General features: G+C 41.7%; 1 protein-coding gene across 1 annotated transcript; it reads left to right on the forward strand.

The window, feature by feature from the left end:
- The first annotated feature begins 27,100 nt into the window (after positions 1–27,100).
- On the forward strand, positions 27,101–34,278 carry LOC149284113 (protein phosphatase 1K, mitochondrial-like). Its single transcript, XM_089497143.1, has 6 exons — positions 27,101–27,546; positions 28,255–28,355; positions 32,122–32,287; positions 32,790–32,934; positions 33,736–33,870; positions 34,147–34,278. Exons 1-6 carry the CDS (start codon positions 27,101–27,103, stop codon positions 34,276–34,278), a joined length of 1,125 nt encoding a protein of 374 aa, XP_089353269.1.
- The last annotated feature ends 37,811 nt before the right edge of the window (positions 34,279–72,089 follow it).

Raw genomic sequence — 72,089 nt, forward strand, 5'->3', positions numbered from 1 at the left:
CCAAGTTGTTACAGGGGATCGGGCTGCAGAAAGCCAGCAACGCTGGCTTCTGCTGCCAGGGGGGGGTCCAGGCTGTCAAACGACAGCCTGTTCTCCCGTGCAGCGGCAGGGATGTGTTCCTGACGCTGCACGAAAGGCTAGACGTCCCGGTACGTCTATAGGGGATTGAAGGGGTTAAGTGAAATGCAAAGATGGTACATGAAGGGTGGGCTTTAACAATAAATAAATAAATAAAAATGGGCTGCTCAGTCTTAAATGCCCGAGCCTATTTTTTTGTCCCAGTCCGGGCCTGGGTATAACCTGTACAGAGAGAGAAAAAAGTGAAACAATATACATGGACATTTTATGCAGAAAAATGTAGCATTGTACAAAATGCTTCAACTAATGTCGGGAAGTTTTACCGTACTTTACTGAGAGGGTGAGAGGATTAGTAGAATAGTGTCCCAGCAGAAAGAGTAGCTGTTAATATAGTGAGAAAACATGTGCATTTAGTTTAGTAAAATACCCGAGGAATGCGAAGCGTTCTGGGTAGCGAGAGCTCGTAAGCCACTGGATTGATCCGACGTAAACCATGGGGCCAACTTCATGGAAGGGACCCGGAGTCTCAGGAACTGCGTAGACAGCCAAACCCTATCGCCAGGCCGATACGAGGGGTTGGGAGAACGTTTCTTGTTGGCCTGAAGTTGCTGGAGCTGAGCAGTGCGTTCCAGTGCAGAGTGAACCGAAGCCTAGGTGGCACAGATGGAAGCAAGCCTCTCCTCCAGATCCGGAACAGGAGAAACTGGTAATGTCTCTGGGAGAGACTACGGATGGAGACCATACAGGCAAAAAAACGGAGAGATCCTGGTAGACTCCTGGAGCGTTATTCCGTGCGAATTCTGCAAACGGCAGTAGATCGACCCAATTATCCTGATGGTCATTGATGAAGAGACGCAGGTACTGCTCCAGATGTTGATTCGCTCTCTCCACTAGACCGTTCGTCTGAGGGTGATATGCCGAGGAGAAGGCCAAGGTGATGCCTAAGGACTTAGTAAATTCGTGCCAGAATTTTGCTACGAATTGGGTGCCTCTGTCCGACACGATTTCAGACGGCACTCCGTGGAGCCGAACAATCTCTCGGATGAAAATGGGTAACTTCCGTAGCGGAATAAAGTGTGCCATCTTCGAGAAACGGTCCACCACCACGAGAATCACAGTATGTCCCCTGGACGGAGGCAACTCAACAATAAAGTCCATGGCCACATGAGTCCAGGGAACCGAGGGACAGGGAAGAGGTCGAAGAAGGCCAGCAGGACGAGTGCGAGAGGACTTGTTAGCTGCGCACCTATTACAGGACTGGACGAAAGCTGTAACGTCCCTGCCCCAGTGAGGCCACCAAAAAGTCAGTGAAAGTAAGTCCTTAGTGCGCGCCACTCCCGCATGTCCCGAGGTCCTGGCACCATGAAGCGTGCGTAGGATAGGTAGCCGCAAACTGGGAGAAACATACAATCTCCCTGGAGGCAAGGAGTCCGGAGCCTGACCTTGAGAGCGAGTGATGTGATCCAGCAGGGGAGCATAACCTCGAAACCGAATGACGGCAATGACCTGGGTAGAGGGGACAATGGGTTCAGGTGCTCTACTCTTCTCGTCTGGTCATGTATACATGCGGGATAGCACGTCCGCTTTAGCGTTCTTTGAACCGGGACGGTAAGTCAGCACAAAGGTAAAGCGGGAGAGGAAGAGAGCCCACCTGGCCTGACGAGGATTGAGACACTTGGCCGACTCCATGTATTGGAGGTTCTTATGATCGGTCAGGATCAACGTAGGTATAGAAGCCCCCTCCAGCAGGTGACGGCACTCCTCCAAGGCCAGGATAACCGCCAACAGTTCCTTGTTACCGATATCGTAATTCCGTTCAACTGCAGAAAAGTGAGAAGTAGCCACAAGAATGCAGTGGTCCGCTGTAGGAAGCCCGTTGGGAGAGTATAGCTCCAACTCCCGACTCAGAAGCATACACCTCCAGGACAAACGGCAGAAGAGGGTTGGGATGCCGTAACACCGGGGCCGTCGTGAACTTCTCTTTGAGAAGAGCAAACGCAGAGATCGCCTCGGAGGACCACTCCGAGACATTGGCCCCTTTCCTGGTTAAGTCTGTGAGAGGTGCAACAATCCTTGAGTAATTACGGATGAAGCGTCTGTAGTAGTTAGCGAAACCAAGGAAACGCTGAAGTGCCTTGAGACCTATAGGCCGTGGCCAGTCCTTAATCGCCAGTACCTTTGATGGGTCCATATGAAACCCCTCAGGAGTGATAACGTATCCCAGGAAGTCACCTTGCGGGTCTCAAAGACGCACTTGTCCAATTTGGCAAACAGGCCGTGATGTCGAAGACGACTCAATACTTGACGAACCTGTTCGCGATGGGTGGCTAAGTCCGCAGAGTAAATGAGGATGTTGTCCAGATAAACAACGACAAATTGCTGGAGAAAGTCCCGAAGACAGTCGTTAATAAACTCCTGAAACACCGCCGGAGCATTGCACAGACCGAACGGCATGACCAGGTACTCGTAGTGTCCGGAACGTGTATTGAATGCTGTTCTCCATTCATGGCCGGCACGGATACGGACCAAGTTATAGGACCCACGAAGATCCAACTTGGTAAAGATCTGGGCCCCACGTAACCTATCGAAGAGTTCGGAGATGAGGGGAATGGGATACAAATCATCCGAGTGTTGCTAGACACAGATGACAGACCCAGCACCCCCAAAGCAGGCCCTCTGCCTCTCCTGCGCGGCAACTCAGCGGACGACGGTGGAAGCGGCAGTGCGTTGGAGGGGGGTCTCCCTCTCCTGCGTGGTGGCTGCTGCGGAGGTGGCCGTGGGTTGGAGGGGGGGTCTCCCTCTCCTGGGTGGCGGCTGCTGCGGAGGTGGCCGTGCGTTGGAGGGGGGTTTCCCTCTCCTGCGTGGTGGCTGCTGCGGAGGTGGCCGTGCGTTGGAGGGGGGTCTCCCTCTAATGCGTGCCGGCTGCTGGGGAGGTGCCCGTGCGTTGGAGGGGGTCTCCCTCTCCTGCGTGACAGCTGCTGCGGCAACGTGGGAGCCGAGGACAGGTGAGTAACACTAGGCCAACATTGTCAAATCCAAGCTTGGGCACACTATATTATATGATATCTTTTGTGTCTATTTTGGGAAGTCTGATACCACTCTCTTGTTTTTATTAAATATTTAAGTTTTTTATATTGAGTAATGTGCACCATTTTATTCTATTCTGTACGTTAATTTATTATTTTTATATATGTAGCAAAGCATATTTTGTAGATAGTATGTTGCTTTCAATAAAGCATCTTTGGTGATTAATTATTTAACAGCCCATACACCAGAGCTATTTTAGTAGGTCTAATTTTGGAAACAACTGCCACATGACTTTATTTTTTGTTTGTGTTTAACCAGTAGTATGAACATTACTCTATTCTTGTTTGTTCAGGCATTAGAGCTGTTGAACAATGTCAGTAAGTCAACCTGGGCAGTTGCATCTAGAAGAAAACTAAAGATCTAGATTCTCATTGAAACAGTGACATGTCCAAAGGACCTTCCAGTTTAAGTTTAGAATATGGATATCATTGATCCGGATTTTAAATCCGTTATGATTTATGTAGTCATAGCTTCTTCCTCTAGTTCTTTTAATGTTTGGTGGTTGTTATAGATGAGTTTTGTATGTATTTGTCATAAAACAATAAAACTATATTAGAATGTACTAACCATGGGTTAGTGTAACTCAAGTATTTAATCCTGAGTTATGTATGTCATTCTTTTATTGTAATAATAATAATACAATAATAATATGTTTTATTTTCTTTTTCATTGCCCCTATTTGGAACCCAGTCCCTCTGTAGCCCCCTACCCGATGTCCCCACTACTGGAATATTTGCTGGGTGTCATTGTAACATAGTGTTCTATAGCCCTAAAAGCCACACTAATATGTGTACATACAGCAAATTGCACAAACAGACATATCTTATTTTTCATAAAATGTTTTCACAGTGAAATACACTACAATTACGCTATAATTAGAAAGCCGTAGAAAATATCTACAAAAAGCCATGCCCCTTAGCCAGACCCCATAAAAACAATAATTATTTGTTGATATGTGATATGATATGTGTGCACATAAGAGAATGTACCCATAACACTGGTGCTATAATGTTCCAGGTGATCTAATGTAAAAATCTGGGCTAATTATGAAGGAGTGGGCTTGATAAGAGAACTTATTCCAATGTCCTCTGTGGAATATATTAATTGCTAAAGTTTTCTATGCTAAACATAACTCCTTGACTACAGGAAACATTAGACAATATAATACTGTATATTCAACTAACTGAAATAATAATTTACTCAATTTTGTCAAATGCAAGTATTGGAACCCTAAAAAACGTTCATAATGTCAAATGAACGTGAAACGTAAAGGAGTAGCTCGGGGTTTGAGAACCTTAAATACCTTAAAATAGAGAAAAGCCACCTGAGACGTGGAGCCAGGCTTTGTGACAAAAACCCATCTTTCACACTAATTTTAAACTGCATAAAGGTTAAATGATGAAATTCTGTCTACCTGGGGGATCTAACTTCTGGGTTCATTGGTTCATTTGAACTGCAGCCTAGAAATGTCAGCAATATGGAGTGTATTCAGTTTACAGAGTTATACGATCTCTCCCTTAGACTCCAGCTGTTAAAAGTTTTCACATACACATGTAGTCACTAGCATATCAGCCTCAACATCTTGTAAGTCTGCATTCCATTGCATAATAGCTGCTGCCATATCTCATAATGTTGCATCAGCTTCAAAACAGCAAGGACTCCCATTAACAAATATGATAACGCTAACTTGAGGATTAACCAGGAAAAAAATGACGTTAAAATATTTTGTTTAGAAATTCTAATATACCCTAATACCATATAGTATATATATATATATATATATATATATATATATATATACACACACAAAGAGTGTGTGTGTGGAATTATGGATAAAAATTGTGTTGCATAAGTGGGCCAACCAGCAGGAAAAATCTATTTTTTGCTAGTGCTCAGAATTGTTCTTTATGCTCCTATAGAACATTAGACTTGCATCTGAGAGAGCTTTGTACTTAAAGTAAACTCAGAGAGGAGTCTGCAAAGATTTTGGGGTGCAGTTGAAACAACCGATATCTACATTCAGAAAAGAATCAGCGCACACGCAGCAAATTCTATTTAAATATACCTATCTCAAATAGAAATATTCAGCATTTATATGCTAGTTGGGTACTTGCTTCCCATTTTGTAAATACTTTGAAATCCTGACCAAGACACAGTTTTTACTCCATAAATGATGTCCAGAGAGGACAATTAATTTCAGGAATGTCCCAGTTGGTTAAAAAGTAATGTAGTACCACTGATCCAGGTGCATGTTAAGCAATACATGGAGTAGATAGGGCTCAGAAAATTTAGGGTACTAAGCAGTATAAAGTCATATAGTGTGATGAAATCCCCAATATTTGTACTTAAGATAGGAGTTTCTAAATAGCATTTTCAGCATGTATCTGATGGGTGTGCACTAATGAACATTGAGGGCTGCCCCACCATAGTGGCAACTGAGGCACCTGCAAGCTCAGAGATTGTGAGAATTTTCCTAAATGGTGTCCTTCAGTTTGTGATACCATGAGAACAGTAAAGTTGTGATCACAGGATGTATCTCAGCCTAGAGCTGTGTGGTTGAGTTAATTGTAAATACAAAACTAATATGTATGCTAATGGCTGCTTTGGGCTTTTTCATACAAACAGCACTTGCTCACTGCTCCCTACTTCTGTAGTCCTTGATCTTCAGGGTTTGAATCTCCCAACCTGAAAGCTACCTACTCCCTACTAGCTTTCAGGATGGAGGATATCACCAGTTCTCCCCAGTCCTGAGGACTGTTGAAATAAAGACGTCAAAAACTTGTAGATATAAATAATTTATTAATAAGCAAGAAAGGGAGTCCCCTACCTAATGTGTCACCTACTATCAGCTCAAAACTAGATGCACTGTACCATACCCGCACACAGTGCTCATGGCTGCTGGCCTGTACGCATGGCCTTGTGCCCCTGGCTGAGTGTACCTGGAGCTAAAATAGTAATAGCCATTTCCTGCTCTCCAGTGGCAGGCCCAACGGGTGCCCACCTTTATATTTACGAACCAACCAGATAGCTACATCTGCTTTCAGGCCTGACCCACACAATCAGTGCCCTAGTTGTGCCCAGCACCCACCTAAAGGTTGTTGCTGCTACCACCAGAGGTAGTAAGTCCCACATTACTTGTAGATGTTATTCCTTCTCTACCACCCCACATCCTCAGAAATGCTAGCATAGAACCAGAAGGCAAAAATCCCCTTTAAGCGACCCAGTCTGCCCCAAAGTGTGAAAAAAGATTGTTTTTTACTCCATCAACTTGCAGTCGGACAAGTCCCTGGCTCCTGGATGACTTGGTGCTTATGGTCGCCCACGGATGAACTTCCCTCGGGATGGAAAGTGAAAGAAATGAAATGTTAGTACTGAGGCTGCTTCCCCCACAACTTCCTCTTAAATAACCCTGCCTATTCTAACACCTTCCATGGTTTCCTCCTATAACCCCCTTAAAGAAGACCCCAGTCTTGTACCCTTATCTCCCTAGTCCATCATGGAATGGAGCCTAGAGACGACCGTTCCATTGTCCCTGGGCTTTATTCTGATACGGCCTGTAGCCATCTTGTAAATCTGCAGAGACATCTTGATGGTGCTTGCTCCTAGTCAGTCTCTTGCTATGTCTTTCATTAATGTAAACAATTCTCGTATTTCAAACTGGATAATAATTAAAATAAAGATAAAATCTTAGTTGTCTCAGAAATATATCAGTGTTGGAGAGTTACAGTATAAACATACTTGTTAGACAACTAGTTACGACTCCTTCCATTATTTTACAAAGGCAAAATATATATTTTAGAATGTTTGTAGATTTGTTTGTCTGTGGAACTACATCTTGTGTTTGAAAATGGATGGATAATGGACATATGGATGGACATATGTAAAAATATGTAAAAATCAACTAAAACAGATATAGATGTATCAGCCTGTTCTAACTTTTGCATGTTGATGCCAAATAATATTACAGGTTGTTCTGCATTCATATCATATTTTGTTAAAGTCCCATCATTACTGAATTGTACAACTAGACTCTGCCAGTATCCCAATCAGTTTTCAAGACTAAATGTATGTTATTCTCAGAAAGCTTCACATAGTCTAGTATTCTATAGTGCTCCATTTCTATTTAACCAGCAGAAACTCCTAGTTCTCCCAAGTGTTCTATTTTCCCTAGGGGTTCATAAGGTTTAGTGAATATGAGTATATCAGCACTAGAAGTCACAATGTGTCTGCCCGTGGCAGAAAACGTTTCTAAAACATATAACTCGGTAATTCAAATATATTAGTTTTCTTATTAGTACCTTACTCTGTTACATAATCAACAGTAAATAAGTCACAGAGCCACATAATAAATCATTCTTTTGGCAATTAAAAATGTTAGCAGGTATAATTTCCCAATTTTTTCATATATACAGTAAGCGAGATGGTGTTTCCCTCACTGAGATGTTACTTACAGTGGAATGTATGGTGCGACACTATGGAATTCAATATACATGTTTGTAAAGACATATACCTTGATGTAAAATTGTCAGTCTGTGTTTGCAGATAGTATTATATACATAATAATAATTATTGAACAATGTAGTATGGATCTGAGCCAGATCAAGTTTACAAACAGGGCTGACAAGCTCAGGAAACTTGCATTAAGGGATTTATTGTGATTTAGGAAGTAGTGATCTGAATCAGCGTGTGGTGCTTGCAACATTCAGCCTGAGGGCATGTGCACCCAACTGGTCTAGTAATAAAGTAAGAAAGCTAAAAAAAAAGCGGGGGGTTTGGCTTTACCTTATACATTATGTGGGTGACAAGGGTAATTAGACATGTCAGAAAAGTACTTAATTTACTGCCCAGCTGCTACTGTCATAATACCAGTCCCTTAAATAGCCCCAAGTAGGGTTGCTTCCTCTTGCCAATGCTCATTGTTCTGTGTGTAAAAACCCTAGCTAGACATATCAGCTTGGATAATAATATAAAAAAAACCCTCAGATATGGGGCTGGAGCTAAAAAATCAGTCTCTTTGCCCATGATATTTCCTTGATGCTCACTAGACTATTAACGTCACTATCAAACCTCATGGGCACAGAATTTATCTAGTTATATACAAAGTTGTCTCGGTTCCTGCAGTTTCTTCAACCTTTATTGTCACCCATATGTGTTTAAGCTGTCAAGAAAAAAAAATGACATCATAATCCTAACAAAAGAATCTTACATCCCATTATGTATCACGCCTCTGCCTATTACTTATGCAGAAATAATAATATAAAAATATATGGTCTTTCCTGTTATGATGGAACTGAACAGTACATCATTTTGAGAAGAACATTTTTCAAGTGATCAATACAAGATAATGACTAATATGTTCGGACCTGTTTTAAAAAAATGAGTAAGCCTAATGCTTTCAGTATCAACAGAGGATATTTAGTATTTTGTTGCTGGCAATGTAGGCGTAGCTATAACCAAAAAAAAAACCCAAAGCAACTTGATCTCCTTCTTGTCAGCTCTGTTATTGTCCAATTCTTGTTTGTGTGCAAATGAATGATCAGGAATTATGTATAATAACATCGCAATAAGAATAAAGCACCATATTTTTTAAAATCTGTTCTGTGTTCCTCTTCACATACACAAGCTCATATAATAAAAAGATGAATTAGGGTCTATGGTGATTTGGATTGATAAGAAAATAGCAAGCTACCCTTTGATTAAATTGGTTTAATTAATTGTTTTAAAGATAGTTGTAGAAATTGAGTTGATATTTCAAAAACTATGCAACTATGCAAATTTTAAACAATTTACAATATTTGTAGCTAAAAATGTGACCCACAATCTAGTCCAGGGGCGTCCAACATGCGGCCCGCGGGCCAAATGCGGCCCGTGGAACCTCGAGGTGCGGCCCGCGTGAGATCGGCAGCCAGGATCACAAGAGCCCTGCTGCTTACTTGTGGGAGGGGCTATTCTCTGCTCCAGTCCTGCTTCCTCTGTGGGGAGAACGAGGGAGGCCGCGCCCCCTGCTGAAGTCTGTGAGCGGCTTCGAGAGCTGTAGAGCAGGTAAGGGGGTGGGGAAGGTTGTGTGAATGAGTATGTCTGATTGAGGGAATGAATCTGTGAATGAATGAATTTGTGTGTGTGTGATAGCATGGATGTGTAAGTGCTGGAACCTAGGCATGATGGGACTGTGATTGCTGTTAGCAATCACTCTCCTATCATGCCAAGTCAGCCAGTACATGCTGAAACCTGGCTAGCTGCCCCCCTTGTGTATTGATGCTGCCAGTAGTATGGGGTCTGCACTTACAGCCACCCTGTACCAGCACGTATTGGCTGACATGGGATGATAGGAGTGTGATTGCTAACAGCTAACAGCAATCTGCTAACAGCAATCACAGTCCCATCATGCCTAGGTTCCAGCATTCACTGGTTGCCTGGGTATAAAAAGAGTGTGTTTGCTGTTAGCAATCACACTCCTATCATGCCAAGTCATATTGTTGTGTTACTTTTAATAAAAGTGTGGTTACACACTAAAATTGGACAAAAAATACAATGCCCAGCCAACCAGTGCATGCTGGAATCTGGGTATGCCTGAGATTGCTGTTAACAATTTTGGTGTGTAACTTACTTTTATTAAAAGTGTGTGGGGGGGTCACTTTCAGTTTCGGCTAAGTGAACCATGAATTTTCGGTTTTGGTCCAGAATTTTCATTTCAGTGCATCCCTAAAATAAATAGAACTATTTTATTTTTACTTATCCAGAATCGTGAATTTGGAGGCCCAGAAATCCCAGAAATCAGTGAGAGGAAAAGTAAAGGTTTTGTGTCTTTTACTTTATTTTAATCTGCATATTTTATTAAAGGCCATATTTTCTCTCAGTGAAAAATGAGTGCGGCCCTCGCACGTATACAATTCTGATGAAGTAGCCCACTGCAGAAACAACATGGACACCCCTGATCTAGTCCATTTTATTTCTAAGTTATAGATCAGTAGGCCATCTTTGACATTTTTGAGTCAACATGCCTGAAGGTTTTCGTTCTAGTCCTTCAGTTGGGTGAAGACCTAATGTTTAAGCGATATACATCCATAGCTTCATTTCCTAGTGTTTCACAAAAAATATTATATTGCTGAAGCCTATGTAAAAAAACATGGCTATATTAGCCCATGGGCAAATGGAGTCTTTTGTTGAAGTTGATACCTTTTGTTGGGCTAGCTTAGGGAAAAAAGTTATAAATGCTTTCAGGGCATTTGTGACACGTATTACACTTTGGTAAATCTAGGGCTGCAACAACGAATCGATAAAATCGATAATAATCGATTATGAAAATCGTTGTCAACGATTTTCATAATCGATTAGTTGAATCGATTTTTATCGATTTATAAAATTATGTTTTTCAGAGCAAACGCTCTGAAAAACTCCCGTCCTTCTATAATCCGATCTCAAACAGAGATCGGATTATAACTGTAGAATCCAGACCCCCCGCAGAGCTGCAGGAGACCTGGATCCTCTCTGCCACCCGGTGAGGGTCTGTGCAAAACGCGCAGACATCCTCCGCTTCTCCCCTTCCGCTTCTCCCCTCCACTTCCGCCGGGGCTTCTATTACTGAACCCGGCGTCATGTGACCTTCCGGTGCGGCTTCCATCATGGAAGCCCCAACGGAAGCGGAGGGGAGAAGCGGCTGTCTGCGCGCATTGCACAGACCCCTACCGGCTGCCGGAGAGGATCCAGGTCCCGCTGCAGCGCCTGCAGGGGATTTGGATTTAAGTGGGCGATGTGCGCAACCTCCGGTACTTCATCTCGCTGCCACTTCCACCTGCCCCACCAGGGGTTAATATATCAACAGAAGAAAAACAGGACAAGTAAGCAGCACTGGGTAAGTATTATCTTTATTTTTATGCTCATTTGCCCTGTGTTTCTTCTGTTGATATATTAACCCCTGGTGGGGCAGGTAGAATTTTTGCGGGATCTATTAATTATGTGCATTTTTTTTTTTTTTTTTATGTCTATAATATTTGATTTATTGTCCATATATTTACCGTATTTGCTCGATTATAAGACGACCCTGATTATAAGACGACCCCCCAAAATCTGAATATTAACTTAGGAAAAAAAGAAAAAGCCTGAATATAAGACGACCCTAAAGGAAAAAAGTTTTACCAGTAAATGTTAATTCATGTAAACTATTTTTTTAAATAAAAGCTATGATTGAGAAAAATATTTTTTTTGTTTTTATTTCCTTGTATTTTCCAACCTGTCCCCCAGTTACGCACATCTGCCCCCAGGCTTGCCACACCAATATGGCACTGTGGCCCATGATATGCCTTTTAACCCTCTATATGCCACTGTGCCCCATGGTATGCCTTTTGACCCCCTATGTGCCACTCTGCCTCCAGAAATGCCTTATACCCCTATATCCCATTCTGGCATTTAGGGGGTTAAAATGCATATTATGGGGCAGAGTGGCATATAGGGAGGTATAAGGCATTCCAGGAGGCAGTGGCATTAAGGGAGTTAAAAGGCATTGTATAGAGCACTCTATAAGGCATTTCAGGAGGCAGAGTGCTCTATTAAATGCCCCCTTAACGCCACTCTGCTTCCTGAAATGCCTTATAACTCCCTATATGCCACTCTGCCCCATAATATGCCTTTTAACCCCCTAAGTGCCAGAGTGGCATATAGGGGTATAAGGCATTCCAGAAATGCCCTATGTCCCCCATTTAACACACACACGCACACACACTTACCGGTGCTTCCAAATTCCTGCTGTATTGCCGGGGCAGCGGGTTGACGTCTCCTTCCGCTGCAGCCGGAAGGAGGTGGAGTTGGCAGCGGGGGTTTGTCTGCGTCCGTCGCGGATACCTTTCCCGGCTGTCAGAGATCAGAGTTCCGGCACCTGTGCGGGGAACTCTGATTTCTGACAGTCGGGGAAGGTATCCGCGACGGACGCAGACAACCCCCGCTGCTAGCCACACCTCCTTCCGGCTGCAGCGGACGTTGTCCCGGCAATACAGCAGGAAGCACCGGTAAGTAAGTGTGGGGGGGGGAGACAGGAGGATCCAGGTCCCCTGCAGCGGTGCGGGGGATCTGGATCTTAGTCTCATAATCAGACCTCTATTTGAGGTCTGATTAGAAGACGACCCCGATTAGAAGACGAGGGGTATTTTTCAGAGCATTTGCTCTGAAAAAAACCTCGTCTTATAATCGAGCAAATACGGTATATATATTTATATTGTATTGTGTATTTTTTTTGTCTATATTTAATAAATATAAATATAAAAAACAATTTTAGTGATGTCAGTTTTTCTTATATTGGGGGGGCATAAGACATATCAGGGGGCACAGTGGCATAAAGGGGCTATAAGGCATATCAGGGGGGACAGTGGCATAAAGGGGCTATAAGGTGTATCAGGGGGGACAGTGGCATAAAGGGGCTATAAGGCATATCAGGGGGGACAGTGGCATAAAGGGGCTATAAGGCATATCAGGGGGGACAGTGGCATAAAGGGGCTATAAGGCATATCAGGGGGGACAGTGGCATAAAGGGGCTATAAGGTGTATCAGGGGGGACAGTGGCATGAAGGCGCTATAAGGTGTATCAGGGGGGACAGTGGCATGAAGGCACTATAAGGCATATCAGGGGGCACAGTGGCATCTCAGTGGCATATAGGGGTAAAAGGCATATCGGGGCATGATGGCATATCAAGGGTAAAGGTATATAGGGGGCTATAAGGCATATCAGGAGGGCACAGTGGCATATCGGGGCACTGTGGCATATATGGGGCTATAAGGCATATCAGGGGGCACAGTGGCATATTAGGGGACAAAGTGGCATATCAGTGGCATATAGGGGGCTATAAGGCATATCAGGAGGGGTATAATGAATATCAGGGGACAGAGTGGCATATAGGAGGTATCCCCTTATACCTACTATATGCCACTCTGTCCCCTGATATGCCTTATACCCCTCCTGATATGCATTTCTGGGACAGAGAGGCAAGCTGGGGGTGAGATGTGCATAACTGGGCAAAAATAGTTTACATGAATATTTACTAGTAAAGCTTTTTTTGGTATTTTTTGAGTTCTTGTTAAAATATAGCTTTAATTATTATGTCAGTAAAATAAGAAGGCGAATCGTGAAATGCCATTGTAAATTATACGTTTTTATTTAAAATAAACGAAAAATTTGCATATTTTTTTTTACCCGATTAATCGATTAATCGAAAAAATAATCGGCCAACTAATCGATTATGAAAATAATCGTTAGTTGCAGCCCTAGGTAAATCACATACACATTTTCATATCACAGTTCAACAAATATTAAAAAAAAACAATGCAAGCCAGACTATTTTCGCCAATATGTATTTTTACTACCAAATATCTATGCTTCTTACATAGGCATCTATTGTATCTACCTTTCCAAAAATAACTTTTTCATCTCACCTAATGGACTGCATTTTTAAAACAACCTGGGGGTTGAATTCCTTGCATACAGATATAGACTTATGACTTTGAACTTTAAGGCCTTCACCTGGAGGCGTACATGCCCTCTATGGTATGAAATAGGTATGCTACCTTAAGAACACATATATTACATCAAAGAAGTATCAAAACAAGAACACATGATTGTAGCCAAGTTAGCTATCTTAGGAAAAATATAAAGCAAAGCACACCAGAACCTTCAAGGTCTCAAAGATTTCTTGTACTGTAATCAGGTTATAGAAAGAAAATGTCCCTGGAGTCAGTTTTTTGTGTCCTTCAGGGTGTACTGGGAGGGTACACGGTTACTTGTCATTCTTATGAGTTTATTTTATTCTATGGACTTGCTTGATTGGACATACAGTAGTCTGTAAACAATCCATGTTGTTTATACCTCTTGTTACTTTAGTATTCCCATCCCAATTGTAGCTGTAATGTGTCACAGTCATCTGTAATAAGCTTCAGCCACATTCTACATTGTGAAATATTCATGCTTTGTTGGTGAGAAAATAAACATTGTTATGCCCTAGAACAGCTAAGATGGAAAGTTAATTTATTGTAACCAATCATAGAAGAGTTAAACGTTCCAGTAGTTTGGACGAAAGGAGCAGAAGGGAGACAGGATGGGTGTTAGATAGGAATGGGATATCTAGAGAATGTCTCTTTAAAATGAGAGTAAAAAGAGCATATTTGAAGCACAGCGGAAATATGCCAGTAGAGAGAGGTTACATGGGTGGGTTTAGTGTAAGTAATGGTTGAACTGGATGGACTTGTGTCTTTTTTCAACCTAAATTACTGTTATTATGTAAAATGAGAAATGGGAAACCCTGCTTTCCATTTCATAAATAAAAAACATATGCACCATCTGCTGATGTGCTGGATAGAACATATCTCCGGGAATTGAGTTACTTCTCTCTACATAATGTTTTCTGCCAAAAAAAGTACAGTATACAAAGGAGTTCAAGATAATGGGGATCTATTGCCAGTCAAATATTTATACAGACAGGAGCAGGAGTATGAAACTCAAATGTGTAATACCGTATTGGCTCGAATATAGGCCGCACTTTTTCCCCCCACTTTAAGTCTTTAAAGTGGGGGTGCGGCCTATATTCAGGGTCTAGCGCCCGACGCCCGGGACATGCAGTTCTGGGCGCCGGGCAGGCAGCAGGGTGCAGCAGCGGTGCAGGGGACCTGCATCCTACTCTCTGATACGCTGAGACAGCCTCCCCTGCCATCACTTCCCACGGGGGGGTTGCCGGCACGGGAGATTGTCTAAGCGCATCGTGCAGACGTTCACCGGCAGCGGCGATGCGCGTAAACAGCCTCCGCTGCCGGCACGTCTGCCAGATGTGCTTTAACAATCTCCCTTCCCGGGAATTCCCACAGGATGAACGTCCGCACGATGCGTTTTACCTCTGCCCCCAAGACTTACCAGAGCAGACTCCCGGGTGTCTTGCGGGGCCGGCGGGGGACATCTAGGCAATACGCGTATACAACTTCCGGTGCCGGCACATCCGCTGAGTGCCGGCACCGGAAGTTGTATACGCGTATTTCGTAGATGACCCCGGCCGGCCCCGCAAGACACCCGGGAGTCTGCTCTGGTAAGTCGGGGGGGGGGGGGCAGAGTGGCAGCATATCTCGGGGGGGAGGAGGAGGAGGACAGTGGCAGCATATCTCGGGGGGGAGGAGGAGGAGGACAGTGGCAGCATATCTCGGGGGGGGGAGGACAGTGGCAGCATATCTCGGGGGGGGGACAGAGTGGCCGCATATCTCGGGGGGTGGAGAGTGGCAGCATGTCTATTAAAAAAACTTTTTGTTTTAAAAAGCACCAAACTTTTAGGGTGGGGCCTATATACGAGGGCGGCCTATATCCGAGCCAATACGGTATTTGCCTGCCTCTTTCTTCAATGGTGTAGTGTGCCTTAACAGTTGATATTGCAAATATTAAAAATGGATTACAATATTTCACCTCTAGGGAATTTGGAGATGACGTTCCAAAGAGCATTGATTATAAAAAAAAACATTTTATAGCATAATGCTAATTATAAAGTAGCCTGATCCCATAATTTCCTATGGTAACTGCTTCAAATTGTACTTGTGTGTGTGTATGTGGGCATGCATGTGTGTGTAAGCATGAATGAGTGTGTGAGAGAATGCATGTGTGTAAGAGCATGCATGTGTACTTGTGTGAGCATGCATGTGTGTAAGAGCATGCATGTGTGTGTGTGAGCGAGCATGGATGTGTAAGTGGTGGGTGTGTTAATGAGTATGAGGAAATATGTGTAATTTGTGTAAATTTGTTGTATGTTGGAAGAAGGGGCAAGGGGCAATGAAGTCACAGAACCTGAAGTTGGGGGCCCCGGGGTATTTCGCACAAGAGCCCAGTGGTTTCTAGTAACACCCCTGAACAGAGATGTGCATGTTGAGCTATAAAATGAAGGCTTTGGCAATGTTTTTACAGGCCCGATTAAAAGGAAGATTTTCCTACAATTATAAAAGCAGACCTGTTAATTTATCAATGACTGTCTTGTGAATGATATAAACAAATATCCTTTATTTAAAAATCCCTCCAGATATTACACAGCTTGCATATTCAAACTAAATAAACTGTCAGCGTAGAACATGGTAAATCTATTATAGCAAGTGACGTATGAGTGTATGTGTGTATAATGTATGTATGTATGATAGCAGCCAAGATGATTTTTTGGTATTTTGATTGGCTGAGAAATATGTAGTTGTGACAGAATTACCTGTCATACAAGGCCCCAAGGTACTCAGAGATGGCTCCAGCCTGGCTGCCAAACAGGCAGGAACTCCATTGTGTAAACTAATCCCATTAACAGGATGGCTACCAGGGGGATATTCAGTAGCTAAAGGGGATTAAAGGTTGGGTTGTCTACAAGTACCTGTTTATCAATGTTAATTTATGTTAATGAAGTTCTGTGGCTATATCAGTCTATGTTTTACAACAATAAACTGTTCATTCCTGCTGTACTCAGTTCAAGGTAGTTGTGTCTACTTATTGGGTACACATAGCAGAGTTCCAAGGTGCGCATGCTGACTGGTGCTGGAAGTGATTCCGGGGACAACAGGAGGATACATGTGGGTGATCTCTGGGAGTTACTACAGCTCTCTTGGTGAACCCGTTACAGTAGTGTTAACAAATAGCATGATTGAACTACAATGTTTACTATAACTATGGAGGAAAATGCAAAATATGCAGTTGAGAAGGAAGGACACTAAACAGTTTACTAGGAGTTTGCATGGTGGATCCAACCAGAAGTAAAAGGAGGAGAAATTCACCTGAAAGAACTGTTGTTCCCAAGAATTCTGATTGCAGAGTAACTAATTAACAAAAATAGGGATAAGCTCAGCAGCAGAGATAATGAATTGAGCACAGGAAAAAAGTAGATTAGGCTATTTTTATATATTATATATATATATATATTTATATTTATATATATATATATATATATATATATATATATAAGGAAAACTGAGCATACTCAAAGTTACTGCAAATGTCTATATAGAGTAGCTTATATATGTCTGAGTCTCCAATTTTTGGATAGTGATGAGTGTATAGCTAGAATAATATATGACCAAAAGATATCTCCTATCTACAACAAAATTGAGAGAGATAGATCTTCATTAAATTCAGTTTCGCATCCTATCTCTATGTACCTATTTTAACCCCTTATGGACAATGGGAGGTCCCTAAACCCATTGAAAACAATGCATTTTGAGCCCGTACATGTACAGGCTTTGTCATTAAGGGGTTAAGAAGGGAAGAATGAAAAATAATGCTTTCTTCTTTACATGCACCTAAACACATTGTATTTATGTTTTGTTTGAGGTTAGGCTCAATGTAACACATTGAGTTTAGTGACATAATTTGGGTATTTCTAATGGCTTCATTTGAAAGAGGAAGAGAGGAACCTAAAAACCCCAAATCTTCTAGTTTCTGCATCAGCAAAGCCATTTCTAGTTAAAAAAAAATAAAGGTAATTATATGTTTTCTATATTCAGGTCAGACCTTAATATTGCTCATCCATACCAAATCTACACTGCAAATGATCTCAGAGACATGGTTTGTATATAATTTCATTATTCACCCTTTAATCTTAGAGAACTCTCTGTAGGCAACTAACATTCATTTTCAGCTAAGTACTCAGCGGTACAGCTCTCTGGATCCCATCAGCATACTAATCAGATGTCTGATAAACATTTTAAGTCTAATGAAGAGAAGCTGTTATTCAGCCATTGAAGGAAAAATAGAGCAGAACAAATTGCCAGCACTCAAATATATAGTTTGAACAAACCTGAGTTTTTTGTATGGTATTTTGTTCATTACTGTAGCTATATATATATATATATATATATATATATATATATATATATAAAAATAATAAGCCATTTCCATTAAGATTTAACCTACAGTATACAAACTTCACCAAAGAAGTGGTATACAACCATGGGGTGTTTTTTTTTTTTTTAGAGGACCTTTGGTACCATACAATGTAGCCTTAAGCAATAAAGCTCATGCAATGAAATACTATCAACAAGTTTATCAGCCTAAGTACAGTCATATGTCACCAAGAGGGAACATTTGCAGCTCCCAGACAAATTACAGAATGAGATGTTAGCTTCAAAATCCCAAGAAAACCCTTGTTCAGTTAGTTAAGTTGTCTTGTTTGGTGTCAGGGGTTAGGATGTGCTGCAATTATAGGACATCAGGGTTCAAGGACACAACTGTCTATGAAGGCTAGTAGTTTGACTGATGCTGATGTTTTAACTGCTGTGTGAGATACTGATATTTTACAGTTATTTATAAAGTTTAAAAGGTGGTTAAAGTTCTAGTGGTTGTGGTAAGTAGAGTGCCGGATTATGACATCATTGGAGAACCATTTCCTCTATCTTTACCAGAAATTCACAGAGATACCCCACCACCCCCTCCGCCAACGTTAGGCTTACGGCTGCACCTTCTACAAATGCATTTCTGGCTGCCTCCAAAAGATACTCAGAGACTGTTCACCACAATGATGATTGTTGGCATTGAATCATATACTTATGGCTTTCTAGCTTGCTTAGATGAATCGTATCCATTCACATCTTCAATTATGTATCTCCACTAATGAGGCCAACAGCCAAAATGTCTCAATGAAAACGAGCACACACTAGTACTGACAAATTAATAGAATGAGGTAGCATGACACATAAAACAATACATATCACTACAGGGGTAATACAAAGGACAAGGACAAACAGCAATGTAAAGTGACACAATGATAAAAATAGTTACTCCCTGAAATTTGGGCCAAAAATGATGTACAAGCACCCAGGGACAACCCCTTGAATTAAAGCTGAAAGTCTGCACTTCAATTGCATCCCCGTTGCTTCATTTCAAATCCATTGTGGTGGCGTACAGAGACAAAACTACGAAAATTGTGTCAGTGTCATATTTTTGGACGAGATACCTCATGCAGCAAAGGGTATCAACGTTACCAAAGGGGTTGTAAAGCTTAGGATACTGGCAGAACAGCACACGAAAATGGAAAACTACATTCGTGGGCAAGAACAGCTGTTGACTTCAGTTACTGCCAAGAAAGGCTGCTGTATAGATCAAAACGTAAAAATATATAATCCCTGCTTGAATCACTGGCTTTGTCGCCAAGACCTGGCAATGTAATTCTAAAATAATTTAAATAATAATTTAAAGCACCAATAGGCTACAGCATATCTTTTAATTGCTAAAAGATTTAAAATCATATTTTATAAGTGATTTTTTTAAAATTGTTAATCAGACCACACCTAGCTTAAATGACTATTTCTAAATGTAGTGTGTATAATTTCTCTGAAAATGAAAAGAATAGTATTTTAACTATTTAGGGCACCTAACAGGACAGGATATCAGTCGTCAGAAGTTACAATCTACTTTGTCAAGGCGACCAGCACTGCTTGGACTTTTCTGGATGTCGACAGCTACTCATTGATGGTAAAATGAGCATCAGGTGGATGTCACTCAGTTGCTGTTTTCCCAAAATCGCAACAGCAAATTAAAAATAACTTTGGCATCTATCAGAGAAGCCTGGTTATTTAACAGGTTTAAATCGATTGTAAGGCTGCCATTGCATCTGTCTTAGCTGGCCAGGCTGGCGTGAGCTCTGCTCATTACCTGCCACTCTCTGGCTCATGAAGAATGGAGCTCAAATTTCTCTTTCCTATGCCTATTTTGTTCTGTAAATGGTTGACACTTTATAAATAAGAATAATTATAAAAATATTAATCTCTTGTCAGTGCTTGATCATCTTTCCCCTTCCTTGCATTCTCCAAGGTCACAGTAACACTATTTTCTCCATTTAGTTGTGAAGTTAATTCCTAATCTATACTGACTCATATTGCACCTATATCACACAATAAACCATAATCCATTCCCCATGGTGACAGTGATGTCACCGACCCCGGATTACTGCAGAGCTTGTGTTCGTGATATAAAGCTGACAGTAATATATTTTGGAAAACACACACTGCCTTGCTAACCTTCTCACATTGCTTGTACCGTGATGTCTCCTGGCCTAGGTGGACAAGGGCCAGGCTTAGGGCAACCGGTCCAGGGGGGCCACAGTCAAAACCGGGGGGAGCATTAAAATTGACCATACATAAAACGAAAGAGAAGACGGAGCTGCTCTTGCAGAGTTACAATCTAGTAGCACTTGAAACTGTTTATTAACCATAAGTTCTTCTCCTTGTAATGTAAAGACCGGAGACCCCTTTTTTAAGGTTACCAAAGGTTATTCAATAATTAAAGTTTTTTTTGTTGGAACTTTAACTAAAAAAAGTTGAAGAATTTTTTTTTCCCCCCTCTACATCAAAAAAAATGAAAGACTGAAACATTCACAAACAAAGCGTGTTAAAGTTCAATTTTCTCAACCGATCTATAGGTATTTGGGGTTGAATGGACTGTTTTAACCAAGGCAGAAAGAAACTTTGTACACTGTGCAGGCTGATGTAAGATGCACTAGACATTCATTAACATACCCGACTGAGAAACACCAGTGGAAGTTCAAAGAGTTCTTTCCATGTATAGAAACTTATATTTTGGAAATGTTCCAAAACACCTTTCTCATAAAAATACTTATTTATAAATAACTTAAATATACCGTGTGTATATATATATATATATATATATACACACTGTATCTTTCTTGCAGACAATTATATACATTGTCTGGTTGCTGATAAACGATCTACGGCGTGTTTTTCCCACTTCTCCCACTCACAGGATTAATTCATATTGCAAACACTAACTCCACATTCGCACAGACTACTTATTCAAACCTGGCAGCTAGATCTGAAAGAACTAGCCAAATGTAAAAAAAAAAAAAAAGGCCGGCTCCTATTGGATGAGATCAGCCAGTTACACTGTTGTAAACGCACAACGCCCAGCTTGTTGTTTGGCTCTGTATACACAGAGGAGGTGTGTACTGCTTGTCATGTGCTGCTGCGGCTGAACATATTAGCCACAGGCTGTCACTGCTGACACATTACTCATTGCCTCTACTCATCATCACTGTTCTCTCATCAACCAAAACACAGCCCAAGTGGCGCAAAAGGAAGGGATTTAAGGTAAGCAGCATGTCAAACTGCTAACTATATATAAATGATAGATGATTAGATATTTAGATAATTACTGTAGTTTCACCTAAATGATACCTGAAGAATGAACCTTAATTCACTTTTTATGGGAATGAGTCGCTAACTGGAGTAGTTTCGTGTTCATTGCCAAGAATAGAACGGACAGATTAAGATGAGATGAATATTCTTTCATTCAAGTTTTTCAGCTCTGTGTGATCCCTAAGCAGCTCGGCGTAAATTGTCTGAATCCAAACCGGATTTATATGCAATGCTACATTCATTTTGCTGCCGATGAAATAACGAAATGTGTAAGTTTTTCCAAAGTCATATTTATGCTTGTTAATGGAAATGTTTCATTTGAATGCAATTATTTTTGTAATTCTTTCTTACTGTAGAAGGAGAATATGCAAAATTAGTATTTATCTGCTACTTTCAATCAAAGGCTGCTATATTTCTCTACTGCGCACTGTTCGAAAATATTATATAGTGAGAGTAGCAGCAAATAACTGCTTTAGAATCTTCTGTATAGAATTACCACCGCTGTCCTCATCAGAATAGACTTGTACAGTTCCTTTAAGTGGATGGACTATGTGTCTTTATGTTCTCTTAGCTTGTCAGTGAGTTAAGCTATTGTGTGGTGCCACCTACTTTGGCTAAAGTCCTCGCTGGTGACTTTATAGTCCCACATACAGTAAGAATGGTATAGGCAGGTACCCCTATATAAGGGGCACCAGGGAAAGAAGCAATAGATCTTCACCTATGTCTTCAATTCCAAGGCACAATATGAATCTCATTTATGAAGTCTATCTAAGCCTTTAGAAGGTAATCACATGTAGTTGTCATACAGTGCTTTGCTGAACCACGGACAACAAATTGCAACGCATGTGTTTTGCTACTTGCATATTATTCTGAGGATGCAGCAGAGGCGGCAAGAGGACTAATGCGGTACCCATTGTACAGCGCTACAGAATATGATGGCGCTATATAAAACTATAAATAATAATATTAATTGCGGGCAGAGACCACACTGACTTCTAAAGTGTCTGCCCCCTGCAGTGGGCTGCCCTTTCAGGTAATTTCTAGGGGGCAATTGCCCCATCCAGCCAACACCCATGTGGCCAGGCCTAGACTGCCCATCTGGCACTCAGGGCAAATTCCCAGTTGGCTGCTGGCCGACAGCCAGTGGCGTATATAGGGTATGGCAGCCATGGCACGTGCCATGGGCGCCATCTCAAGGGGGGCGCCGGTGAGCGGCTTTTAAATGCCGCTCACCGGCATTTTTTTGTATTTTTTTTTTGATGCGGAGGAGAGAGAGGGGCGCCTAGCAACCGCTCGGCGCCCCTCATTCTCCTCCACGAGCCCTCTACCCCCGTCCCGGTGCCGGCATTTCATGCAGAGCGCTGCAATATGCCGGCATATTGCGGCGCTCTGCATGAAATACCGGCACCAGCGAGCGGCTTTTAAACACTGATGCGGAGGAGAGAGAGGGGCGCCTAGCAACCGCTCGGCGCCCCTCGTTCTCCCCCGCATCAAAAAAAAAGAAGACAGCGTTTAAAAGCCGCTCGCTGGTGCCCGCTGCTTCACTGCTGGGCGCCGAAATATGACGTCATATTACAGCGCTCAGCAGTGAAGCAGCGGGCACCAGCGAGCGGTGCAGGAAGACAGAAGCATCGTCATCCCGTCGCTGGACTTCAAGGTGAGAGAGAAGGGGGGGGGGAGAAGGGGGGGGGAGAGAGGGGTTAAAAAGTGATAAGGGAGGGAGGGAGTTAAAAAGTGATGAGGGAGGGAGGGAGTTAAAAAGTGATGAGGGAGGGAGGGGGTTAAAAAGTGATGAGGGAGGGGGTAGATATAAGTAAAGAGTGTGCATTAATGTGTGGATGCATTGAGTGAATGAGGGAGAGCACGAGTTAATGTGTGGATGAGTTGTCTGAATTAAAGTGTGAATTAGTGAGTGACTGTAAAAGTGTTTGTGTATTATAGATGTATAATTGTGGAAGGGCAAAGATGGCACTAGCAGGAGGTTTGAGCCTTGGGGACCAAGATGGCACAGGCAGGGTGTATATGGGACAAAGATGGCACTGGCCGGACTGTTTGGGGACAAAGTTGACTTGTGCTGGGCTATTTGGCGACAAAGATTGCAAATTTTATGTGTGTAATCTGGGTGCTGGCCAGGTTCTATGTGGACAGTGTGGACGCCAGGGCTGGCTTTGAGGTGTGCAACCTGTGATCTATGCCTGTAATTTAGGGGTTTTAAATATACCTTTAATGCCGTGTTTTTATGTGAATTCCAATTGATCTTTACCTGCAAAGCTGGGTTTTTGTGTTATGCTGTAGATCCATATCTGTTATGCTGTTTCCATACATTATTTATGTGTACCTGCAAATACAGGGTTAATATGTCTTATTCAGTTGATCTATACCTGCGATGCTACGTTTCATATATTATTATTGTATACCTGCAAATACAGGACTTGTATGTCTGATTCTGTTTATTTGATATATACCTTCAGTGCTGAGATCACAAGTGAATTTCAATTGATCTGGGTTTGTGTGTTGATACCCGCTATCGGCAGCAGGGACTAATATATATATATATATATATATATATATATATATATATATATATATATATATATATATATATATATATATATATATATATATATAGGCAGCAGGGGCTAGTAAATGGGTTTTAGATATTTGGACAGGGGTGCAATTTCAGTGCTTGCCATAGGCGCTATTTTCAGTAGATACGCCTCTGCCGACAGCACCCCAGTGTGCAGCCGCTGGCTGGATTATTGTAAGCTTGTTTGTATAGGGCCTGCCTCACATGTTTCTGTAAGTCAAATTGTTATGTTATACACTACTGGTAATGTCCTGTCTACCCATTGTACAGCGCTACGGAATATGATGGTGCTATATAAAACACTAAATAATGATAATATGCCTGACCCTGTTATATCCAGCTACACCTTTGCCACATGCTTTTTAAAAACTGCTGAGGCCTACTGTAGTACATAGACCTCTTTACCTAATGTATTGGCTGATCTTTAGTCTGTCAGTTCTAGTTTTGCCAGACCCTTTGAATGTATATTCTGTAAGAAGCGCTAAGTAGATTGATGGCGCTATATGAATAAAAGTTAATAATAGGATAAATTTTAAAAAAATCTGGGTTACATGCAACCCTTCTTGCTTGTTTTATATGCAGTTCCACACTTGGCCGTAAGGGGGAGTCTGGGAATTTTGCTATCAGGTAAATAGACGGTATGTTTAACTCTTTCCTCTGTCGGGTTTCTCTGTCCTGTTGTGTGTGGAATATTCCAAGTGTTACGGGTATTTGTCCGAGCTTCCCTCCCGCTACTGATATTCATTGTAATGATTAACGACTATGTCGCAAACCTTCACTTACACCTTATCGTAATCATTTATTTCCTCGGCATAATCACATTACACATTCTGCTACAAAACCACCAATAGTTATTTATATCGGAACCCTGCCATTCGGTCTCTGTAAGCACATTTATTGGCTGCTGTCATATCGCCCAGCCAATTGCAATTTCGTTGCCTGTGCCAATCAATGACAAAGCCTCGCCCCTACCCTAGTGGTTGGGTTTCTGGTTGTACGCCAGGAGATGAAGGCGGTGGCTCTCAGTGAGTGCTGCTATTGGTTGGCAGCTAATCCGGGGTGTGGCGTAGCGGCAGTACCCACATTTTGATTGGTCGATGTTTTGTCGCCGTCTCAATATTCCCTTTAGCGCTCGCAGAAGGCAATAACAGTCAACAGCTCTCTGCTGGTGGGATCCTTCTCTGTCACCCGGATCTGGCTCAACATACATAGGCAAGTGAGCGCCTCTCTTCACACCGCTTCACCTCTCTGGCAAGTAAGATTCACAGCCCTCCATAGCGAATGCTATAGTTTGTGCCCACCCTTCTCCTGCTCTGCGATTAGTGGTGGGGCGGCTGCGGCCCTTCAGCCTACACAACCCCCATCATGCATAGCCAGACTGATAGGAAATGAATCCCAGGATCAGCTGTCAAGCGACAGTTCCCAATGATATTTTATAATAGTGGAGGTGTCACACTATGACTCTTTCCCCTTGCTAGCTGGACGGAGGCATTTGCATTAGAGGCCCTGGGGGTAAGTGGTTATGTGAGTTTGCAGATCCTGACTCAGGAATGTCACTGGATGGGGTTACACACCAGCACCAGCAGTGAAACTGGCTGCAGATCGCAGTGTAAATACCGCGCTGCTCTAGGAGACGTGGATTGAATGGCTTGTATTGGGGAGTGGGTGTGTCAGCTGGCGCAGTGCTCGGGACTGGGAGATCATACGGAATGTGACCGTGATTTCCTGTGGATGGGGTGTAAATGTTCATCGATGCTGCCGAATCCGGTTTCTAGCACCGGGAGCATCTTGACGTCACAGCGCAGGGGAGCCTGAAGCGATAGCATCCCGTTCCAGAACATTCCACACATTTTAGATCTCTTTAACCCGCTCTTCGCCTCGCTGTGCACTTTACATTAATGCAGCAATATTATTTGCCCTGACAAAATCATTTATTGCCTCCACCAGGGGGGTACAGTTTGCAGGGGTGCCCATCTATCACTGAGTTTGGGCTCTCCTGGCCCATTACCTGTGTCTCTTGCGTTAGGGCCTGTTGGCACCAAGCATTGGGTGTGGGATGGGGCAGGGGTCCCTGTCTTTAGGCTCGCACTGTGCCCTAAGATTTGTGATGGCGACCCAGGGATCATTGAAGTGTTCTTCGGTCTGACACTACGGAAAGCTTTGTATGGGCAAAATTCCTTCTAAAAACTGTTGTCGGATTCTTCTGTAGGCAGGGATTTATCCTGGCACGGTGCCTGTAATAATAATATAAGTAAAAAAAATAAATAATCCAAAACATATCAAGATTAATCTTGGCAGAGACCCCACTGTGTTACTATGACAACCAGAGTCTAGATTTCCACTCCTCAAAGCACCTTCCGAGAGGCAGAAACTGTGGAAGTCAAACAACATATGTATTTTATTATTATTTTTAAGTTAGTATTGATTTATTGACACATTTTTGTGTTTAGATCTAAATGTAAAAGTTTATGCTGGGATTGAGACAGAGCATAAGAAACCTGCATCTAGTGGTGAAGGGGGTCCCTAAAATGACATCTTAATCTCAACGCAGACCACCAATTACAATACATTCCAAGGTATCCAGAAGAAGAAGGGCTTTAGGTGGAATTCTCTTGATGACACCCTCCTTTTCTGTACATTCGCTACAGTAAAGGTGGGCCTGGCTTGTTCTCCACCAGAGTGTTTTGGGAGTTTCTGGGCCACTTTGCCTGAATGTTACCAGCAACGACACCTGTGATATTTTGTCAGTATTAATAAATATGACTTTACCTGCATAAAAATACCTTCCTAATCTGTTTTGCTTTGTAACTACAAAGGGTCATTTATTTTAACAAGGAGAAAAATTAGAACAAAGGATCATAATCTAGAGGATCAGAGGTTAAGTAATGTTTACTGAGATGGTGGTAGATAAACTAAACAGCCTTGTGGCATAAAACAGAATTTAAACATCCTTGGGGCTATCTAAAGAAAGACCAATAACTCATTAAGAGCTCTCTACATCAGGAAAATTGGCCAGACTTGATGGGTCAAATGGTTCTTATCCACCATAAATTTTTTTGTTTAGTGTCAAATGGTTTGATTAAAAGATATGTGACCAATTTTTCTTTTTTTTTTTTTTTTTTCTTCCCCCAACCCTTAGGCAACCATTAGCATTTGGTGAAAAGTGTGTGAAAACAGAAGTAAGTTTATTTTCTGGACCAAGCCCAGTTTAGTCAAGGAATGTCAAAAGCTATCTTAGTTACTTTTATAAGGCATGGAGGGTCTCAAATGAGAAGAGGAGCCTTACTGTTGTCCCGCATCTTGCAAGATAACACGCACATCACTTCCGTCAGGCAGTGTTCTCCCACCAACCGCAGGTCTTTCTCATCTCGCTTTGACCCTGACGGAAGCGGACGCCCTGCTACCTGGGACACTTTTGGGATTTGGGACAATCGCATCGATGAACCCATCCAGCTCCCGCCCAGTATAAAGTATGGCAAGCTGATTCCCCAAATAAACCTGTCCAGAGTAGGCTGCTCCACGCAATTGGGGAAAAGGAAGGAAAATGAGGACCGGTTAAATTTTGCTAGACTTACAAACGATGTCCTGTATTTCGCTGTTTATGATGGACATGGGGGAGCTGCAGCAGCAGATTACTGTGACCGTTTCATGGCCAAATACATCAAGTAAGTGCAGGTTTCTAGCTCAAAGGGGTTGTTTTCGAATGCCGCAATAGACAACTAGAGGGCAACAGTATATGTAAGAAAGAGAACCAAGGGAGATTGGTGCTCCTTTTGTTCACATACTGCATGCAAAATCATGGTTTAGTAATAGACTGAATACTTTGTGATCTCTCAATACATAGTGGATGGTCAGAATTCAGATTGAAGATAAACAACTTTTCCTTAATACCCGTATATTGCAGGGATAGGCATCAACATTGCTCATGGTGGACATTTACTGGAGTCGGAGGTGGAAAATTTTGATGTTCTGTGGTCCTTTGCAAACTTTGCCACGGACACTGGTGTCCTTGTACAGACACTTTGCCTATCCCTGGTATACGATACTAATATTGTAGTCCATGCCAAGCCATACTGTTGCCACCAGCATGAATACATCATTTTCATTTTAATAGAATTCTCTACAAATGCATTCTCTCATAGCGGCCATTGACCTAACACGTGGTGTGGTGACTCCAGCAAACATCAAGTCTAAGGAGCTGTGATTCATAAAACATTTCTAATCTTTCTAATCTTGGCCATGTCCAACATAGGTAAAGATGACTGTTAGTCTTATGGAAGCAATATTAAGACATTGAAGCCTACTACATCATTGATAACATCGTGTTTTATAGATTTTTCATTTCATTAAATATCTGCCTCTCTTCCATACAGAGACTTCCTCTCACAGGAAAATGATATGGAAAAAGCGCTGAGCAGAGCTTTCCTCGAAATAGACAAAGCATTTGCCAGACATGCTCACCTTTCTGTTGATGGTAGGTATAAATAAAGAAGGAGGTTCTTTATTCTGTTACCAAAAAAACATAGAGAAATAAATATGAACATTACATATGGGTCATTTTGCTTCTTAATGTTTGAAAGTGCCTCCAAAAATTATTGAAGCATTATATGGCTATTTCAAAATATGAGTGACATTTACAGGGGTACAATATATATCTATATAAAAATAATTTTTCGCTAGAATCCAACAGATGTACTATTAAATATACCATCTACCATTTAAATGGCACTGAACGACTATAGCTGACTATAGCATGCGTAGTATTCATGATTATATGGCAAAAAGGCATTCAGTTAACGACTTGAGAGGCAACTTATGTTTTCTCTAACCCTGTGTGTGGCACTAATCGGAAGTCGCTTCTAATCATCTATAAAAATTTAAAGATCAGTATATAATATGTAATGTCCACTTTTGCACAGGGTCAGGATCTAACCATACATGATAAAGTGACCATTACAATTTGGTTTATGTTTATTTGAAGACTTGGATGTTATATGTAGTGTACAAAATTGAGTAAATGATAGGTTTTAAGAAATGTTTAACCCTTTTTTCTAAGGGTATAATAAACAGTTTTACTCCAAATTGGCTATTCCAGGAATTGTGCACTAATGTGGCTTGCCGGACAGTTCCCTATCACTCGCTACCCCAGCACTCTGGCTTTAGATTAAATTACATTTTAGATTCAAGACATAATTATCTTGTATTGGCCATAGGCCTGTACAGGATTATTTCCTTGAAGGCATGTAGTATTTGTTGACCTGCATGCCTTGATTTAAGTGGGAACTTATCGTTCCATTTTATATTTTGTTGGGACAATTAACATGACCCATAATGATGGGGACTGTACTGTGAGCTTGGCTAAGTGGTTATCTGCCCCTGTCCATATGAACGTACCCGTTAAGATGCCATACAACTAAAATGAACTGTCCCATATTCCTATACTCAATAGTGCTTACCATTTACTACAAGCTTTTACCTGGCAAGAATATCCATATCCATGTACATTCTTTGGATTTGGTGACTGAGGCATACAACAAGATATTCAAGTGCCAATTCAGATCTGTTTTCTGGATCAAAACTGTACACCTTCAATGGGTGCTTACTTGGCTTGTCGCTATTAGTGCTATGGTTCCTGGAATAGGCCTGGATCAAATCTAGTATAATAAAGTAAACCGTAAGACATAAATATAGTAAAAATTACCATAGATATTCAGTGGCATTTTTTTCTCTCCTAATAATTTATGTTCATAACCAAAATGTTTGAACTTGCAACACTGAGGAAATAAAAAGCTGTGCAAAACTTCTTTTATTTTAAAGCATTTAAATATCAGACTATAAAATCCTTTGATGTCCTATTCTATATTGAAAAACATTGTAATCCCTATTGGAATTAGGACATATTGCGCAAAGTAAGACATGACTATATCAATGCGGGGTTGTTGGGGTTGTGAACGCTAAAGCAGCCTGACCTTTTCTAAAGCTTCGAGCTGTATTGCAAGCAAACTTGGCTGGTTGAGCACCCGTTGGACAGCTCTTTTGGCCTCCTCAGTGTTGCGGGTTTGTTGTTGTCTGATGAAACCCCCTGGGTGAATTTCCTATTTGCCTCTGTGTGCGTGTTATTTGTGGCAGAGACTGCACCTGGTCAGCAGCTCTAGAACTGGAGGCCCCGGACGCTATAATGCTGGGCTTCAGTGGAAAGAGAGATCTGCTAAATTTTGTCCCAGGTGAAGGAGTCCAGCGGTTCCTAGCCTGGACTACAGGAAGGTCCCAACATCCAGTTTGTCACATTAGTTGAGATGAACATGAAGTAAAAAAATGTCCAGTGAGTGTTAAGATATCTTGAAAAGATATTAGTTATTTTCTGGTTTTTTTTGTTTTTTTTTATTATTTTTTTTGTTTGTTTTATGTTCCAGTGATGTTGAAAGGAAAGAAAAATGTCAGACTATATAATTAGCGAATAATTTTCCTCTACGTTGCACCAGATTAGGCAAACATGATGCACAAGTATCACTGTCACCAGTTATTCAAGTAACATCACCTTGATTTTGGAACCATTTTAACAGTGTTATGTTTATAGAGAACATAAGACCCTTTATCTGAAAGACACTAATATGTCCACTTTTGTCTCTGTATGGGGATGAAGTTCTTTTATTAAACAGGTTAAAGAATACAAGTACTCCAAAATTAATACGATTTTGCTTCCTTGAAATTCAAACATGTATACTTTGGATTAAATAAATCCTTAATATTTTACCCAGAATTTACTGATTTTATATATTTACATTTACATATTTACATCCCCAAATTACACTTCTGATGTTTACTTACAGAAGTTCTGAAATCAAGGAATGGATTACTGCATTTTTTTACATACGTATTTTGTAGGACGTCGACCATGATTTTTTATTTTTTTTAATATACATATAATTAAAGCAGGTATTTTACTGCTACAGTTATACTTTTTCATTTTTAAATGTCTGTTTAAAAGTTTATTTCTGTGGCACCTGGAATAAATTCCCACCGGGTGTCCCTTGGTTCTTGCAATCACCAGCTATTAATAGAAAAACATTGCGAGATCTGCACAAGGTTGCATGTAGATCTGACCACGATTTCCTCCTTTCACTCTTTCTGAAAGCAGACTACCTAGAGTTTTGAAGCAGGTTAAACCTGCTGGCCTCCAGATTTTTACCTCTATCTTGTTAGTTACCCTGTTACTAAATCAGGAAACACAATTCGGCTGGCAACATAAGTAAGCTTAATGGCTTCGAGCAAACTAGCCTTCCCACCAGTTGTGTTGCAGAAACAATACCTGCTTTATGATTCACATTTGTTTGTATGTCATACGCACTAAGCTTTTTAATTTTTAATCTTTAATCATTTTACACATTTACTGCTCAGCATGGTGTAATACATGTGTCTTGCTAGGCAAATATTTGGATGGGTAACCCCCCCCCCCCCAAAAAAAACCCCCAACTACTATAAATCCTGCACATTTGATGTGTCTTTGTTAATTTATTTCCCCCAATCGTTTCTAATAATAATATTGCCCTATATATTCTAGGACTTGAAGAAAAAAAAAACGTCCAGCCAAAAAAAAGGTCCTTTTTATAAGGGTCCTCCCAGGAAGGCGGCCATATTTTTTTAAAACATAAACCTAAAGTCTGTTTTGTGACCTGTACCATTTAATTTTTAAAACGCTGCATAGAGAATGGCTGGGTAAAAGAAACCTGGAATTATGGAATCCTTTAAGCTTTTAATGGAAAAACTATAATGGCCTGATCACGCTATTCATGATCACGTCTCAGAAATGTAAATAACCAACTTAAATGTTGTTCCCCCATATATGTCTTCTGTTGGTGTCCGTTGGCTTGGTAAGCGAGCCAATACTATATTTTATCCAGGAAATATCAGAACATACTCCATCCAATATGAATTTTTACCAACAGATTTTACCCCTAGCTCCTTTTTGTTTCAAATGCAAACCCAGATACCAAGCTTTAACTTATTATTTACTAAAGACTTGTACTGAGCCATGTTGTTGCATCTTACATTCTGTTTTTTATTTATTTTTTTCCTGTGCATGCTTCTATTTTATTTCCTAAGAATCCCACTAACACATAGATTTAGGTAAAGATAAAATAACTTTTTTTTTATTTTTTTTATATTGACTAAAAGCACTTTGTTTCTCATTTTCATTAGACTGGTTGTTAATGTATGTCATTTTTGTTATGATGTTGTAGCATCTCTTTTGAACTGTGGGACCACTGCTACAGTGGCCTTGCTGCGTGATGGCATCGAACTGGTAGTTGCCAGCGTCGGGGACAGTCGAGCATTGTTATGTCGGAAAGGAAAGCCTTTTAAACTTACAATTGACCATACCCCTGAACGGAAGGAGGAAAAACAAAGGTAGTGTTTGCTTCACATATGATGACACTTGGTACACTGTTAGCTTATTGCATGAAAATGCTCCAAAATTTAGTTTAAATGTAATGGTCCATCATGATGTGACCCTTTGTAAAAAAATAAATAAAAAATAAAATAAAAAATTAAAAAAAATTAAAGCTTTAATTTAGACTAAATAATTTAGTTTTACAGAGAAAAAAACCCTCATGGCTGATGGAGAACTCAATATCTTGTCGCTGGAGGGAAAGACAGCAAAATTCCAACATTAACTACCATAGAGAAATTGCATTGTGTATAAGGCAACCAAAAAAAGGTGTTTTATCTGGACAAATATAGCAAAAGGAAACTTTTCAAGATAAATAAGGCATTCTTATTATTACTAAATCCCAAAATACTACACACTTCTACTATGCAGCCAATGTAACTGTAAATAAATAAATAAATAAAAAACTTGCTCATTCATGCACACATTTGCAACATTGTAATGAAATCTGTAATTTTCCAGGATCAAGGATTGTGGTGGCTTTGTTGCATGGAATAGCTTGGGACAGCCCCATGTGAATGGCAGGCTTGCAATGACACGGAGCATAGGGGACTTGGATCTCAAATCAATGGGAGTCATTGCTGAGCCTGAAACCAAAAGAGTTAAGGTGAGAACTTGCTTTATCGGTGCCCTCTCTTCTGTAGCCGGTAAATTTCCATTTTGCATGTCTGTGCTTTTCACATTGTCAGGTTTAGGTATTAAGAAGTTGTCGTTTAGCTGTGTTCAAAGTCATAAATGTGATCTGGGTGATCGTGAGCCGTAAACTGGATATTATTTGAGAATGGTTATTTGGTATTTAACAATTTCAGTTTCAAACATCCCCCAAGTATAGTGCACTTCGCGTTCTATTTTTACTCTGCATATCTGGTGACTGGAATTTCTCTTTACGAGTGAATGATTAGCTATGGCCTTGTGTATGTTAAATGGAAACTAGAGAAGGGCAAATTAATGACTGCACTTTCTGCTTCTAGATCCAATCCAACTCCATTCCCTTCAGGGAGAAAAAATCCCTACATTAATACTTTAGTTCCTAACTTACTAAGAAGAATTGCCCGTGCTGCAAAAATGACCACAGCTCTTTTAAAAGTAATGTTCCATTAGAATATTATCATGACCAGATATGATTTTAACCAGGAAACGTTTATCATGAATCTTCTATAAACAATCCCTGTTCAATTGTATGTCTGGTCATCCAAATGCAGACATTTAATAAGTTTGAATTTGCTTTTACCCCTAGAAATTACCATGGCTCTAGATACACAAAAGTTTCTATCCAGAACAGTAACTTTCGGCCAATTGTAGAAAACATTTGGAAGTAGATTCCAGTAGTTTTATATTACATGGTGTTTCAAGGTCGTATGGGAATTTTCTGTACTTCTATTTCATGTTCTCCTTTTTAATTTTCCAGCTCCACCATGCCGATGACGGCTTCTTAGTATTAACTACAGATGGTATCAACTTCATTGTGAACAGTCAAGAGATCTGTGATATTATCAACCAGTGCCATGATCCCTTAGAAGCAGCTCAAGTCCTCACCGAACAGGTAATCATTGGCTTCCACTTAGCCACTAGAGTCCATTCCTGTCAAATGCATGGTTAAGCGTATGGCAATCCTGAATCTTATACGACCAAGGACTGATTAATGTCTTTATAGCTGGGGGGAAAAAATGGACCGGCTAGTGCCAACTTGAACCTATCCGCTGTCAAATTACTGTTTACCCCTGAAAGATTCTACTGGCCTTTTTCTCTTCATCTTTGAAGCTAAATTTTAAATTTGTCCGTGTTGTGTTTTTTTTTTTTGTTTTTTTTTTTTATACAGGCTCTCCAATTTGGAGCAGAGGATAACAGCACAGCTATTGTTGTCCCGTTTGGAGCCTGGGGAAAGCACAAGAATTCTGAAGTCTGTTTTTCATTCAGCAGAGGCTTTGCCTCCAGTGGAAGATGGGCATAACAGCCTCTTCCCCATATGGCTTTTCCAGGAGGAACACTTTTCTGTATACAGTACCATAAACTGTTGCCTGCCCCTAAATCTGCACTATGTACATAGTTGTCTTCTCGCCATCACACATCCTAACTTTACCTGCTTGGTGGTCTCCTGACCACTGTGAGTGAAAGGTAGACTAGCACATGCAGCTTTCGGTGAAACTTGGATCTCTCAATGAATTGTGAATACTTCCGCAGTTCTTTTACGGTTATGCTACCTTTGCAAAATAATGTTACATATTTGGAAGTTTTATAAGAGGGCTGCTTTTCAATTTCAGCTTCAATGGGAAACCATTTTTTCATTTTCTTCAAATAGTGTCACTCCCACAGAACAACCTAACCCTTTAAATGCTAATTTTGCACTGTAATCGTGAACAACCTTTACTGTCTTTGCTCCTGGCTGTATGCAGGTATTTGTATTCTGTATATGGCTAAATCATCTACAACATGTCCTTTAGAGTTTAGATGTTGTATTTTGCACTTGATAAAGGCAGGGAATGGGTGTTGTTACAGGGGCAGACATACCTTTGTGTTTGCTTCTTCATTGTCCATGTCTTCTTCAACAGAAAGATCATTGTTTCACTTAGAAACTTCCCTTGCTAATGGCTTCCTGATGATGCATTCACCCCTCTTAACTGGATAGAGGAGTCAACTTTATTGAGCCACTGGCACATATGCCCTTTCTACGGAACAGTGTGTCAGGCCATGTAAGGAGGGGGCTAAGTAGTCCTGCGGTGTTCACACAGGGACTTCATTTTTCCATTTCAATAAATGGAAGAAAAATTGATGTGACTAAGGTTCTGTTTCTGGGAACATCCATTTTGTGAAATATTTATGGTATGTATAAATGTGAACTAGAGAGTGGGACAATCAGTCTGTAACGTTATTGGCTTAAAAGAAAACCAATAGTGTACTGATGTACATGAATTAAAAATGAAAGGGATTTTTTTTTTTTTTTTTTTTTAAATAAAATCACCTCAAACACTTTATTCTTGGTTCAGTACTGACTACAAATTAAATTTAGTGGCCTTGGTCATGTATAATATCAGAAGATCAGATGTTCATCTTTGTCCATGATAGTGTAAAGGTCTCAGAGGGTTTATTCATGAAACAATGAGTTGGTGAGACATTACAAATTTCATTTCAGCTATGCATAATGACCCCATTAATCTTTTACAAGAAGGGCTCAGCCCATATCTTAAAATTAATGTGATGAGCCTCAGTTTAGTTTTATTGAATAAACCCCATATCTGTAAGACTTTCTCCAACATGCAATGAAACATAGGTTTATTCACTAAAGAAAGAGCTTTCATATAAGTGATTTCACTTTGAATTATGAAGGGTCGATCCCAGGGATGATTTGTTCCAAAAATAGCTTGTATGGCCCTGTATGATACATAAGATTTCTTGAAACTCACCCTACTGATTAAACTATGCATTAATCACGTGCAGCTCAGCCCTTGCATGGAAGACTGGCACATAGCAATGCATAGTAAATAAAGGGAGTTGAAACCTCAGATCTCCCATGTATCAATAAGCAGCCGCCAAAGTATTATTCTGAAAACCCAGTATGTTTGTGGCATCCAAAGCCCTCTAGCTGAAAGCCTTTTATCAATCATGGCAAGGTAAGTTAGTTATTCAGGCTACAGTATTCCATAGTCCACTTTTCATATGCACTTGTACTGCAACAAAAATTGTAATTTGCTGTTTGGTTTATAATGTAAATAACAATGTATATATATATATATATATATTGGTTTTGTAAATAATAAACAATAAGTGATTATTGTTTGGCTGTCATTTTGTTACAGTTCTTATGCTCTTGCTTCCAGAGAAAGTATGTCATGTGGAAACCCTGGTGACAGCAGAGACAGTTTTTCCTCACCTTCTACAGTCTATATTATACCTTATCCGATCCTGTATTTCATAATTCACTGCTTAATAAACCTATTATTCCCGCTGTGCAGTACATAAATACAAACACATAATTGCCCTGTATAGTGGGGAGGGATGGTCCCTCTTGGCCTAAATCCCCCTCACCACTCTTTCCTTCCATGATGTCCCTCTTTTTTATTCTCTCAAAACATTTGGTGGATATGAGCGTATCCCAATGTTCTACAGCTGATAAAGCTACGATAACCTTTAAGAGCAGAGAATATGTGTTCATAAATTAAATTGTGCAAATAAAATACATAAATCTAATTGAGAAGTCACATAAAAGTCTTGTTAAAGCGCCAACCCCTAGCCATACAACTCACAGCACCTTGTAAAAGGAAGGTGACTTGTTTTGGCAGTTTGAAATGTTGGGAGTTATGGCATTTTCCGCTTTCTCAACCCATAGCTATTTTCCACGCATGTGATTTACCTAGTGCCAATCAGCTCCGGTGAAAGCTTGGCATATGCTGTAGGTGCACATGCACAGAATTGGCTTTTCCAAATTATATATCAAATGCTGTGTGATTTACACAGGATTGCAGTATGACAATAGTAATTACTGATATTATACCGTAAAATTTACCTGCAGAATTCTTTGTATTTGTGACAATCACCTATTTTTATAATAAATATACAATGCAAGAAATATGCTATATCAACATGAATAGATTGATACTTTCAATTATATGAAGTTTAGCAGTAATAATACATATGATACTATATGATAATACTATCCAAAAGTTAGTCGGATGCATATGAACACTGCAATCATCTATCACCAATTAGCTTTTATGGATCAAAATATAGACTTATGCCAGGAACCACGGGATGTGAGCCAGTTATCCCAAGCCTACCTGACATCCGCTTACAGGTGTTGCCTCCTGATGTTCTGTTGTTGCTTTGATTCCTGTCTCCCCTATGCCCCTGTCCAGGTTGTCACTGGCTCCTGACACACCTGAGGCCCCTTAAGCCAATTACGAGCCTTTATAATCAGGGGTACTCCCAGGCTCTCTTGCTGGAGCATTGTACTTCCTGGCCCTGCAGAAGTGTGAGTTCTGTGACTTATTCTGTGTATCCTGGGTTATGACACCTGGCCTCGGTTTACGTTCCTGTCTTCTGACTCAGCACCCTGTTTGCGTTGATAATTATGTGGTTATTGACCTTGGACTGCTCTCAGTTTATGTCTGTCTTATCCCAGTGTACTGTGATTTTTCACCTTTCCTTGTATGACTTTGGCTTGCCTGACCTCGTCTGCCAGTCTCCCCAGACTCCGCTGCCGTCTGCCAATCTCCCCAATCTGTGTTGCAGTCTGTTATCCTCTCCTAGTTCCCTGCCTGTTTTTGGCTCCAAGGGAGAAGGCCAAGGCTGCAGCAGACAGTCATCTTTTTGTGAAAATAGAATAATTCAAGCCTGGTACAGTAGTACAATAAGTTTATGGCAATACTTTTGTGAAATTTCATCCTTGACAGATATTCCACAGTCAACTGTAAGTGGTATTACTGGAAACTGGAAGCGTTTAGGAACAGCAGAGCATGGTCACCAAGTGCTAAGGTGCATGGTGCGTAAAAGTCACCAACACTCTGCTAATGCTATAGCTGTAGATGTTGAATTGAGTGGTGTAAAGCTTGCCACCACTGGGTGCTGTGGAGTGACAAATCATGCTTCTCTGGCAGTCTGAAAATGTTTGGTGGAGGATGGATAATGGTATGGGGCTGTTTTTCATGGGTTGGGCTAGGCTCTTTACTTCTAAATGCTTCAGCATACCAAGACATTTTGGACAATGCTATGCTTCCAACAATGTGGGAACAGTTTGGGAAAAGCCTTATTCTATTCCAGCATGACTCTGCCCCAGTGCACAAAGCAAGGTCCATAAAGACATGTTGGATAAGCTTTTGGTGTGGAAGACCTCAACCACATCGAACACCTTTGGGAAGAACTGGAATGGAGATTGCGAGCCAGGCCTTCTTGTTCAACATCTGCCTGACCTCACAAGTGCTCTACTGGATGAATGGGCAAAAATTCCCACAGAAACACTCAAACCTTGTGGAAAGCCTTCACAGAAGAGTGGAAGCTGTTATAGCTGCAAATGCTGGACCAACTACATAGTCCCTGTTGGTGTAATGGTCAGGTGTCCCACTACTTTTGTCCGTATAGTGTATGTTCAATGGCACCCTTTAGTTGAGTTCCTCTAAAAATATCTATAGAAAGCAGAGGGCTAGGAGAGGAAGTTTCCACAAAGCCTATTTTCTGTGTTTCCCAACAAAACTTGTGGTACCATGTTGGTACAAATTGTTATTTACTTGCCACTAAGAAAGCTATTGTTGGTTCTGCACTACGACTACTTTTCCCAGGGTCTCATTGGATAGGTTGGTAAGTTTTTTGAAGAAAGCAGCACAATTGGTACATCTTGTCTTTGTAACAAATTATTCTGTTATTATTTATTTATTGATTTATATCACTACATTACACATCGCTGTGCAATGGGTTAACTGCAACAAATAACAATTTTGACTTAAAGAAGCAAAAAAGAAGAGACCCTGCTGAAATTAACTTACACAAACATATTAAATAATGCACAATAAATAATTTACAAGATAATGCGTTTACACTTGAAGCTTAGTTTAATGTAGCTACTTTTATGATCTAGTAGCTATTATAAACTTATTTCTATGATTTGTTTTATAGATAATTTTACTTAGGGTACTTTGTATATGCTGCAGTACTGCATGGCTGCCACAAGGTGGCTGCATTGTTTGCATTGTCCTAGCAACACAGCACTCATTTTTTAGGTCAGTGAAATGTTACATTTAAAGACACACTCCAGCCATTCTTATGAATATTATTATTATTATTGTTTATTTAGAAATAATAACTTATGCAGTGCATCTAAGATTACCTACATTCAAGAGGTATGACAAACCAATAAATTCGGGGAAGAGGGCCATGCTCACATGTATACCAGGGGTGTCCAAGTTGTTTCTGCAGTGGGCCACTTCATCAGAATTGTATACGTGCGAGGGCCGCACTCATTTTTCACTGAGAGAAAATATGGCCTTTAATAAAATATGCAGATTAAAATAAAGTAAAAGACACAAAACCTTTACTTTTCCTCTCACTGATTTCTGGGATTTCTGGGCCTACAAATTCAGGATTCTGGATAAGTAAAAATAAAATAGTTCTATTTATTTTAAGGATGCCCTAAAATTAAAATTCTGGACCAAAACCGAAAATTCAGGGTTCACTTAGCCGAAACTGAAAGTGACCCCCCCACACACTTTTAATAAAAGTAAGTTACACACCAAAATTGTACAAAAAATTATATATTATGATTGTTAACAGCAATCTCAGGCATACCCAGATTCCAGCATGTACTGGTTGGCTGGGCATTGAATTTTGTGTCCAATTTTAGTGTGTAACCACACTTTTATTAAAAGTAACACAATAATATGACTTGGCATGATAGGAGTGTGATTGCTAACAGCAAACACACTCTTTTTATACCCAGGCAACCAGTGAATGCTGGAACCTAGGCATGATGGGACTGTGATTGCTGTTAGCAGATTGCTGTAAGCAATCACACTCCTATCATCCCAAGTCAGCCAATACATGCTGGTACAGGGTGGCTGTAAGTGCAGACCCCATACTGCTGGCAGCATCAATACACAAGGGGGGCAGCTAGCCAGGTTTCAGCATGTACTGGTTGACTTGGCATGATAGTAGTGTGATTCCTAACAGCAAACACTCTTTTTATACCCAGGCAACCAGTAAATGCTGGAACCTAGGCATGATGGGACTGTGATTGCTGTTAGCAGATTGCTGTTAGCAATCACACTCCTATCATCCCAAGTCAGCCAATACGTGCTGGTACAGGGTGGCTGTAAGTGCAGACCCCATACTGCTGGCAGCATCAATACACAAGGGGGGCAGCTAGCCAGGTTTCAGCATGTACTGGCTGACTTGGCATGATAGGAGTGTGATTGCTAACAGCAATCACAGTCCCATCATGCCTAGGTTCCAGCACTTACACATCCATGCTATCACACATACACAAATTCATTCATTCACAGATTCATTCCCTCAATCAGACATACTCATTCACACAACCTTCCCCACCCCCTTACCTGCTCTACAGCTCTCGAAGCCGCTCACAGACTTCAGCAGGGGGCGCGGCCTCCCTCGTTCTCCCCACAGAGGAAGCAGGACTGGAGCAGAGAATAGCCCCTCCCACAAGTAAGCAGCAGGGCTCTTGTGATCCTGGCTGCCGATCTCACGCGGGCCGCACCTCGAGGTTCCGCAGGCCGCATTTGGCCCGCGGGCCGCATGTTGGACGCCCCTGTCATATACTAATATACTAGTTGTCATGACTAATGTTCGTTCTCTGTACTATGTTTCACATAAATGTATGAGCGATTGTTGTTGCTGTGCAACAACACTTACAGTACTTAGAAATCTATGAGTGTTTTTATGTGCAAAGTGTACAGTTTTTAATATTAATGACTGTACACATGTTATGCCTAAATATACGAAGCGGTCAATGTTTGTGTTCTGCTCCACATGCTTTCTATATAAAATGTACACCATATGACCAAAGATATGTGGACATCTAACCATTACACCCATATGAGCTCGGGGGACATCCTATTCTAAAACCAAGAACCTTCATATGGAATTGCCCCACTTTGTAGCTATAACAGCGTCTACTTTTCTGGAAAGCCTTTCCACAAGATTTTGGAGTGTGGGATTTATGCTTATTCATCCAGTAGACCACTGATGTTGGACGAGAAGGCCAGGCTGGCCATCGCCATTTCAGTTCATCCCAAAGTTGTTCAGTGGGTTAAGGTAAGGGCAGGTCAGTCAAGTTCTTTCACACCAAGCTCATCCAAACATGTCTTTATGGACCTTTCTTTGTGCTCAGGGGCACAGTCATGTTGGAACAGGAAAGAGCCTTCCCCAAACTGTTCCCACAAAGTTGTAAGCATAGCACTGTCTAAAATGTCTTTATATGCGGTAGCATTAACATCAGGGGAAATTGCCCCCCTGGCCACCCTAAATGTAAATAAAATGGCCGGCCGTGTGACCGCACACTAAGGTGGCCGATGCGGTCACACGACCACCAGGGCCGTCTTTAATGCGGGACAAGAACCTGCAGTAACCGTGATCGCAGGGGTCGCAACCCCCATAATCACTTCCGTATGGGGCCCTGCAGCTTACCTGCAACGTCTCTTGTTCCGCCCACGACTTTACGTCACCATGCTCTGTTCCTGCTTCCCTGGGCGGTACAAGAGGAGTTGTTTGCACAGAGTACGAGCACTGCAGAGGAAAGCAGCGGCCACTGCAGAAGAATGCGAGCGGCACCAAGATCTGCAGTTCAGGGCATGGGGGAGAGTGTATGAACGACTATGCAAGATTGAGGGAATGAGTGAGTATCTGTGAATGATTAGTATCTGTGAATGAGAGAATGAATGAGTATCTGTAAATGAGGGAATTAATATATGAATGAGTGAATGAACGTTTGTGAATGAGTAAATGAATGAATGAATATGTGTGTGATTACATGGATGTGTAAGTGGGGAGAAAGCATTGCGCAGGGTGGCTGTTTGGGGCTGGAATGCCACAGGCAGGTTGTTTGGGGGCAAAGGCGGCAAGTCCTATGCTTCCAATTTGGGTGTTGGGCAGATCATGCGAATGCAATCAAGGTGCCAGGGCTGACATGATACTAAAGGGGTGGCATTAATTCACATGGGGGTGCTGGCTGGGGGCATCACATAAATCAATACTAAAGGGGGGCTGGGTGGTGGGATAAATATAGAATGTGGGGCTAGCTGGGGGTAATACACAAGGGTGTGGGGGCATTAGATTGACCGCATGTTGTTGTTCATGTTTTCCAGGACAGATATAACTTTTATATAAGAGCCTGTCCTGGTGTATGTGTTTTGGTGTCACTGTGGCAGAGCCTGTCCTCGTGTGTGTTTTTGCGTGTCAGTGTGGCAGAGCCTGTCCTGGTGTGTTTGCATGTGGGCGTGGCAGAGCCTGTCCTACTGTCTGTGTGTTTGCGTGTCGGTGTGGCAGAGCCTGTCCTGGTTTGTGTATGTTTGGGTGTTGGTGTGGAATAGCCTGTCCTGGTTTGTGTGTGTTTGGGTGCTGGTGTGGCATAGCCTGTCCTGGGGTGTGTGTTTGGGTGTTGGTGTGGCAGAGCCTGTCCTGGTGTGTGTGTGGGTGTTGGTGTGGCACAGCCTGTCCTGTTGTGTTTGGGTGTTAGTGTGGCAGAGCCTGTCCTGGCATGCGTTTGGGTGTCGGTGTGGCAGAGCCTGTCCTAGTTGATCAAATGAATAGTGAAGTCTGATTCATAACTCCAGAGAACACATTTCTGCTGTTTCAGATCCCAGTGAAGTTTGCTTTACACCCCTCCTGACGACATTTGGCATTGTGCATAGTGATCTTTGCCATGTGTGCAGCTGCTTAGCCATGGAAACCCATTTCATGATGATCCAGATGCACAGGGCTTGTGTGGATGTTGCTTCCAGAGGCAGTTTGGAACTGTGTAGTGAGTGATGGTAGAGATTACAGATGATTTTTAGGAGCACTTCACCAATCAGCAGCCTCGCTCTGTGAATGTGGATGGTCTAACGCATCATGGCTGAGCTGTTGTTACTCCTAGACACCTCTACTTCACTACAATAGTACCTACAGTGGACTGGTGCAAATCTAGCAGGGCAGCAATCACAGGAATTGACTTGTGGCAAATGTAGCATCCTATAAAAGACGCACATTTTAGGTCACTGAGCTGTTTGTTACAACCCATTCTCCTGCCAATGTTTGTCTATAGATGGCTGCCTATGTGCTTGATTTTATACACCGGTTAGTAGTGAGTGTGACTGAAACACCTTAACTCAATAATTAGGAGGGGTGTCCACATATTTTTGGTCATATAGTGTAAATCCGAATAACAAAAACAAATGGAGCATAAAACGAAGCTTACAGTAACACGAGAGATGTTTTCTTCTGGATTCAGTTATGGTTTTATCTCAGACATACCACCATTTCAAATAGAACTTTTAATGACAAAATGTCTGACAATATATCAGATATTTTGTAAAGTTGTATCAAAGGATAATCCAGTTTATGAAACACCTAAAAAATCTACCTGTGTTTGTGCCAGAAAAGCCACAGAGAATGCATGGAATGTGCTCATAAACTTAGTAAGCATTATTCCATAACCTCCGTAAGCACTAATTAAAACTCTCAAATGTTCAGCAGCATTATTTCAAACCCAAAACACAATGTTCAAAATTTAGGAAAAATACAATCTTCTGTATCATTTTGATTATATTTAGTATGTTTCAGAACAGGCGTGGCATACCAATGTTAAAAACTGAAAACTCTGTTTATCCTATAATTATTCCAACAGTGCTTATGCGCTTGACTGTTATATAGCAGTTCTGCAAGCATTAACACGATTTAATCTTCTGAATGCCATAAGATTGTTTGTGTAGGTAATTGCTTTGTCACACAATGGGTTAAGTTTCTTCATGCTTTAGATACTTCACAAGGATTTTTGATCCTGTTCTAGTTTTCCACAGACTCCCCAAGCACGTTTGTTCCTCTGCTATATGAATGTTTCTACCAAACAGCCTGCTTGGACCATCCAGCTGAGACCATAAAGTAAGTTCTTATTATTGTAACTGTACAGCTGGGTTTCACGCTTGACATATTAAAGCCGAGGCAGATAGTTTGGTTGTCAACGCTTACAATCTAAAAGTCAAGGCTTATGTTATTGTTGGACTCTACTGTTAATCTAAGTTGGATTTTATCATTAGTTTTATTGTTTTTATTGTGGTTTTATAGCAACAATTACACTGAGATTTTAATGTGTTAATATAAGGGAACAACGAGATGCCTTCCGCCTTAGCCTTAGATAGAATAAAAAAAAAACTTCAAATATTTCTCATAGATGGTCAAATTTTTCTGTGTTGGATTAGTTATTATGTTTTAACAGTAAAGCCGTCTGTTAATACAACACATTGATAGAAGGAAGTTTGCTCAGTAAGCTAATAGTTTAATATCTGTGTGTGTTGTAGAAACTGAAAGGACATAATTACAAGGTGATTATGTCACCCGATAGATGCAATGATGTACCATTTACTTGGTCAACGTTTAAAGATTGTAAGATCACAAGCGCAGGTCCCTCTTTTCCTGCAATACAAGTATTTCTCAGTGTGGTTCAACTTTATAGTCATTTTTAATTTTACTGTTAATTTGTATTATCCTTCCTATTCTCTTAGTGATACTGAATCCACAAGTAATAAATGTAATATAATAGATGTGTGTATTGTATACCAAATGAACATACAGTACCCTATACAAAGAAAACCTAATTGTGGAATATAACAAGGTAATGCAGAAATGGAAGATGTTTTAACCTTAATATTTCAAAGGTTTTATGGGCAAAAACTACCTATGCATCAAAGAAGCACAAAGCACCTATGTTTGGTAAACGCTTGTATAATCCTAAATTTAACATAATTGACTAAATACAATGGGGACACAGGACAGTTGACAGAAGATATTCAGCATAAAATCAAAAGAACTTTATTCATATTGTCTCATTTGTATGTTGGAGGCTTTGTCTTGCGTACAAACTCTACACACTTCCCTGACCATATCATATGATCTAAGTGGGACTTAAAGGAAACTCCTGCCATCATATGTGCTTTAATACGTTTTCACATGGCCCTCCTTTCTTACTGCTCATTTACTGCAGTTTTACTGCATGTGTACTTCACTGTACTGCAGTTTTAGGCTAGGTTTCCACTTGGTTTTTTCTCCTGCGTTTTTTTCTTGATAAAAACCCCAGGAAAAACGCCAAGAAAACTGCCACTGCATTCTCCTGCGTTTTGGCATTTTTTCTGGAGTTTTTTCTGGCGTTTTAGCCTTTCTGTGGAAATTGCTTTTTTGTTCTACTTAAACTCGCCCCGGCGGACCCTTTTGTCTCTTTTCTGTGGTTTGTAAGGCATGCTTTATTCCGAATGTCTGCTCCTCTAGGAAGATTGGCCCCAAATGATGGTGCAAATTGTTTGCTGTTGCTTTTGGCACGCAGGGTCCAGTTGGGTATGTTTGTTTGTAATGGCATGTTTGTTCCAAATGGTGTAAAATTCAATACGAACTTTGTTTTGTGTGAAACTGTTTCCAGCCTATTTCTCGTAGGACACACAGATACTAGGTCCATCCTCTGCATTCTAACTGTGGAAAAAAACGCCATTAAAAATGCCAAGGCAAAACCCACATGGCTTTTTCATGGCGTTTTTTCTCTCCCATAGACTTCTATTGGAGAAAAACGCCAAGATTTCCTTGCAAAAAACGCCAGAGTGTCAACATGCTGCGATTTTGAAAAACTGCCACAGAGCCCAAAAAAGCAGAAAAACGCCAAAGAGGACTGAAAAAACGCCAAACAGAAAAACGCCAAGTGGATATGGCATTGTGCGATTTCCTATTGAAGAACATCTGGCTGCAGCGTTTTTTCACTAAAAAAACGCCGTGTGGCTGAATTGGTGTTTTTATGGGCGTTTTTATAAAAAAAAAACCAAGTGGAAACCTAGCCTTACTGCAGTTATTTTTGTAAGGAAGTACAAATGCAATAAAGCTGCAGTACATTGAAGTACAACTATAGGTTTGCAATATAATGACGTAAAAGTGCAGTAAACGTGCAGTAAATGTGCAGTAATACTGCAGTAAAAGTGCAGTATTGCAGTTTTTTCATGTCCAAAAAACTGCAGTATTACTTCAGAAAAAACTGCAGTAATTTTTCGTAATGGACAGCATGGGGGATCCTGCACAATATGCATTTGCCCATCGTCCACCTATTTGGCAGGCAGTAAATGTATTCAGCTGAACACATCTTCTGCTAGGTGGTATACCCATCTCTGGGTCAACAACCGAATTCTCAGAGTCGTGGGAGCGGGGTCTTGACACTCTCCGCCTATTACCCCTTTAAATGGGGGTGTTTCCTGCAATGTCAGTGGGAACCCCCCACTGACATCAGCGGTAACGCCCCCGATGTCATCACGAACGACTGCCCACGGACATCACCTGACCGCTCACCGACGTCAGTGGGCAGTCCTTGCCGCGTCCTGCAAGGGAAGGCTCCTGTCCAACATCTGTGCCTGACCTCACAAATGCTCTACCTGATGATGCAAAAAGTTCCCACAGAACAGCTTCATATTAATGTCCATGTATTTAGAATGCAATGTCATAAAAGCTGGTGTAATGGACATGTCTCCCAATAGTTTTGTCCACATAGTGTACATAATGTGAGTAAATGATCGCAGTCAGCAGAGGAATCAAATGTTCATTTTGTTTCTTCAAGGCGGTTAATCCTTCCACTGAAAGGTTTAATCTCTTTTTGGCCATTTTCCCTGTGTTTTAATAGATTAGTATTTAATTTTCCTCTTAAAGCAGCCAGCCACTAGACACCCAAAGGGTTAACATTAAAGAGGCAGGCTACATCCTGTCAGCTCCAAACATTAAGGTTTCCGGAGCTGCAGTGTATAATTCCCTTTTCAAGCAACATGGCCGCCTGCACATAGGTAACATGCTTTTTTGCTGTTTGTACGTTATTGTAAAGGATGTTTTGTAACTTAGTGGAACGTACATTTGCTTTACATTGCTCATAAAGCGCAATTTAATATTTATTTCTATACGTACACGTTGGAGCTTTTTAAAAAAAAAATTAATTTGTTACTAAGCCTGCCAGCTGTTATTTTACGTAACACAGCCCGGGGCTACATTTCCATAGAAGGATTAGTTGTGTAAATTCTTGCAGTCTGCTGATCATTGTCTCTATAAACACACTTGATGGTCAGGAATATTATCTGTTTTTTAGGTTGTTTTTTTTGTCGCAGCTATTGTTAAAAAACATTTAAATTCATGGCTGAAAAGTGGATTGTATTCTTTTTTGGTTTTCTGATGACACGATTGTAAACCTGTGAATTTGTTCACATGTGTATAAAGCGCCGTATTTAAGGAATTCAATCTTTGAGGTATTCTGTAACATTTTTTCCCAGTGTGTTGTTATTATTTATTGGTAAAAAAAATATAATATTCTGAAGTGCGTAAATAATGTTTCTCACTACCATTTGTGAAATTGAAACATATAGTCACAGAATTTTGTACGTATATGTGGGATATCTGCTTTCATCTGCTTCCGTTTTTTTTGCTTGTTAAATGTGCTGTTCCACCTACTGGGTACACTTGCATTTGGCCAAATTTATGTCTTTTTTAGCAAATGCTTAAGTGTCAGGCACTAATAGGTTGTGCCAAGGGAGGTGTATAAATATTCAGTCCTGGGGGCAAGTCCAGCCATGTTACATAGTTACATAGTTAATTAGGTTGAAAAAAGACTATAGTCTACCTGGTTTAACCATTCCTCAAGCTCATATTAGTTGAACCAGAAGAAGGCGATAAAAAAACCCTGAGACAGTAATGTCATCTCAAAAGGGAAAAAAATCCTTCTTGACTCCAAGGCAGTCAAATTCACCCTGGATCAACATTACTTTCTCTACCTTAAGCTTAAGGTAGTGTCCTAAATGTTTAAATTAGAAGAAACTCGGGGACAGTTGTTTAATTTGCCACTCACTGCTTGCCATATGAACTGGAAAAGCTCCTTGGATGTTTGTCTTTTTTTCATTTAAAACGTATTTAAAACGTCAAAGGAGCCATTGGAATAACAAATCTACTAAAGTTTATTGTCAACAAATCTTAGTTTAACGGTATCTTAGCATACATTTGCACCCGAGCAGGATTACTTGACTTTTGGTAGATGCAGGAGAAGAGAGTTTCTAATTCTCAAGTGTATCCATCAGTGGAGGGTTTCTTTTTCTGTGCTCAATGGCATGGTTAGCTCTTTAATTAGCACAGCATAGAAAAAAAAGGTACCCTGCAGACAGAAAGGCCTTGAAAGTGAGATACTGAGAAAACAGGATTGAAAGCTTTATCAGGGAGAGTTATGTGTGTAATGAGACGATAAAATTACAATTTTGCATGTTGCTACAAACTAAACAAAGCATAGTGTGTTGAATGTGACAATTGCTGGTTCACAGTAAATTTTACTCATAGAAAGGAACTAACTTGTCCAGATAATGCCACCTACAACGGTTACAAAATGTTTATCACAGGGATAGGCACGGGCATGGTTCATGATGGAAATTTTCCCAATTGCTGAGGGTGAAGGACACTTCTGTAAAAATAAAACAAAACATTTGTCAAAATTCTGTTAGGATAACACTCTCAAAATATACACATATACACTGGTCTTGCAAATGTCCACATACATAAGCACATTCACGCTTCCCCTTACACACAAACACTCAACCTTGCAGCCATATACTTTTTGCCCTTAGACGCATCTTGCCCTAACATTCAAACACTTTCAAAACACAAACACACTCTTTCTCCCCTTTCACTTTTATCTCTTCTCCTTTCTTTTACTACTCCCACACTAACCACACCCATATCTTTTGATCTCCATGTCTCTTTTCTTTCTCAGTATCTTTCTATTTTCTCCTCATCTCTTATTATCTCTCCCCTTTCCCTCTGTTATCTCTTTTTCTCTTTATCTCACTCATTTCTCTTTATCTCTCCTTCTCTTTATCATTATATCTCCTGTATGAATATGACTAAAAGTGTTAGAAACCTGCTAGTATTATTATTAGACCAAATTATATATTAATTCCTAGAGTGCCAGCGATGTATGTCCTATGTAACAAGCAAAGTGGACTTCCATGGCTAGCTACATAAGACATAGCAGCACTTTTCACCTTCCCAAGCCACATTAGCAGGGCAGTTTTTCATGAAAAAAACTGCATGAGAGCAATTGTGCAGTGTTACCACTGGCAAATTTACCAGCAATCACCATAGGCAGCTTCAGGGACAGGATCAGGGGTTTCTTCAGCCCTGTGAGGACCAGCCCTGACATCCCCCTGGTGAACGATGGCTCTCATGAAGGCTTATATCGACAGCGTGAAAATCAATGCTGTAGTCCTATGCTCTGGTATAATTAAAAGAAGTACCTTTAACAGCAATGACCTGGAAGTCATAGGTGCTTCCAGGCTGACTGCTGTCAGTTAGTTCTGCAGCAGTTCCTTAGTGCTCACCGTGGATAAACTTATTTGGTTCAGATGGCGGCAACCAGGTGAGGACATTTGTGTCTTGCCTACAGTCAAGCATGGTGGTGGGAATGTCATAGTCTTGGCCTGCATGAGTGCTGCCGGCACTGGGAAGCTACAGTTCATTGAGGGAACCATGAATGCCAACATGTACTGTGACATACTAAGCAGAGCATGATCCCCTCCCTTCGGAGACTGGGCCAGGGGGCAGTATTCCAACATGATAACGACCCCAAACACACCTCCAAAACGACCACTGCCTTGCTAAAGAAGCTGAGGGTAAAGGTGATGGACTGGCCAAGCATGTCTCCAGACATAAACTCTATTGAGCATCTGTGAGGCATCCTCAAACGGAAGGTAGGAGAGCGCAAGGTCTCTAACATCCACCAGCTCTGTGATGTTGTCATGGAGGAGTGGAAGAGGACTCCGGCGGCAACGTGTGAAGCTCTGGTGAACTCCATGCCCAAGAGGGTTAAGGCAGTGCTGGAAAATAATGCTGGCCAGACAAAATATTAACACTTTGGGCCCAATTTGGACATTTCCACTTAGGGGTGTACTCACTTTTGTTGCCAAGGTTTAGACATTGATGTCTGTGTGTTGAGTTATTTTTAAGGGAACAGCACATTCACACTGTTATACAGGCTGTACACTCACTGCTTTACGTTGTAGCAGAGTGTCATTTCTTCAGTGTTGTCGCATGAAAAGATATAAAAAAATATTTACAAAAATGTGAGGGGTGTACTTACTTTTGTGAGATACTGTATATTTCAAAGTTGTTTTTTGACCCACATGGTTATTTTAAGAAGAATATATTTTATTGACCTAGATATGATCTTTTAAGGAAATATTTGCTTTTGATTATTTATTCTTGAATCATTTTACCTTGGAATTTATTACTTGTTTCTGAAAAAATATAAAAAAAAATATGACGGTTTTGCTTATTTATTCAGTAAAAATATACTCAGGGGTTGTTGTAGTTTAAAAAAAAAACATATTTATTTGAACAAACCTCGTGCATTTTGGCTTATGTACATAATGTGCTTAATATGTACTTATATGCAAAATTCGATTCAAGTCAGCTACCATGGAAAGCTGAACTTCTGATGAAAAAAACATATATATTTTAAAATGAATAATGACATTCATCTGTAAACACAGTCTTAAAAATAGTCTTAAATATGTATATAGTACAGGGCTACAAAGCCCAGCGATTTTCCAAAATCTAATGAATGGCGGATGAAAATGGGATATCTACTTTATCATTGGATATCTACATGGGAAAATGGGATATCTACATCTCAGCCCAGATGTAGACTCTACTTGTTCCATCGGCTTGTAATGCAGGCATGTCATCCACAGATTTCTTACACGTTCTTACAATATGTGCCATCTAGTGCTTTGTATCAAATATTCTGTGATGTTGAAATCTATCATTGCAATCATAGTTAAATAAGTAGAAAAACGTATGCACAGTATATTAAACTTAGAATCTAAATGTGCCTAAGTTATACCCCAGAAATATGATGTAGAATTAAGGTAATTTTGATACATTTCCCATAACAAATATTTACATGGTAAAAAAAATGCAGTAAAAAGGTGGAGCTTTTAAAAGGTTGGAAAATTATTGACATCATCAGTGCCGAATGAAAAGGTTGTTAGAGCAACCAAGTGCCCCAGAGCATACGCTGGATCATCCAGTAAGTATCACACACACTGCTGCACACCTGAGAGCTTGGCAGGGCCTTGGTAAGAAAAATCTAATAATAATAATAACAATAATATAACAATATTGTAACATGCTCTGTGTATTAGTAAAAATAAATTTGATGTTAAGTCTTGTTAAGCCTTTTAAGATTTATTGATCTCCTGATTTCATTGCTTTTGTCAGTATACCTGTTCAGGGAACAACTACATGGAGGGCAAGAATTTTTTCTCCTTTCCTCTCCTCGTTAGGTTGTCAGAGTATGAGTTGTAACCTTAAATTAAACCTTAAGCTGGTGAATTAAACAGTTGTGGTATGGCATGTATGAGTACTTTTTAATGTAAAGTGCCTTTGTATCTCCATATGCCCGTGTGCTTCTCTCTGATGTGTATTACATGCTTTGTCTTTTGTGTTTCTGTCAACTTTTCCCGTGCCAATGGGATTTATTCAACCACTACCGTTGGGTGGTGACAGCACCTGTTCAATGACTACACGCTCTTAAAGGGTTAAAGTCCACATATAAACATTGCCTGTAGAGATACAAAGGCTTTGTAAATGAATTTGCTCTTGGAAAAGCAACAGCTAATATGCCATGCAAATAATACACGTTAAGTGCTTTCCGAAAATACAGAAATTATGCAACTAATTTGTTTGCGTTCGACTGTCCTTTCTGCCTCAAGTATACAATATATATGTGCTGACTGTAATCTTAAGTGTTTTACAGCAAACCATGCACATTATTTTTGCTTTACATGGTAAGTCTGAAAGCCTAAAAAAATCCTGAATTGTGGATATTGAGGACATGAACAACATGCCTTAATATATGCAGTGTTGTCCATCACTTCACTATGAAATAAGCAGTCTGGCCAATGTGACTGTGTATTACTATTCTACATTAGGAAACAAAGAGATGAGAAGGTTTGGGGGGAAAAACGGAAACATTGGGGGGAAAAGTTTTTTTCCCAAAGATATTTTCTTTCTTCTGGAAACATTGAAAAAAATAAGGTGTGGGATATGTTCTATTACAATGACATGTTTCATGACATGGTATTCAAATTAAATGTCATGAAGAACTTCATGAAAGACTTCTGAGACTTTATGAAAAGTCTCAAATCATTGCAAATGCTCTTACCTGAAGACAAACAAATCCTGGAATACAATTCAAATACTGCAAATGCAATTCTCAAATAAGAGCAAAATGCATTTCTGTCTCTATGGGCACTGCAGGGAAAAAAGGTTTTAGTTTAGTTTGGTTGTGGCCGAGCTCCATCTTGTTGGCATACAGAAGTTGATTGTTGGTATACAGTAGTTGATTATTTATGTCCTGTCAGTTAGGCCTTAATTGACACGCAAGCAATGTCAGCATCCTGCAAGCTGACAATTTTGACATCACACGTGCCCTTCTCCACTGTATGCTGGTGAACGTTTGTAGACTAGAATTATGATGAAGGTGTTGGGAGTTGTATCCATAAAAAAATGTGACATATTTGTGAATTTTAACCTATATTAGAACGCCTTCTAATAAATACCTACACTGCGATATGTGTTGAGGGAGTTGAGCTTTAGACCCCAGGACTGGACTGGCTTTTTTCCTGAGAGACACAGCCCTGAGATTGCGGGGGGGGACTGGGGGGTGACAGCCAGAAGACCAAGACCAAGCACCCTATCAAAAAATATCTGGGAGCCAAGAGTAAAACCTACCTCTTCTTTGGTCCCTCATCAGCAAAATGTGCCTCGTGTCCCTCTAAGTGAAGTGAGCAAGGGGTCCATATCTGCACCACATCTTTAGGTCCTTCAATATAATGCAGATGAGTTTGAGTTTAGTCCTACAAAACTTCAGAGCAAAAAACTTCATTGATGTTCCTTAACTGTTTTGCCTAACTTCAATTCAAATATGCACCTTCTATTCACTAAGCAGTAAAAATACCTTACGTGTTTCATGTATTTGGACTATATGAAATTCATTTGTGACTACTTAAACAAATGGAATTTGTTTTACATGAAAGGTCTAGTGTTATAATGGGTAAGATATTTGGATGTGCTGTTTTTTTCCATTATAAAGACTCTTAAGTGTTCTAGGAAGGGATTCACCACAAGGTAAACTGTTAATCCCCATGCTGGTCTCAGAGCAGACTAATTTGAATTTCCCAGTAGTTTTATACTCATTCCAGATATTTTTTGATTAATTAGAATAATATGGCTTATTCCAAAATGTAAATGTTTAGATACCAGGCACTGTAGATATGAGGCTGTACCCTTGTCAGTTAGCCAAACCTGCCACCGGATTGTGACTGGAGACATGCTGATAGGCAGAAGCTATTAAATTCTACGCAATACTCTTTAAAATATACTTCTGAATATAAGCTAGAGTGACACAGCACAGGGCACTCGTATTATTAGGGAGGGGGTGATGCGCTATACTTGTCACTTCATTACTTATATTACAACCTCTGTTTACCAACATATCAACTTATCTAGTTTACAGATCACTGTATATGGCTGTTCAATGTATGGAGTATATAAAACATGCAATGTGCTCAGGGACAGCAAATCTTCTGGCAAAGAAAGAAATCAACTGTTTAACGGTGGATAGAATTTGGTGATACTGTTTGTATGTGTATAACTAATAAAATATCACTTTCTAATAATAAGGTTAACAATAATGTTTTTATAACATTATAGTGTAATGTAGCCCCCATGCCGCTCCCATCAGCCCACTTCATGTCCATCCCACTGTCCCGCCCATTGCCCCACCTATTATTTACATTATGAGAGAAAGGGCAAGCCTAGGGTTAGTGGCGCTTGAGTGCAGTATTTCTTCAGGGTCCCTATAACTAACATACATACATATTAACATGCTAACACCCACACATTCTCCGTCTAGGCTCACCCATGTCCCTCCAACTCTATACGCTGACACACAATATCGCAACAACATCATATGCCGATGCCAAATAGTAGCACACACATGTACTCATTCTAACACTATGTGCTAACATACTCGAACACCATACAGGAACAGATGCACACATGCTAACATCATATGCTCACAACTTACAGTAACGCACACTAACACTACACATTGATGCATATGGATGCTAACACCATAAACCATTACCTAACACTGCACTTGTATATACATGCACACATTATCCAACAACATACACTAACACACACGCAACATACTCTAACACTATACACTCTCTCTCTCGCTCTCTCTCTCTCTCTCTATATATATATACATTTGCCCCCATCCCGATTTCTTCTATTTTTGCTTATTCAAAACATTTAAATGTTTCCGATCATCAACCTAATTTTAGTATAAGATATCCCTGCCCACTTTTTGGCTAACCATGCCCATCACATGGCTAGCTCTACTCCCTGCCAAAGCATCTCCCTCAGAAGAGGTGGGTAGCCTTCCATGGGAGGATTGCAGGTATGCTAATGAAGTCATGTTTACCTAACCAACGTACGTTATCTAACCTCCTTAGATGTTCATTAGCCAGAGTGTCAGTGTCTGAGTGATTTAGACTTGATATTCTGTTGTTTACCAAAAGGAAGTTTAATAAAGAAAAAGTATTTGTGAAGTATATTGGGCTATCTTATTTTGCCTACTGTGTCATATGTTGTGTAGTGTCACCTACGTGGGCTGTGTACAATCAACATGCATATACAACTAAACACATATGATATATTTATTCAGAGGGGGTAATCTGTACTTTAAAATACAATATATAAATTGTGGGGGTGAAGTCAAAATCAAAAAGGAAATCATGAAAAAATATTAAAAAAACCCACCAGGTTTTAGGAAACATAATGCCCATTGTAAAGAGGGGGCTGAATAATATGCCTAAATAGGAAAAACATATATACTATAAACCACCATGCAGTTTTATGTACTGGTTTTAATATCCACTAGAGGGAGCTGATGTCCAGCATCAGAACAATATGTAGCTAAATAACTAATGTAGCTAGATAACTAAAAAACGTTCAAGGCAAAGCATGAAATCAGAAATACACAAATATGATTTTCATTAATAACATCGTGGCTAGAAGAAATAATTCCATTTATAATTTAACATAAATAGCATTTTAATGGTATAATTAAATGTGTTTTATAGCTCAAGATTCATCTTTCACAGTTACAGCAATTTCACTTGCCTCTTTAATTATTTGCTATGCTATACCATGTAAGACATTGTTTGCGCAATATCAAATTTCCCTGTTTTTCTATAGTGGTCACAGATGATTTGACAGTATGAGAAAACCCTTAAAAGCTAGCCTACTGGATGAAAGACACTATATAATAAAAAAAAAAAAAAATCAACGTGAATAAGCTATTCCAGGGGTGTCCAAGTTGTTTCTGCAGTGGGCCACTTCATCAGAATTGTATACGTGCGAGGGCCGCACTCATTTTTCACTGAGAGAAAATATGGCCTTTAATAAAATATGCAGATTAAAATAAAGTAAATGACACAAAACCTTTACTTTTCCTCTCACTGATTTCTGGGATTTCTGGGCCTACAAATTCAGGATTCTGGATAAGTAAAAATAAAATAGTTCTATTTATTTTAGGGATGCACTAAAATGAAAATTCTGGACCAAAACCGAAAATTCAGGGTTCACTTAGCCGAAACTGAAAGTGACCCCCCCACACACTTTTAATAAAAGTAAGTTACACACCAAAATTTTACAAAAAAATTATATATTATGATTGTTAACAGCAATCTCAGGCATACCTAGATTCCAGCATGTACTGGTTGGCTGGGCATTGTATTTGTTGTCCAATTTTAGTGTGTAACCACACTTTTATTAAAAGTAACACAACAATATGACTTGGCATGATAGGAGTGTGATTGCTAACAGCAAACACACTCATTTTATACCCAGGCAACCAGTGAATGCTGGAACCTAGGCATGATGGGACTGTGATTGCTGTTAGCAGATTGCTGTTAGCAATCACACTCCTATCATCCCAAGTCAGCCAAAACATGCTGGTACAGGGTGGCTGTAAGTGCAGACCCCATACTGCTGGCAGCATCAATACACAAGGGGGGCAGCTAGCCAGGTTTCAGCATGTACTGGCTGACTTGGCATGATAGGAGTGTGATTGCTAACAGCAATCACAGTCCCATCATGCCTAGATTCCAGCACTTACACATCCATGCTATCACACACACAAATTCATTCATTCACAGATTCATTCCTTCAATCAGACATACTCATTCACACAACCTTCCCCACCCCCTTACCTGCTCTACAGCTCTGGATGCCGCTCACAGACTTCAGCAGGGGGCGGGGCCTCCCTCGTTCTCCCCACAGAGGAAGCAGGACTGGAGCAGAGAATAGCCCCTCCCACAAGTAAGCTGCAGGGCTCTTGTGTTCCTGGCTGCCGATCTCACACGGGCCGCACCTCGAGGTTCCGCGGGCCGCATGTTGGACGCCCCTGTGCTATTCGATATTTATGGGGAGGCCCAGACTGGTGATCTGGCACAATGGGCATTTGCCCGGTGGGCCAGTGGATGACAGCACTCCATATTCACTTTCATCTGTCGTGGCCTCTGTTGGCAGGTCTGGTGGTGCAATGGATATACCCGGCCTCACACTGCATGAGTAAAGTATAGACGTAATGTGTGGCACACTTATTGTACAGCGCTACTGACTTTGACGGCGCTATATAAAACAATAAATAATAATGTCACTTGTGCTACAGTACCAGGAGTACCAAACATGTAGCTTTCCACTCTGTGGCAGTTCCCTTATACATTGCTTCCAGTATATACAATCATGGGACTTGCAACTAAGATCAAACCTGTTTTCTATCCCTATTACTTTTTGTAAGCCTTGTTTCAAGGATATTTCTGCTTCACAAGACCCATTTCCCTACTGCCCTACTTCCTTTGAGATAAAAAAAACCACCTGCTGAACATGAAGAATGATTAAGTCAGGAGAGCCATCTAGTGGTTCACTGTATGTTAAATAACACTGCCACATCCTTCATGCCACCCCTTGGGTTTTATAACATGTAAAATGTGATGCATTCATTTAGAGTTCAAAGTTAACAATGCTGTAAATAAAGCTGTGGAGGCTATTGCATGCAATTTGAGACGTGATTTAACACTGAACAATATTATTATATAGACAATTGTGCTTCAGTCAGATAAAACAATTTCACTGCAAACTAAAATTCATACTAAGCTGCTTTCTCAGCTATACTTGCTAGTTTCCTAAGCATCACCAGAAAATATGATAAACAATGTAAGGAAATAGAGCAGGGTTCACATCCCTACAAAGTTGGCTATGTTTTTTTTCTTCATAAATAATATCAAATAATAATAACATCAGTCCAAAGGAAACAAGGTACATAATGAAATGCACCATGAAATTGGGGGAGAGGGGCAATGGGTTCCCTGGGTGCCTCTCTTCAGGGATGTGCCCCAATAGCTGGGTGGCAGGGACACAGCGAGATCACGTAACACGAGGTTACACAACGACATAGTTAAGCGCAGAGGCGTATCTACTGAAAATAGCGCCTATGGCAAGCACTGAAATTGCGCCCCTGTCCAAATATATAAAACCCATTTACTAGCCCCTGCTGCCCATATATATATATAAATATTAGTCCCTGCTGCCGATAGCGGGTATAGATCAGCACACAAACCCAGATCAATTGAAATTCACTTGTGATCTCAGCACTGAAGGTATATATCAAATAAACAGAATCAGACATACAAGTCCTGTATTTGGACCTGTAGTCCTGAAACGTAGCATCGCAGGTGTAGATCAACTGAATAAGACATATTAACCCTGTATTTGCAGGTACACATAAATAATGTATGGAAACATAGCATAGCAGATATGGATCTACAGAATAACACAAAAACCCAGCTTTGCAGGTAAAAATCAATTGGAATTCACATAAAAACACGGCATTAAAGGTATATTTAAAACCCCCTAAATTACAGGCATAGATCACAGGTTGCACCCCAAAGCCAGCCCTGGCGTCCACACTGCCCACATAGAACCTGGCCAGCACCCAGATTACACACATAAGATTTACAATCTTTGTCCCCAAATAGCCCAGCACAAGTCAACTTTGTCCCCAAACAGTCCGGCCAGTGCCATCTTGGTCCCCAAGGCTCAAACCTCCTGCTAGTGCCATCTTTGCCCTTCCACAATTATACATCTATGATACACAAACACTTTTACAGTCACTCAGTAATTCACACTTTAATTCAGACAACTCATCCACACATTAACTCATGCTCTCCCTCATTCACTCAATGCATCCACACATTAACTCATGCTCTCCCTCATTCAGACAATTCATCCACACATTAACTCATGCTCTCCCTCATTCAGACAATACATTCACATATTAACTCATGCTCTCTCTCATTCACTCAATGCATCCACACATTAATGCACACTCTTTACTTATATCTACCCCCTCTCCCTCCCCTATCACTTTCTACCCCCCTCTCCCTCCCCTATCACTTTCTACCCCCCTCTCACTCCCTTATCACTTTTTACCCCCTCTCCTTTCCTTATCACTTTTTACCCCCTCTCCCTCCCCCTACCCACTATATACCCTCCCCCCCTTACCCACTATATATCCTCCCCACTATATACCCTTCCCCCTACCCACTATATACCCTCCCCCCCACCCACTATATACCTTCCCCCCACCCACTATATACCTTCCCCCCACCCACTATATACCTTCCCCCTACCCACTATATACCTTCCCCCTACCCACTATATACCTTCCCCCCTACCCACTATATACCTTTCCCCCCTACCCACTATATATCCCCCCCTCTCTCACCTTGAAGTCCAGCGACGGGAGCACGATGCTGCTGTCTTCCTGCACCGCTCGCTGGTGCCCGCTGCTTCACTGCTGAGCGCCGTAATATGATGTCATATTTCGGCGCCCAGCAGTGAAGCAGCGGGCACCAGCGAGCGGCTTTTAAACGCTGTCTTCTTTTTTTTGATGCGGGGGAGAACGAGGGGCGCCGAGCGGTTGCTCTCTCCTCCGCATCAGTGTTTAAAAGCCGCTCGCTGGTGCCGGCATTTCATGAAATGCCGGCACCGGGACGGGGGTAGAGGGCTCGTGGAGGAGGCGCCCCTCTCTCTCCTCCGCATCAAAAAAAACAAACGGCATTTAAAAGCCGCTCACCGGCGCCCCCCTTGAGATGGCGCCCATGGCACGTGCCATGGCTGCCATACCCTATATACGCCTCTGGTTAAGCGTGAGGCTGCTCGGTGAGGGAGTAGTGCTCACGCCTTTCTTGTCTCAAAATTGGCTCAATGTTCCAAATTTATAGATAATTCCTATTGATTTGCATTGCAGAATTAACAGGATGTCCTCTTGAATATCCTACACAGGGGTTAATTTAATAATAGAAATATCCTGCTGCTGGAAAATTGCTAAATGACAAACTCATCGTGCATTATATTTTTATAAACAAAATTCTGACTCTCTATAGATCCCTGTGTGTATTTTCTGGTATAATATTTATACAAGGTGGCAGAAAAGATGAATGGATTAATGTAGCAGCGAGTGAGGAAAAGAGAGAAAGAGTAAGGGAGGGAGTATAAGTCCATGTATGTTTGTAAGATGTATGTATGAGAGCATTTATGTGTGTGTGTCAGCATCAATGTATATGTAAAAGTGTGTGTGAGAGGTTGTGTGTGTGTGAGCATGAATGTGTATGTATAATTATGTGTGTAAGCATGGATGGATATGTGTAGGTGTGTATGAGCATGTATGTGTAAATTTTTGTGTGTGAGCATGAATGTGTATGTGAAAATGTACACTAAATGGACAAAAGTATTGGCACACCTGACCATTATAACAACAGGAACTTTTTGGCATTAAAATACATTAATATGTAGTCGGCCCCCCTTTGCAACTTCCACTCTTCTGGGAAGGCTTTTCACAAGATTTTGAGGAATATTTTGTTTCTGCGGAATTATTTTCCAATTCATCCAGTGCTCTACTAATCAAAAATCAAAATCTTGTGGAAAGCCTTCCCAAAAGAGTGGAAGCTTATAGCTGCAAAGGTGTGTGTGTGTGTGGGGGGGGGGTGATGACTACTACATATTAATTTATTTAGAATACAATGTCATAAAAGTATTTTGGTGTATTGGATCTATATGTGTAAATGTATGTGACCTTGTTTATGTAAATGTTTTTGTGTGCACATGGATGTGTATGTGTAAGTGTGTGAGAGTATGAACATGCCAGCGCATATGTGAGTTACCTGAGTTGCAAGGGGCTGATAGGAGGTGCCATATATAGGATACATCCAGGGTTCCAAATAGTCTAGGTATGCCCCTGGTATCCAGTTTGTGGTGTCCGCCACTCTGACAGCTTTCTCCAGAGGTGGACTTAACTGTCCACTGCTAGAGGAGAAGTGTCAATTGGGAAGATCATGCATCTCCCTCTAAGTGGCCAAAAATAAAGGGAACGCAAGGTCTGTTCATACAGACCCCTGATTTCCTGCTCCCTCACAAAGTGTGCGGGCTATTAATGCTGCACATGCTGTGATGGCACACTGAAACAAAGGTCTATAGGAACAGAGCTTGTTCTCCTACCACAGGACTTCAGAAAGGTAAGACATGAGGAAAAAGGGGAGAGATATATAGTGAGAAAGAAGATAAATAGTAAGAAATCAGAGAGATAAAGACAAATAATAGATAGAGATAGGAAAAAGAGAACGATAAAGAAAAATAGGAGAAGAACTAAAGAGAACAAAGAGAGATAGAAAGTGAGCTCTAGAGAGGTGAGATGAGATAAAGAAAAGGTAGAAATAATGAGAAGGAGATGATCAAATAGAATGAGGGGGGAGATAAAGAGAAAGCAGAGAAGTAGGGAGAAAAGGGAAAGATAAAGAAGAAAGATAAATAGAATCTGGGTGCTAGGGCAAGCCTTTATGTGTGAAATCTGGTTGCCAGAACTGGCCTTTGGGGTGTGCAACCTGTGATCCAATTTAGGGTTTCCATGGATTATTTATTTGATCTATACCTTCAATGCTGAGTTTGCATGCTATTTTCAGTTGATCTATACCTGCAACTATGGGTTTGTGTGTTATTAAGTTGATCTATACTTGCAAGGCTGGGTTTCCATTTGTTGCTTGTTTGAGCTATACCTGAACTAGATGGGTGAGGAAAATATGTGTGGGCACAGTGACGGAGGGGACAAAGGGACTCTAGGGGTGATGATGCGGGGTTATTAGGATGGCCTGCACCAGCCCTGATTATGACTTCCGTTTGAGGTCATTTGCCGGATTGCACCACTTATTTGCAATGTGAGTGGCACAGTATTGTGCTCCTCCCCACCCTGTGTGTGACGGCACCTGACGCAGAGTCCAGCTAGGGTCATAAGGAGGGAAGACGCACTGACTTTTACAGTCTCCTCCTAATCTGCAGGATCAGTGCACCAAGTACTTTTGTTTATTTGTGTGGTTTTTTTTGTTAGGGTGGAGGGAGTGATTGCTTGCTAGCGAGCGTGTGGGGGCGAGGGGCATACATCAAGCAAATGTTTGGCCAGGGTACAATCAATATTAAAGACGGCCCTGAATCTCCTCATATATCACTGCTGTAAGAACTCCGATTTATTTGGCCCTTGCAAATGTCTATTGCATGAGTGTTTATATTCTACACCACTCTGATGACCCATATTGCCACAGTATTTTGTAATTGTTTTTTTTATTTACCGTATTTGCCGATGCCCGGGACATGCAGTTTTCAGGGGAGGGCAGAGTGGCAGCATATCTCGGGGGGGCAGAGTGGTAGCATATCTGGGGGAGCAGAGTGGCAGCATATCTATTACTAATTTTTTTCTTTAAAAAAGCACCCTATAATCGGGTGTGGCCTATAATCGAGCCAATACAGTATTTCATGTTTTACCATACATATGAGTTATATTCTAGACTACTTTTTTTTTTTTTTTTGCAGGAAGCATTTTTCACACCTCATTTAACACTGGCAACAGCGAGCACTGAAGCAATTATAATATTGGCCTTAGTTTAAATACCATGCAGAGAGTAGAACTTTTTTTTTTTTCAATTCTCCGTTTATTGAAAGTAGAACATGACAGTACACAATGCCATAGCAATAGTAAGGCACAGGTAAGATAGGTACAAGGCACAACGATAAAAGAATAGCCAGCAATGCAAATGTAAACCTGGGAGGTCATAACATCAGAGTACAAAACAGCACAGATACAAAATGTTCACACAAAAAAAACAGGTCAAGTACGTGTCATATACATGTCGTAGTGAGACATAAATATGTAGTAATCGGAGACTTAAACAGTGGTAAGGAAAGTACCCAGAGAAAGCGAGGAGTTGGAATAGAGTCGAAGACCTGCCTGCAATGAAGCCTCGTCAGGGGTCCTGGGTACAGAAAGTACATAAGTAAAACAGAAAGAACCAAACCAGACCGTGTGTGGCGTGTAATCAAAGGGATAAGAAAAAAAAACCAAAAGGCACGGGAGCAAAGACCCGATGTAGAGGAGAGGCACGTCCAAAGACTTAAATCAGAGGCGGGCCTGGGCGATCAGCTAGAGAAGAAATATAAGAATGCCAATGAAACCACTTAAGTTCCACCGTATGGTCCTGACCTTTAGAGGCACCCGAGAGGACTTCCATATGGTAGATAAATTCCACTCGGCGGAACCAGGCAGAAATAGAGGGGGGAACTACGGACTTCCAGGAGCGAGGAAGAGTGGTGAGCGCAGCATTAATCAAATGGAATTTTATGGAGCCCTTGTAGGTATGGTACGGGACCGAATTGTAATGTAAAAGTATAGAAGCCGGCGTGGCCAGGAACGTGGGATCCGACACCTCCCGAATAACCTCAGCCACCTTAGTCCAAAAGGGCCGAATAACAGGGCATTCCCACCAGATGTGGAAAAGGGAGCCGGGGTGAGAGTGACAACGCCAGCAAATCGGGGGAATTTGAGGGAGAATCCTATGTAAATCAAGAGGCACCTTGTACCATCGGGTAACCACTTTAAAGAGGGTTTCCTGCACTCTGCTAGACACGGTCCCCTTGTGCACAATCATAAGCATCCTCTCCCAGTCCTCCAAAGAGAAGGATAACCCCAGATCATGTTCCCATAGGCTAAAATAATAGGGTTTGGTAGTGGTCGCCGGGGTAAGTTGGAGGGCATACAAGACAGAGAGCAAATGTGGAGGCTCCAGTGTCTCAAGACACAATTGCTCAAAAGCAGTAGGACGGTGGGTACCTCCCGCCAGGGCCCCGGCGGAGGAGAGGAAGTGTTTAAGCTGGTGGTAGAAGAAAAGAGTCAGGAAAGAATTAGACGCAGTCCCCGTCAGTTCCGTCAAGGGCTTAAGGTCCGGGCCGCGTGTCACGTGACACACGTAAAATGGAGACATCAGCAAGTGTAAAGGGTGTCATGCACGCGGGATCGTGACCCGGAAATGCCCGGAAATGGGGAACATGGGGGAAGGGTCCGACACAAGACCTCCCGCCCGCACAGCATGCCCAAGGGCTTTCAAGGTGGGACCAATCAGGGGATGGGGGGCATGAGTGATACAGCGCTGTGGGCTACTGATCCAAGGAAGAACAGCAATCGGGCAGGATAAAGCGGCATCCTCAACGGACACCCATAGGTGACTCGCACCAACGGACCACTCCACCACACGGCGGAGATGAGCAGCCCGCCAGTAAAGTTCCAGATTGGGGAGGCCTAACCCACCCAGTGTCTTAGGTCTCGTCAGGTAAGAGAAAGAGAGTCGGGGCGGTTTACCCTTCCAAATGTAGCGGAGAAATGCACCATGACATTTACGGAAAAAGGAACGAGGAAGGAAAATAGGTAGCGTCTGGAAAAGATACAGGAAGCGGGGGAGAATGTTCATTTTTAGGACCCCCACCCTCCCAAACCAGGATACATGAGGGAAGGCCCATTTGTGCAGGTCAGCAAGGAGGGAGCCCAGGAGAGGGTCAAAGTTGAGAGCCTTGATCTTAGACAAGTCAGCAGGGAGAAGAACTTCAAGGTATTTAATGCAGTCATCCTTCCAGCGAAAGGGCATAGAGGTTCAAATATGGTGGGAGAGTTCCGGCGGCAAGCGAAACCCCATAACCTCGGACCTCGATAAATTGATTTTGTAATTTGATATAGAACAGAAATGGTCAAGGATCGATAGCAGCGTGGGGAGAGATCGACCAAGGTCAGAAAGCGTCACCAGGACATCATCGGCAAACAAGGAGATCACATGGGAGCGACCGGCAACATCTATACCCTTGATGTCCGGGTGAGCACGGACCGCCGCCGCAAGGGGCTCGACCACCAGGAGAAACAAAAGGGGGGAGAGGGGGCACCCCTGTCGCGTGCCGTTGGAGAGAGCGACTCGGTCGGACTGGATGCCGTTAACTGTAACCCGAGCGGTTGGTGAGGAATATAGGGCACGTATACACGTCAGGAATCTAGAGCCCAGGCCAATACCCTCCAGGACCCGGAACAAAAAGGGCCAAGAGACCCGATCAAACGCCTTTTTGGCGTCCGTCGAGGCCAATACCAGAGGAGTTCCAGAATGGTGGGCGTGCGCCAACAAATCAATAACCTTAATCGTGTTGTCGCGTGCCTCTCTCCCCGGCACAAACCCCACCTGATCCGGATGAATCAGGCGAATTAGAAGGGGGCGAAGGCGGTTGGCGAGCACCTTAGCGAACAGCTTAACATCGACGTTGATCAACGAAATTGGCCGGTAGCTGCTACAGAGGTCAAAATTTTTATCTGGCTTAGGGATCACGACAATGCTAGCATCTAGTGCCCGGGGGTCAAAGGGTTCACCTCTGGCGATAGCGTTGAAGTGAGTCAACAAGTGCGGGCCTAAGAGCGGGAGAAACTTCTTATAATAGACGGCAGTGAAGCCATCCGGACCCGGGCTCTTACCAGGGGGGGAATTTTTAACTACGAACTCAATTTCCGACAGAGTAATCGGATCCTCAAGAGCCGCACTATCCTCTGCAGTGAGAACCCTGTTAAGGTGCGCTGATAAAAAGTCGGTTGTGGCTGCATGAACATCCAAGCCAGCGCGAGGGTCAGAGGGGAGGTTATAAAGAGAAGAATAATACTGCTGAAAGCACTCAGCAATTTTGTAGGAGTGGAAGTGCAGTTTGTTACGGCGATCTCGGATCTTAGTCAGGTAACCCTGGGCCCGTTTCGCCCTCAGGGCCCTAGCCAATAGCTTGCCCGGCTTGTCCCCCAGCTCATAGAAGAGGTGCCTTGTTAGCAGAAAATTACGCTTAATGCGCGTGTCCAACAGAGACGCCAGGCGAGCGCGGAGGGTGGTAAGTTGGAGCTGTAGGGTCGGGAGGAGGGTAGCTTTATGACGCAATTCAAGAAGCTCGATTTTTCTAATCAAAGAGAGTATGGCATCCGAGCGTATGCGCTTGGCCGCAGCCCCATATCCGATCAGGCAACCCCTCACAACAGCTTTGTGGGCTTCCCAAACGACCGCAGTGGGAACGTCCGGGGTGGTATTTTCGACAAAATAATTAGTAATATGGGACGACAGATCAGACACATCGTGGGGGTCATCCAACAGCGACTCATTAAGCCTCCAACTCCACCGGGGTCTAGGGAGAGCAACCAGGGAGAGCCTCATAAACACAGGGGCATGATTGCTGATAGTAGATGGGCCGATCACAGCAGAGCGCAAGAAGGAAAGGTGGAAATGAGAAACAAAGAAGGTATCGATCCTGGAGTAAGTGGCATGGGGGGTGGAAAAGTGGGTATAATCCCGCTCATCGGGGTGTAAGGTCCTCCAAGCGTCTATGAGTTGGTTAAATTTAAGGTGTTTGAGGACTTTGCGAATAATGGAGTATGGAAGATGCGACCTACCAGAGGAAGTATCCACCAGAGGGTCAAACACCATATTAAAGTCCCAGTCCAGAACCGTAATCCCCTCCTGGAAGTCCGTCAATTTGTTAAGTATCGAGATGATGTAGCGACCCTGCGACTTGTTAGGGGCATATAGATTTGCCAGAGTAATCTTTTGGGAACCAATATAGCCTTTCACAAATATACAGCGCCCCTCATCGTCCGTCCACTCATCTAAGAGCTGAAATCGGACCACTTTATGTATAAGGAGAGCCACCCCTTTAGTTTTCGAAGAGGCGGAGCTGGAAAAGAAGAAATGGGAAAAGTGTCTATCCAAGAGTCTACGTTCATCGCCCCGTTTAAAATGGGTCTCCTGAATGAAAGCTATGTGAGAGTGAGAGGAACGAAGAAAGGAGCACGTTGCTCCGGTTTATTTAAGTGTTACAAAATGTAAGTGTTCAGAGGACATAGCTGGATCTGACGGAGCACAAAATTAGGATAATAAGCCACCACAGGTCAAACAAACCAAGAACAGAAAACAATACAATACAACAATAAAAGAAACACATGTGTGAGATGGAAAACATGAAGTGGAGATAGGCCACAGTGTACCCTATCGTAGCGACACAAAGTGTCGGCAACGTATGAGCTAAGGGACTACAGAGGGTCCCAAAATCACTGTCCATAGAAGGACAGGGGAGCTCGGGGGGGGGAAGGCAAGAAAGAAGAGAAAGAGAAAGGAGCAGGAAAGAACACAGATAGAGAAGAAGGCATCAGCTTCACCGTCCGAGGAAGCAGAGAAGGGAAAGATCCCAGCCAACCATAAGGGGAGAGAGAGAGGGACGAGCATCCCTTGCAACCCTGAGAGGAGATGCGTAAGGCGCCGAAGGAGGTAGGGGACACAAACACACGGAAAAGGAGCCGTGAGAACGGCAAGAGCGAAAAAGGAAAACACAGAGAGCAATAAGGAGAAATGGCGATAGACCCCGGCACGGAGACACGTAAAACTTCATGAGGTGAGGACCCCAGCGCGACCGAGATCGCAACCCACACAGCAGAAGTAAATAGGCAGGGCCACCAGGTAGCCAACCATATGTGTATGTGCGTTATGTGTATGTGGAGGAAAGGGATATTGAGCATAAGCGGTTACCATGGAGGAAGCCGCCTCCCAGAACGGCAATGTATAAATGTGTGTCGGGTAGTATGGATACGAAATACGGAGAAACATAAAAGCCGACGCGCAACGTAAAAACGATGGAAAAACTGAAAATAAAAACCTAAAAAACGCAACACTCCGGCTCGTAGAGAGATATAACGCCGTGAGGCGAGGGCCACAATGCAACCCAGATCACGACCACTGCAAGATCACGAAATAGACAGGGCCACCGGGTAGCCAACTATATACATGCGCGTGTCGAACGTATGGGGAGTAATGGGAGAGTGAAATGAGCGGTCACCAGGGAGGGGACTGTCGTCAAAAACGGCAATGCGTGACCGGTAACAATGCAGCATAGATGCGGAGCGCGGAAGAAACATAAAGGCCGACGCACAACCTAAAAACGGCGAAAAGCAATACCCGATCGAGGGTGAAAGTCCCAGTCCATGATACCTTGTGAGCAGGCACAGCGTGTCTGTAGAGACGACAGCTGGAGATGGTCGGAGTGCCGTTGGAGGAAAGTCCTAAACAGTCACAGGCGAGGCATTCCCCAGGTGAAGAGTATGGCACCTCCGATGGCGGTGGAAAAAAAAGACCAACGTTCAGCTAGTAGTAGCTTGAGCCGCAGGGATACGGGGGGACCTCTTCCTTCGGTTGGAGTGTGGTGTCCAGGAGGTAGCCGGGTCCAGCAAGGGTGGTAGAAGAGCGGGAGCTTCTTTCCAATCAGGAACCTCCACAGCAGGTAAGTGCAGATCCTCCATGAAAAACTTCAGCTCGCCCGAGTGCCGCAGAGTGGAGGTGTCGCCATCTCGTCGGGCAATCAGCATAAACGGAAAGCCCCACTGATAGGGGATACCAGCGTCCCGGAGCACCGCCGTAATGGGTCGCAGTGCCCTCCGCTTCTGGACAGTGATCGGGGAGAGATCCTGGTAAATGGAGAGCTTTTCCCCTTCATATTCCACAGCGCCGGCGGTGCGACAAGCCTTCAACACCGCCTCTTTGACCGTATATTCGTGAAAGCAACACACCACGTCTCTCGGAGAGGAAGATGGAGAACCCCTCGGTCGGAGAGCACGGTGGGCCCTGTCAAAATGAATGGGTGCTTCATCCGGCAGCTTGAGGAGTGAGTTGAATATTGACTGCAGCGTCTGACGCAGCTTCTCAGGGGGAACTGACTCAGGTAAGCCGCGTATGCGGAGATTATTCCTCCTACCACGGTTATCAAGGTCCTCCAGCTGTCGTCTGAGTTGTTGAATGGAGTCCGTGTGAGCGTGTAGAGTGGACGAATGTGAATCAATGCGTGGACAAGCAGCCGTGTGGTTCTCCTCCAGCGACAGCACGCGGTCGCCCAGCTGCTTTAAGTCGTGTTTGATGACCACGAGGTCGGCCCGGACGCCTTGAAGGGCCTGGTCCAACGACGTGTCAATCACGGCCACCAAGTCCGCCTTCGTCGGAAGCGCCTTAAGAGTCTCCTGCCACGATGAACCAGCCGCCAGAGAAGGTGGGTAGCTCGAGTCCTGGTCACGGAGGCCGTCATCCGAGCATTCGCTGACTTGACTGGCGGGAGACGGCGCCATCTTGGGCTCTAGGCCTTGGGAGTCGTGGTCGGGTGGGCCTTGAAAATAGGACCGGACAGAAGGATTGGGCGGTCTGTCCCGCGTCCCAGAGGGTCTGGGGGTGCTCCCCGCACGATTAGTTTTCCCCATCGGCTGGGTCTGGCGGATTAAACAAACATAAAAGTCGGACGGTGAGCAGAGCTAGTAGCTTAAGCGGCCATCTTCGTTGAGCGCTAACTCCGCCCCCCCTCGAGAGTAGAACTTTTGACCCATGCACAAAACTTGATAATGATTTCAAATAAAGGCTTTGCCAGATTGATGTTGCTACTGTAAAAATAAGTAAATATTAATACATTCCGCAGTTACTCTCATCCACGCCATATGTAACCCAGTTTTTATCACATCCCAAGCTCATTACATAAGTTACGGCAACATAGATCATTTACAGTGTAAAGAAAATATTCCTACGAATATGATCCGTATTTAACCAATAATGTGCAAATTCAGTAAAGATCGTAGATTTTCCAAATATGTCACAAGTGCCCTGGATTTGGACCAATCTGCTACCTTAGTTACCACTGAGCAGATGTAGACTGCAGAGTTCTGCCTGACATTAGTGGGACTTTAAACAAATAGCTGGACGTTTTCCAGTTATTCACTTTTTCCAGTTATACATCAGCGACTCTTTGCCTTTAGTACATAGGCCTCTCCGGTTCCAGTGTGTAGTTTTGCACACTTCATGATTATTTTGCCTCACAGCACTTGTCCTTGAACTGTTACTGTGTGAAAGGCTGAGAAGGGTGTGTTGTTTCTGTAGACCTTCTTGAGCTACAACAAAGATCTCCAGAACTTAAAGTGATCAGGGTACTAAGCCACTCCTACTTATTCATAGTCATATACATGCTGCTTTTGTAACACTGGTTTTCTTCCCTCTGCGTGCAACTTGAAACATTCTTTTGTTCTTTTGCACGAAACAGGCGTTACACTGGATGAATGTGCAGTTTTTGCCGCCTGTCAGCCTCCGTCAGGAAATATTCACCTACAATGCATTAGGCATTCTTGTGTCAATTTTATCTACTTTTCTGTTTTGTCTCATCCCATTCTTATGCTGTGTTCTTCTAACCTTCCCATATATTTTTTAAACAGGTCAACAACACATATGTTTTACTGTCATCCACTGGTCTTTCTGAGAAACTTTTTTGTCATGTGTGTGTGTTTTATAGCAGAACTGAAGACCAACAAACTGCTATCTACCACAATTTGAGAGTGATTTCAGTAAGGGGCCTTATCAAGTCACATGACATAGTGCCACAATGTCATGTTGTGTGTTAATATACATCTTGTTGAGCCTCTTTTTTTTAGAGCCAGGATGGTTTGACCAAAATAGGACACTCAATGCTTTTTGTTAGACAACATTGAGTTAACTTGTTCCTATTTTTTTTTCTTTTTCAAATTCACGAAGAAAATGTAGTGTTTCATTCATATACATTTTTAACCTCTAATTCCTACCTTTTCGGTTCAAAGATCTTTTCACTTTCTGGATATTTCTTTTCCTCTTTATTTTTTTACAAAAATCATTGCTCTCTTTCATAAAAAATGTATGCATTTCCTTATTATAAATTAATATTGCTAATATTACATTTTTTTAAGGTTCATGAAAAAACTATTTTATTTTGTAAAACATTTCTAAAAATATATTTATACATTATATATTAATTAATACTTTATTTTGGTACACACATCTTGTTCTTCCAAGAAACATAGACAGCAATTTAAGATGACTTCTAATTTACTGAACATGTTATTTTTTGCTGCATCCAACTTGTACAATGTTCCAGGAAAAAGAGCTATATAACACATCTTACACAACCTGTTATTCATTTGTGTGTTGTGTAACAGAGTGGTTACATGTATAACCTTTACAACTTTGTAGGCGAATGGTGCCAGAAATCATTTTGTTGGCTGCACAGGGCTATTATTAGAACCTTGAACTTGCTCCCTCACTAACTTCTGTGCTTTAACGACGTAAAAACAATCTTGTAGGAATTACAAACAATTGACCTCCATTTCATATTTAAATGACCGGAAATCTACCTGCCTATCAGCAGATTGGAATGGACAATATTGGCAGTTACATGGTTTATTATTTTAAAATATCAGATCGTGTATAAAGAGGATTCCTGGTCCAAAACAGCGGAGTAGTACATGGTTAAGGTGTAGGCACCTGCCCATAAAATGTGAGGGTGATAACGTATATCCTAGCCATAATCTCACCACATCATGCAATCCTTCACGTTCCCAGCTTAATTTTCAATTCTGTCATTCATCCTGACAATTCCTGTAAGGGGGCTAAGTAGCCATGACTGGTCAGTGTTACCTGTTCACCAGGCCACTAGAATTAATGGAGACAAGGGGATGTCTTATTTGTGTCCCAAAGCTTAATATTGTGGGGGATTCTCCACCCCTATTTCCTGCACTCTACTCATCCACAACCCAGATTGAGATTTGTTTCTTGAAAAGGCTGTACACCACTTGCCTGTTTGACTTAGTATTTATCATCACTTTCTTTCCAGGAAACTGTGCACCTGTCCAAACAAGAGGTTTCATGAGTGTGTTAATCTTGGATGGTCCACGCCTGCATGTAATAACAATGTGTTTGTTGACAATTGATGAACAATATAAGCTATCAAACTCCATTGATTACGTTTTCCCACAGACACCCTACAATATCTTGTGGAAAGCTTTTCCAAAAGATTGGAGGCTGTTATTGTCACAAACAAGGGGCTAAATCCATTAATTGATGGGATGGGATACTCAACAAACTAATATACGTGTAATATATGTGTATATATATATATATATATATATATATATATATATATAATATAAATAATATATTATCATATACTGTATATGTGTGGTTTTGTTTAAATGTTTATGAAATAAAATATTTTCAGATTGTTCATGAAACATTAACATTCTCTCACTGCCTTCAGCTGAGGGGAGGACATTCACAAAGACCAGTAGGTGATTGCAAAGCAAGCAGGTGCAGTCACCTTACTATGTAGGAAACCTGTTCACCTAACTGCATTTGGTGTCATAAGAGAGACTGACTGTAGGGAATAGGAAATGTAAGAGGAGTGTCATTAATGGGGAGATGGGTGAAGAGGACCACTGAAGAGAATGAAGGGTTGTAGAGGGAGAAGAAATGAAAGGAAAAGGGGCAAAGCACATCACAGTGGTGGTATGTAACTGAACAGACAGGGCCATTGAAAACAGAAGGTTGTATGGAGTTATGGGGAAAGGGGCAAGGTGTTTACATGTGCAGTGGGTCCCATGATTTCTCATGGTGGCCCTGCAGCATGGCATGACATAGCTAAAACTAGTATTGTCATTGCATATGGTCACCATGG

The sequence above is a fragment of the Sceloporus occidentalis genome, unplaced genomic scaffold (genome assembly GCF_023333645.1).
Source record: "Sceloporus occidentalis isolate IW3139 unplaced genomic scaffold, rSceOcc1.0.p SCAF_99, whole genome shotgun sequence".
In the NCBI taxonomy this organism is placed as follows: Eukaryota; Metazoa; Chordata; class Lepidosauria; order Squamata; family Phrynosomatidae; genus Sceloporus; species Sceloporus occidentalis.

Bases quoted from the DNA above. Each gene is read 5' to 3' on its own strand.
- LOC149284113 (XM_089497143.1), top strand. From the start codon at position 27,101: ATGTCAAAAGCTATCTTAGTTACTTTTATAAGGCATGGAGGGTCTCAA. The intron at 32,288-32,789 runs GTAGTGTTTGCT...GTAATTTTCCAG, and splicing joins CGGAAGGAGGAAAAACAAAG to GATCAAGGATTGTGGTGGCT. The intron at 32,935-33,735 runs GTGAGAACTTGC...TTAATTTTCCAG, and splicing joins CTGAAACCAAAAGAGTTAAG to CTCCACCATGCCGATGACGG.